This window comes from Hylobates moloch, unplaced genomic scaffold (assembly GCF_009828535.3).
Source record: "Hylobates moloch isolate HMO894 unplaced genomic scaffold, HMol_V3 SCAFFOLD_1, whole genome shotgun sequence".
In the NCBI taxonomy this organism is placed as follows: domain Eukaryota; kingdom Metazoa; phylum Chordata; class Mammalia; order Primates; family Hylobatidae; genus Hylobates; species Hylobates moloch.
In genome coordinates, this window is record NW_026652276.1 from 87,732,918 (window position 1) to 87,805,006 (window position 72,089).

A 72,089-nucleotide genomic window follows, 5' to 3' on the forward strand; every position below is an offset into this window, starting at 1 on the left:
ACAATACCTTGCTTAAGTTTAGAGGTAGGTAGATGAAAGACAGAGGAGACCTACAACCAAAGCTAGACCACCGGCCACTACTGCTCATTTTGCCTTTGACGTTACATGACTCAGAGTGGAAAAAAAAAGTGTTCCCCAAAGCACAAATAACAGTTAATGTGAGTATAGCTATTTCATGAAAAACTGAAGTGCAACCTGGTACCCTATAGTCTCTTCAGTTAGAAAATGACTTAATATGCTTTTTTTAACTTTTATTTTATGTTCACAGGTGCCTGTGCAGGTTAGTTTTTAGATAAACTTGGATCACAGGGGTTTGTTGTATGGATTATTTCATCACCTAGATATTATGCCTAGTACCCAATAATTATTTTTTCTGCCCCTCCCTCATCCCACCCTCCTTCAGATATGAATACCTTATAAGTTTTCATTCTTTTCATACCTGAATCATCTTTGGTGGACTACTTCTGATAGCTTTGTATGTTTCATATTTGTACAAAGACAGCAAAAATTGAAAATTTTCAACATCTGTATACAATTGCTCAAGACTTTGGCTTTCTCACTGAGTCTTCATCAAAGAAGTATGTCTAGTTGTTTTTTCTGTTAATTATCATATGGTTTTACACCAATTTAGGTCTACAGTTGCTATCTGCTAGCACCAGAAATGGATTTTTCTCTATTTTATATTCTGTAGCAGAAAGGGGAGAAATACAAGGAATTACACAAAATATTCTGCATTTTGGAGGGCAGAGAACAATTTATGCATCAGGACTACAAGATTAATGAAGACTACATCCTTTTAGGTTTACTTCCTGTGTTACAATCACATTTATTATTTGCTATCCCTATCTGAACATACAGGAAGTTGTATTTAAATTTTTATTTCTATTTATATGCTGGCAGATGTAGATATTTTAGTCAAAATCAAATGCATATTCTAAGGCAAGGCAGCAGAATTAAATACAAGGAACGGAGATATTACTTGTGGTTTGTATGAACAGGAGATGCTTGTTTGAGATGGTGGATGGTGGTATTTAGTCTGGAATGTCAAGACTAGTGTGATCTCAACAACTATATATCAAAATGAGAAATATTTTAGGCACATGAAATAAATATCTGACATTTTCTTTTAAGAAAATACAAGCACTTGTAATCCCAGCACTTTGGGAGGCCGAGGCGGGCAGATCACGAGGTCAGGAGATCGAGACCACGGTGAAACCCCGTCTCTACTGAAAATACAAAAAATTAGCCGGGCGTGGTGGGGGGGCGCCTGTAGTCCCAGCTACTCGGAGAGGCTGAGGCAGGAGAATGGCATGAACCCGGGAGGCGGAGCTTGCAGTGAGCCGAGATTGCGCCACTGCACTCCAGCCTGGGTGACAGAGCGAGACTCCGTCTCAAAAAAAAAAAAAAAAAAAAAGAAAATACAAGCAGTCCAAAGTAATACATGCAGAAGCATAGGAATAAAGAAGGCCATAAAGGTAATTTGAGTTTGGATATGGAAGTTCTTTACCATTATGTGAAAACATAACATTTAAAAAAAGAAACAGTGGATCCTGACCAGGTTTTGAGCAACAGATTGGAATGTTTAAGACTTTGGCAAAATCAGCCTTGCAGGTATAAATTAAAGTACAAGCAAAATTATAGAATTCAGATTTTTGAACAGTCAAGAGATCAAGCAGTAGGACCAGATAAGAATAGCTAAAATAAGAATTGTGGCTGTTCTAACCTTCTAAGACAGAAGAACTCCAACAAGACGTTTTATTAGGAATATAAAGCTCAAAAACTGTATGAAAATAGGTATACAATTTCACAAATTTGCGGAAATAATGATGTGCTCCTAAATGAGGCATTTAAATTTTTCATCAGCTGACAAATGATAGCAATTTAACAATGATTATTAATTGAGGTAAAGTCAATGGCAATTTAACTTTGCATTCTGAGAAAGACATAATTGAAAATATACAAGAATAGCATATATAAATTAATTGAGATAATATGATAAAAATGAAAACAGCTCTAGACTAATCAGGAGATATTTTCTCACAAGTCAGCATGCTTCTGTGGAATTGGGTTCCCTATTTGCAACATAATAAATATGGGTAGGCTATTTCACACAGCTTCTTCCAGCTTTCTTAAATTCTAAGACTATGACTCAAGAATTGAGGAATTCAAATTAGGTAGTTTCTAAGATCTAGATTCTTACATCTTTAATTTTTTAATTTACAGTTTTCTTAATACAATAATTAGATTTACCAATAATTGGATTAAATTATATTGACTGTTTTGGTGGTATGTATATCTGTGTATGTGTGTGTGTGTTTGTGTATATGTGCATGAATATATATATATATATGTGCAAATGTATTGAGGTAACTTTTTTCCTAACAGTAAGTTTATTCACTAACCCCCATAGTTTTATTGTATTGTAATTGACATGTGTTGAACTACACATATTTAACTATACAGTTTGATATATTTTTACAAATGCATATGCCTGTGAAACCATTAGTACACTCCAGATAATGAAACATTCATCACATTAAAGAGTTTCCTTGGGATCCTTTAAAGATGTCCCTCTGGTCACTGTTTACTCTATCCCCAGGCAACCACTAAACAACATTCTGTCACTATTCGTAAATTTTTATTTTCTAGAAATTATGTAAATGAAAAACACAAAATATGTACAGTTGACCCTTGGATAATATGAGCTTGCACTTCACAGGTCCACTCCTACATGGATTTTTTTAAAACAAAATTTACACTGAATATTCCTGTCTGCCTCTCCTGCCTCCTCTTTACTTCCTCTACCTTTTCTGCCTCTGCCACCCCAGGACAAAAAAAACAACTTCTCTTTCTCTTCCTCCTTGGCCTACCCAACATGAAGACAACGAGGATGAAGACCTTTATGGTGATATATTACATATAACAGGTAAAATATGTGTTAATTGACTGTTTATGTTATTAGTAAGGCTTCCAGTAAATAGTGGGCTATTAGTAGTTAAGTTTTGGGGAAATCAAAAATTATACATAGATTTTTTTACTGCACAGGGGGTTGGTGCCCTTAACCCCTGTGTTATTCAAGGGTCATCTCTACTTCTTTTCGGTCAGGCCTCTTCGCTCAGCATAATTATTTTGTGATTCATCCATCTTATAGCATGTGTCAATAGTTCATTCCTTTTCATTGCTAAGTAGTATTCCATTGCATGGATATCCCATGAATATATCACCGTTTGGTATATATTCACCTTCTGATGAACTTGGTTTGTTTCCGGTTTTGGAATATCACAAATAAAGCTTCTAGGAACATTTATGTACAAGAATTTGTGTACATATGCAGTTGCAGTGTTTTCAGCAAGAAATCTGTCATCCTTATCTTTGTTCCTCTGCACATAATATATCTATAACTACTTTCAAGAGTTTCTCTTTATTGCTGGATGTGAGCAATTTTATTATAATTTACCTTTGTGCAGTTCCCATCCTATTTCTTGTGTTTGGGGTTCATTGGGATTTTTAGTTCTATGGGTTTATAGCTATGATCAAATTTAGATAAATTTTGGTATTGCTTCTTCAAATATTTTGTTTCCTAATCCTCCTTTCTCTCTTATTTGCTTCTGCCCCTTGGAGGACTCCAAGTATACATATGTTTTGGCTGCTAAAAGTTGTCCAACAGTTCATTGACATTGTGCTCATTTTTGTTTATTTATTTTTATTCTCTTTTCTCGTGGTTTGGATCATTTCTATTGCTATGCTTTAAATTTCACTTCCCTTTTCTTCTGCCATATCAACTCCATTATCAGTGCAGTTATTTTCCACTCCATATGTTGTTGTTTTCATTTCTAGAAGTTTGAGTTGGGATTTTAAAATACATATCCTTCATATCTTTCCTTAAATTTTGGAAAAAATGAAATGAAGTTATAATATTTTAATGTCATCGTTTGCTAATTCTAACATTTCTGACAGTTGTGGGTCAGTTTTTCTTCTCATTTTGGTTTGCATTTTCTGGCTTCTTTTCATGTTTAATGATTTTTGATTGGATGTCAGAAATTGTTAATCTTGTTATATTTTGAATATGTTTATATTTCTGTATTACAGATTTTTTTTTTCTAGGAAAAAGTTGTTTGTTGGAAGGGCTTTAAACACTTGGGTTTTTATGGTTTATTAGTCATAAGCAGAGTCATGCCCAGTCTAGAGGAAATTACAAGTATTGAGACAAAATTTTTATGAGTACTCTACGCTTATGTACTGTGAATCATGAGATCTTCCAGTCTGGCTGGTGGGTACAGGCAATCTTCTAAACCCTGTGTGTTGCCCTGCCATTCCCTCACATCCTTTTGGGAAGTTCATCCCCCAGGCTTGCACAGTTTCTTCATATGCACTCACTCAATGATTAGCTGAATGCTTGAAGGGACTTTCTATAGTTCCCTGAAATTCTTTCTAACCACAGCTCTCTACTCTCCTGTATGCTCTTTATGAACTCTTCATGTGCTCAAGTCAGAGTTTACTGGGATTTGCCTGTGCATCCTCTCCCTGTGCCCTACTCTGGTAGCTCAAGAGAATAAGCTATGTAACTGGGCTCATCTCATGTGTTTCCCTTCACTTAGAAATTATCATTCTTCATTGTCTGATGGTCACTTTCTGGAAACCATTGTGTTTGTCCATTTTGTGTCATTTCAGAATAGAAGCAGGTGAGGGTGATGGTAAATTATGTCTATGTTTTATCTATGTTGGACAAAAGCTTTATTCGATTTTTTAGCTTAAGGGTCTGTCAATCTCAAGATTTTTAGGAAGTAGGAAGGATATTCTACTTTTTAAAAAAGTCTCAGTTATGCAGTTAAATATATTGTTATAAATTACCATTTACCTCCAAGTAACAAACTACTTATTAAGGAATATCCATATAAAACCTTTAAACCATACCCACTCTATGTGTTACGTCAAGGTATACTTATCATCATAAAAAATCAGTAGTGTCACCTAGAAAAAGATAACTGGCCACCAAGAGAGATCTTTCCAAGATGGCCTTTAACTTGGTGAACTCAGTAGTGCCTAAAGTCAGTCTTTTTACTTTAATAACTCAGAAAATGAGTCATGTCAATGTGCCTAAACATAGGGTAATTGGGATTTTTAGTTGATGCAGTATATCGAATTATAGGATTCTATGCAGAAATAAACAAATGAAAGCAAAAACAAACAAAAGAAATATATATATGTGTATAATATATGTGCGTATATGTAGTATATATAGCGTATTTTATGGTAAATATAAAATATATATTTCAAATATATGTACATATATTTTATGTATTTCACATATATTTCATGTATTTCACATATATTTATGTATATATATGTGTGTACATGTATATATGTGTGTATTTTTCATATACATGTATGTGAAATATATATTTCATACACTATGCATACACACACATATATACACAGTTGTATATTTTTATATATAATATATACACACACACATGAAATATATGTATATATTTCACCTACTATATGTATGCCAGGCTCTGTTAGATACATTGATTATGACATGTCAAAATACTCATTTATGAACTTACAAGGAGGAATATAATTGTCATGAAGATCAAACAGTCATTTTACTCTAATATGTTTGTCCTCTTTCTGTATGTAAGCAACATGAAAAGTCAGTAGCATGCCTAGTGATGAAGAATTTGTATGTTAAATGTAATAAAACCAGTTCATTGGAAATGCATTTACTGTGGCAATATCCATATTTAAGAACATATTTCCAAATAGAATCAGTGAAGAATATAAATTTGAGTCTATAAACATTGACTCAAGTCCTGCCTTGAGTTGTTAAACATTACACTACATCTTAAAACACGATTTAATTTGAAAAAAACTCTTCTCTATGTTAGATTCTGAGTGACATTTGGTTTTAAGATAAAGATCAGTGTGGGCTTTAAAATAATATTGCGTTCCAGCTACTAACTAAACTGACTTCCTTAGAACATTTATAAATGTTGTAGAAACCATTCTAAGGAATCCCAAACATTACTGTTTGGTTGAGGCTTTATTTTGCACATATGATTTTAGTGACACAAAGAGAACACTGAATTTGGTTGACAGACATTATTATCACATTTCATTTCAATGGTATAATTTGTAACACCCATTCAAGCTTTTCTATATTTCATTCTACAGCATTAAGAAACTTCATAATTTTCTTAAATCGATTGCCTACATCTGCATGCCACAGTCTTTTTGTGGATCAGATTGACTTTTTTGTATTTAGAAACAATGTTACTGGATACTAAAGAGGCTTAAAAGAATGTATTTGTCCAGAAGTTCCCTTTATACCACCCAGAACTCTTCTGCCTTTGTAGTAGCCATGTAGCAGTAACTAACTAGCTTGATTTTGCTTGAGGAAATCTGCCTTTATGCCTCTTAGAGAAAATTACTCTTAACCATGTTGTAAAAATAAAAGTATAAAAAAACTAACTTCCATTCAAATTGCTACCCTATAAAAAGATTATTGTGTACTTTGGAAATAGTTTTATTTGATGAGGGGGAAATGTACAATGTTTGGCAGAAATTAGCTATCAAACATTTCAGATAATTTACTGAGAAGTGAAGTTTTCATAAATAATGAGTTGTGTGTTGATGGTGTTATTGTATGGTCACTATTAGACATGATTTCTTTCTAGGGAAGGTTCAGAGAAAGACTATGAATTGAAGAAAGGAACCTGTATCAAACTACACGTTTTTGAGAAAATTAAATTTCCATACTTACGTAAGTAATAATAGCAACGTAATATATATTAATATTACTATATTAACATTTGTTCTTTTTAAACAAATTCTTACAAGAACCTTTAATTAATATAAAAGCTCATATAAAATATACTTATTTTCAACTTGATTATATTTCATCTACAACTTATCTTCTTGTACTTTCACTTTAAATGCTTGAGTTTTATCATTTAGATCATTTAATCTATGTATCTAACATAATACAATAGCAGAACTATAATGTTCTAGCTATAATGTTCTGGGCAAGAGGTAAACAAACTATTCCTTAGAGATTTTATTGTCTTCATCAAGCTGCCTCAGTATGAATAGAATTTGAAGATGTATCAATAAGAATACAATGCACCATTTTTTAAACATTGTGCCTCTCTTTCTGCCAGCAACTGGCCACTACATGTATTGGAGGCATTTAATATCATCTAGTTGCACTGTAAGAGCCACTTTTTCCTTCCAAGGAAATAAATATTTCCCTTAAACATATTTTTAAAACAACAGATGAGATCAATAACATTGAAGAAATAATACGAGCATAAAGTCTTTCAGCTTTACTTCTCAAGCTATACTAGAGGAGACTTTAACAAGGTATTGAGACAATAAAAGAGTATAAGGTGAGGAATAATATTAATCTAATGCTTAGCTATTAAAAAATCTACATTATAAAGGCACTCGGTATTTGGATGAATAAGGAAGTACTGTTTGGTGAGCATCCATGATGAAACCTCTCCTAACTTTCCCTAAAAATCCCAGAAGGTAGAAGAAAAGAAAGGATATCCATTGAAATTTAGAACTGATTAACATAAGGTATTTCTACTAACTGCAAAGATAGACCCAGTTAAGAAAAACAAATCACTCTATATAGAGATGGAGAGCTATCCTTCTTTGCTATGAATTACAACTCTCACATTATCAGAGCACGATTTCTCAGATTTCTTTTTAAAGTAAACTTGCAAATATGGTTAAAAATGAAAAGCAAAAATAAAATATTATTTAAGAGGAGAAATAAATTATAGTTCTGATTTGATCACAAGAATCTGGGTATCAAATCTCAAAGTATATTAACAAACACAGGTAAAAAGACAAACAATACTAAAATTAAAACATCTTACATACCTTCTAAATCATAGGTGAAGATAAATGGCAGGTAGAGTAAGTCATTGATGGTAAAGGAAGAGGGAGAAGGGATATATCAGAAAGAAAAAAAAGTTCCAGAAATCTATCTTCCCCTCTTTAAATCCAGAGGAAATTACACAATAAATATATTTTTAATGCAAAGTCATGAGAAATACACAATAATCACCAGCAAACTAAGAGAGTGAGGATATTCTAGATGGCATAAAGCAGATGACTGTAGACTGGGAGCAAAATCTACTTAAAAAACAGAAGAACATACTACTCCAAATAGAAACCAGAAGGCAGAAAGCATTTAAATACAGAGAAAGACAAAAGAAAGAAAGGAAACATTAACGGCAAGAAAACAACAAAACACATTTATCTCCTAAAAGAACTCTGAAGAGAACCAGGAACAGAAGAAATGAAGGATGAAAAACATGAGACGTCGTCCAAATAAAATTAATTAAATGTAGGTCCCTACGCTCAGAGCAGCCAACTTAAAAACAGGAACCAAGGCTAAATCACTCAACACTGCTCTCTAAAGTCATAGTTCTGACAGGACACTCTTAGAGTGACCATGGTTGCTAGGGACTGATAAAGCAGTGTTTGTGATAATTCATTCACTATATGCAACCTCATATCCAGAATCTCTCTCAAATATCACCTGAAAACTTTACTATAATAAAAAAAGATGTCACATAAAGAGCATGACTTGTTACTGCTTAAGAAATACACTCCATCTTTCAAAAGGTAATTTGCGTCCTTCTCCACAAGATGTAAAAATAAAAGCAATCTTCCGTATTTTGAGAAAATGTTGCCACATCAATAAAAGAGACAAATCAACATCAACAAACTGAAAAACTCCAAAGAAACAGAATTAACTTAAGAAAGAGATGGTGTTAAAATGAGTAAAATGGATATTTCTCTGGTGATTCAAGAAAAATAAACCATATTCTGAAATTAAATGTATGCATCAAAATCAAAAAGAGCAAAACAAAACAAATACCTTCAACACATAAAATTTAAATATTTAGTTTTTATACAAGATGTTAGATCACTACCTCACACCACACACAGTTGCCAGGATGGTTAATAGAATGTCAATCAAGCTGTTTAAAAAAGTGAACTATACAAGCAATAGAAGACTTCAGGTAATGGTGTACTTATTTTTCCTTGCTGTATTTCCAGCATCTAGAAAAGTGTATGACAGAGTAGGTGCTCAATAAATATTTGTTAAATATTTGTTAAAGCCTCAATTTCAATTGGCTGTACTTCCCAGAATGCCTTTGTCTCACTATAAAGCCAGAAAAGTAAAACCGAAGAAGCTCTGTATTTGGGAACATTCACAGTGATTGGGGGCTAACACTGGCCTGAAAACTTGCAAAAGCTGTGAAAGTTTACACACTGAACTGTAAGACCATGGCATCTTATTCTGTTTCAGGAATGCCAGTAGCTAAATATAAAACCTATCCTTACCACTAACACGAAGGAGATTGAACTATTCATCTCTACAAAAATTATCTGTACCCAGAGTAAAAATATATTGTTATTTGCATGTCTCACAAGGAAGAAACTGGCTCACCACCTCAAAATCTGGTGTGAATCTGGTACTCATCCAGAGCTTCCAATCAAATTTTTGTTGTCTTCCTCTTCAAATAAACAGCCAAGGTTCACTTGACTTTTGGGAAAATAATCCATGTAAGAAATTCCAAGGATTACTAACAAAACAAAATAAAAATAAGCAAAGACAATGTGGACAGCAAAAACAAAACAAATCTTCAAAATCTACAATATATCTATCCACAAATTAAAACAAAGGATGCTATTAAAAAACAAAGAACAAAAAGAAATGTAAAATATATATAATTTTTAAAATGAAGAGTAATAAAACAACTCTGAGGAAACATTTATAAAAATTTTAAATTGGACAAAGATACAGATGATTGAAGAGAAAACAGTAGTGAATTAGAGAATCAATCCAGGAAGAACAGTGTCAGAATAGTTGAGACACTATCAACCAGCCATATTGCCTTGGTTTGAAATCTAGATCCTTACCTTACTAGTTACGTGGCAGTGAGTGTCAGTTATGTTGTGTATAAATTAGGGAATATGACAGGATATCTTCATATTATTGTAACAAGCTGAATGTTAATATTAGTAAAATCCCCAGAACAGAACCTGGTATAAATACTATATCAGTGTTTATTAACAATTTAGTGTCCGTTCACACCTTTACTGGCTTTACTTATCTTTCAACAGCTTATGGCTTGCTGCATTTACGCTTCTTTTTGTCTGGAAAATTTTTTATTCACATTTTTCATAAGTACCTTTCTTAAACCATTTGTTTCTGATGAATGATGTGAGATCATTCAAATATCATCGCTAGAGACTGCCCTATTCATCCTAAAACATAGCCCCATATCCCCTCTAATGCTTTACCTTACTTTATTTTTATTTATAACATTTATTTCAACCTGAAATTATAAGTGCATTAATGCCTTTGGTTATTGCTTATACCTACCACCGAAAGATATATTCCATGAAGCAGGAACATAGTTTATTGTTTTTATCCCTGTATGCTCAATGCCTAAAAAAGTCCCTGCCACATAGTGGGTGCTCAGTAAGTATCTGTTCATCACAACACAGCAGAGTGGTTAAGAACAAAAACTTTAGAATCAACCTGGCTGTGTTTCAATTCCACTTCTATTAACAATTCTTGGCCTTCAGCAGTTTACTTAACTTTATTTTAGCCAAACTGGGATAATAGTAGCACTTTTAAAATATTCTGATGATTAAATACAAATAAAACACTTTGAGGTCTATTTGGCACATATTTATAGATGTCAGTTATTATTATTAGCTAAAATCTTTTGAAGGAATAACACCATGAATGAATTTATGAAGAAATAAAGGAATGAAAAGCATAGGTGAAAGGGGACTTTATAAATTGCCTTGCTTAATTTTTTTACAATCAACATGTTTTTCTTTTTAACCATTTTAATGCTTAGAAAATGAATTTTAACACTAATAGAAATTTAAAAATCTGTATTTTGTTCTAATAGGAAAAAAGGCACAAGGCTTACAATTATTTTTCCCACTTCTCAGTTCTCTCTGCATCAAACATATTATCTTCAACCTTGAAGTTCATGTCAAGTTACTCCCAATGAGAATGACAGCAGTGCAAACATACCAGTTATTCTGTTACTCTCTTTTAACCCCAAAACCCCATAATCCAAGGTTTGTCCTTCTGTGCCCTGCTTGTAATTTGGGAGGCTGACCCCTGTGGACTGCATCTCCTTTGCTTTTTCGCTTCCAAGCTTCCCTGTGGAGTCAACCAATAAGAGACACTGATAGGGGATCAGAGAAAAGGAGAACAGAAAGCATGGTATTGCACTAGTTGGCCTCTATCTCCCCCAGCTCTGTGCCCAGTACCAACAGTGCCAGTGGCTACATCCCTCTATGGCCACAGCTACTGTAGGACTGCCCCTCTCCTATAGATCCAAATTTTACTTCCCTTGCTCCTTTAGGCACAGGGAAGGTAAATGGCTCCCTGCTATTGCTAATCCCTAGGTGTCTCATCATCCCTGGTTGGTGTTTGTAAATCTGCCACCAATTCCGTAAATAGTCCCTTCATTAAGTAAGTTATTTCCAGTCAAAGTCTTTTAAATACTCCATCGATTTCTTGACAAACAGGCAGAAAATTATGTTTCATAAGATGGCTGTAGCATGTGACAAATGCAAAGGTTATGCTTTATTCACCATCAGCCCTCATGGCACAAAGGTAATAACTCTTTATGGAAGAAGGTGATTCTGTTTCTGTTTGTCATCTATGGGCATCTACTTGTTTTGGATTTCTTCCTCTTTCAGCTCCTGAAGATTTTTATACTAAGATATTGTAAGAGGGGTGGAAGTTGGGGAAGACTTCGAGCTATTTGACAAATGAAGTCTTTCCTTGATCAAGTCCACACAATGTTCTGCTAATGATTCCTGAAGAGAAATTAGGTTTTGCTAAATTCTCAGGAGTCATATTTTTATAATTTACATGACAATTTGGGATTGAAAATCATAGGGGAAAAATAATTTGGCATAAACATGTTTGAAAATTTTCTATCTAGACAAATTATGTTAGGTCTTCTGAGTATACATTTCTAAGATGAAAATAACCACTAAAACCTAACTAACTTCAGCTAAGAGGGCAGATGAAGACATTTTATGTTTGGTTTAAACTAGTCCTGTTCCTCCTAGTCACCATTGGCATTGTCTTTCCTGAGTATTTGAATTTTTGAGGAAAAAAGTGGCTCTAAGGAGGAATACCTAGAGAAGAATAAAACCTTTGTCTGTGACAGTGAATATATATAGATACATATATATATATATATAAATTTTTTTTTTCTGAGACAGAATCTCACTCTGTCACCCAGGCTAGAGTACAGTGATGCAATCTCAGCTCAACAGTGAATATATTGTAAGTAAATACATATTTCTGTATTTTATGACATCCATGTTATATGATTTTGTAGAAAAACATCTGTAGAAACAAAGAAATGAATAAAAGTGTTCATCTGTTTAATGATTGCTTATATTATATTTGGTTAAATACTATATATTTAAGAATATTCAAGTGCCTCTAATGATGTCTTCATAAAAATTTTAGATTATTTTGGGCATATGTCCTAAATTTAATCAATCAGTAAAACTAGATTAATATATTTCTTAAATGTAGGAAAAAGGAAAATATATAAATAATTTTATTTATGAAGGTTTTTATTACTTCCTTTAAAAATGCTATTTACAATGTTTCTCTTTTTTTCAGTTTTCTAACCTTAGTTTTAATGAAATAACAATAAAAATTTTGCCTTTTCTACATACAGCTTTCAATTTGAGTTTTGTTTTTTTCTGAACCAGGAAAAACGACGGCTCTGTGATTTTATAAGTGGAACACTGAAACCACCCTTTCTGAGGCTTCAAAGGGGCTCTTCCTTAGAACTTACCCTTCTTTGTTGTTCTTCTTGTCAGTTGCATGCTGCCCTGTAGGAGTGAACATTAAGCCACATTAAAAACTTTTTAACAGGTTTGTTTATTTGTTTTTAATGCAGAGAGCCTGAAGTACATGGAGGAAAGAAGAAACCCATTTGAATGAAAGAAGCATTCCAAGTAACAGAATGTATCAGAACATTTAAAGAAGAAAGAAGGACATCATTTTGAATCATGAGGCCTACTGGAAAAATAAACAACAAAAAACAAGCAAGCAAAATACAGTGGGGAGAGCTGATAGAGCAGTAGAAAGTCTCCTGGAATATCCCCACAGGCTGCTGGTGTCTGGTAGGGAGGAGAGAGTGAGGGAGCCACTTTGGACATCCGAATCACTTTTAGCATACTTTACTTTTCCTAGGTGCAAAAGCAGAGAGGCAAGGAGACTATCAGTCTTACAATGCTGATGGTTAATAGGAGCTTGGTGGTGGTAGTCCGACCAGGGGAGAGAATTAGAGTGGTGTCCCCATCACCCACTTGTTTGTTGGCACCTTGTAGTCCTACACTTGTGAACTTCTAGTTCCTATGGCTGAAGGAAAAACTGATCTAACAAAGAGGAGAAATGCTTTAAGTCTTATCAGAAATATAAGCCCTAGCACAAAGGAGTATTTCTAGTGCCTTCTTGAAAAAAAGATGGTTTCTTCTGTTTTTTGTTTTTTGTTTTTTGAGGCAGACTCTCTGTCACCCAGGCTGGAGTACAGTGGCGCTATCTCAGCTAACTGCAACCTCCACCTCCCCAGTTCAAGCAACTCTCCTGCCTCAGCCTCCTAAGTAGCTGGGACTACAGGCACCCCCTACTACGCCTGGCGAAATTTTGTATTTTTAGTAGAGGCAGGGTTTCACCATATTGGCCAGGCTGGTCTCGAACTCCTGACTTTGTGATCGGCCCACCTTGGCCTCCCAAAGTGCTGAGATTACAGACGTGAGCCACTGCTCCTGACCAAAAAAAAAAGCTTTTAATAGACTGAGGATGGAGGAAATAAGAGCAAAGTACAATAATGAGTGTCTGGAGAGGTTGGAGCAGGAGACCAGGCAGAGTAGCTTGGGAATAAGGCAGGGAAAGGTGCAAACTGGATGCCAAGATAAGCTTGGCTTATTTCTAATTTTGCCTAAAGTGACATAATATAACTATGTCCCCAAGCACATGTAACATCTGATCACATTGAGATGAGAAATTGCCTGAGAAATTCAGTTAGAATTTATGCAGTAAGCAAAGTTGGAAAAGCATTTTATCATTCTATAGTTGCTTAGTCTCTCTAGCCTAGGAAACCCTGGGATACTTAATTCAGCCATCTCTATCTAGGCCCTGTTATTAATTGTGTATTGCATAGTATGCTTGCAGGATCACAATTGCATCACAAAGATAATCTGACCCTGGCTGTGAGATTTGGAGATGACAACACAATTGTAAATTTATAAAATTTACTGCACCTGCTCAGGGGGACATAAGGCAACTGTGTTAATTCATTTCCCATTCCAGAGGAAAGGAAGGACTATGAAAAATATCATCCAAATCAATAGAACACAGTGATTAGACTATCTATTGTTTCAATAGTTTCTTCAATCACTGACTGAATCTTCTAGTCTGCAGTTTAAAATCTAGTTAGTACTTTGTCCAATATGCTATAATACATACTAGCAGTCTGTAGAGGGTCTCTGTAATGAATTACTGCTACATTCACCAATTTTCTAATAATTTTATCAAATCACCTTCTGGATTCCAATTTTCTATTTTTTTCAGTGAGATACGTGACTATAATCCAACATTTTTGCAATTTCAACAAAAAACATTTGAACATGCAGTAAATCACTGGAGGTTACCGGGGAAGAAAGGACCTGCAGCCTTGAACAAAGACGGATTTAGAAATATGCTCAACAATACCAGCAAATAGTACAGGAGAATCTAGGATAATGGAAACAGACTGGAAAATAAACCGTAAGTTTACAGTCCTAGGATCCGTTCTGAATTCTCAAGTATGAGCCTCAGTTTCCTCCTACAATAAGACTTATACACAAAGTAAAATATAAACTCTGGCAACCACCTCACATCTTAATCATATTTTCTTCCTATATACTATTTAGGTGTTGGGAACCAACCAACATTCATCCAGTTGCCCAACCTTCAAATATAAAAAGCCTTTTTAATTCCTTTTCCTTTAATTTTCATAGCCATTCAGACATCAAGTATTGTCAATTCTGACTCCTATATATCTCTAGAATTCAGCCGCTTTCCTATTTTCATTGTTGCTTCTTTAGTTCGTGCCCACCTCATCTCTTACTTGGATTATTATAATAGCTTTCTGATTGGACCTCCTCAAAGTTTCATTCTATCCTTGTATAACCTCCACAGTGCTCACTAGAGTATTCATTCTGAAAAAGAAGTTGTCTTAGTCCATGTGGGCTGCTATAATAAAATATCATAAGTAGATAGCCTATAAACAACAAAGTTTATGTCTCACAATTCTAGAGGCTGGAAAGTTCAAGATCAAGGTGCTGATAGATTTGGTATCTGGTGAGGGCTGGCTTCCTCACAGTTTTCCCACTGAGTCCTTAGAGGGCAGAAGAAGTAAAGAGTTTATTTTTGTCTTCTTTTGTAAGGGTTTGAATTCCATTGGAGGGCTTTGCTCTCATGACCTAATTACTTGCCCAAGGCTCCACCTCCTAATGCAATGACACCAGGAGTAAGAATTTCAACTTATGAACTTGGGGGAAACAAACATTTGGACCATGAAAAATGTTAATTTTTATAATCTTCTATTTTAGATGAACCACAAAGACAAAATTCTACAATATAGGAAAAAACAAAACCAAACAACAACAAAAAACAACCTAGTCCTTTCAGGATCTGACCTGTACCTATCTCCTGTAAACACCCTTACCTACTACCATTGACATCGTAATGTCCCACTATCTACTGAATGAGCCATGTTCTTTTTTTGCTGGTCCTTCTGCCTGGAATGCTTTTCTTCCTCTTGCCCATTTAGCAAGCACTTAATCAATCTTTAAGACTCATTCGAAGTATCACTTCTTCATCCAAGTTGTCTCCTGAACCCTTTTCCCAATCAGGGAAAAGGAAGTCCACCTCTGCATCTCCCAAGAATCATGGACATGATTCTATTACATAGTTCTTATGTATTACTTAAATTATTCACTTGTAAATATCTCTCCATCAGACTCTGGCTACCTAAACTTAGGGACCACATATTACTCTTCTTGAAATTCTTGGGCTTTAATACAATGCTTCATGCATAGTGAGGATGACATAACTATTTTCTGAAAGTAATATATGAGCTCTATACAAACATACAGTGGTTTTTTCAGATACTGTGGCTTTTTAAGCTAGGTTGACATTCTCTTAATTACACATGTTATTTAAATTACTTTTTAGATATCCTATATGAATTTCTAAATTTTAATTACTTATTGTTGCAAGATTAATAGGGATGGTAGTACCTTAAGGTGAACTGTTTTTTACACAAACCCCACTTTACAAACAGATTACTTTTGGCTCTCAGAAGGTGCTTGCTGAGGTACCTAATGGAGCAGTGGTAATAATTAACATTTCCAATCATCCTAAATTAGAACCAACTCAAAAGAGAGAAAGTGAACTTTAAAAAAGATGTTTTCCAGAGAATCATCTGGTAAGAAGCCATTTCTGGAAAATAATCTGTGCTAATGAGGAAAAAAACAAGTGAAGTAAAAGTGGGATGTGGGCTTTGCTATTTTCAGCTCTTTGTTTTGCTTTCAACAAGGTGTCTCTAAACCTTGCTGTGAATTTTGTACATTCTGTCTGAGTCTCATAATCTGAAAAGGGGAAATGAAATCATGCCAAGCCATGGCACAGGGCATCAATGGGAGGAGTAACCTACATCATTAATTTAATGGCAATTATCTCTGGAGATGGTTCTGTGAAAAACAAAAAAATACATCAATTTGTTATGCTATTTTGGATACAGCTCCAAAATAAACATTGCAGACTGAATAAATAAGCAAAAATATGGTAAGCCATGAACACATTATTGCAATTAGCCATTATGTGTTTTTAGATCCTAGAAAGAAAAGTTCAGAGAATGAGAACCCCTGGACTGTCTCAAAAAAAAAAAAAAAACAAAAAACAAAACAGAAACGCGACGTGCTCTGAAAAGGAATATTTAACCTGGATTAATTCATAAAATAATAGGAGAAAATTTTTGCAGCCAGAATACTATGAATTTCAGTTGACTGAAGGTAAGAAAACACAAGCCTGTCAGTATCTCCCCATTTCTCCCTCCCTTTAGAGTTCACAAATAATTAAATCAATAAATGATTATTAAACCTGCTTTAATATTTCATTTTGTATAATTTTTGTTTTACTGCACATATTTCCTGTAAATAAACAAAAAGCTGTTAGACTCCATTCTTCTCTCCTGACATGAGCTATCTAGAGAAAAGATAAGTATCCTTTTGTCATTTCATTTTGGAATGCAACTGTGCTGTGCATGGTACAATCACAGAACATATTAATGCATAGCTAATTCCTTTGTTTTCAGAACAACCTCATCTTTTAAAGCACAGAAGTTTTCTCAGATATGTTTTCCAGAATGCCAAATCCTAAGTAAATTGGTGAGTTTCTTCAGCATTATGCACCCTAAATGTAAGACACTTTAGATAAAGCTTTCTCTAGGTGAAGGGATCAGTTAGGATATAACTACTACAATTTATAGATCTGGGATATTGGTGGATAACTAAGCTTCCCAATAGATCACTCAAAATTAAATTGGTTTTAGCTATCCTTATCTTCCCTTGTGAACAAAAGCACAGGTAATTGCTTTACACAGGATGTGTAAGTATGTGTGCACCAGGCACCTTTTTTCTGCCATTTACACTCCATTCTCTGAGAGAATAAAAGATTTTATCAACCAAAAAATAAAACTGTAACTCTATTATTGGCCATAAAACCATTGTCTCTGCACCCAGCATAGAGTATTTCTGTGCCCATAACTACTTGGACAATCTTAACATAACCTTTCGTTAACTTAAATATGTTAGAAATTTTCTTTCTTAGTCATTTGTAACAGCCAGCATAGCATACCATCATATATACGTACACATATAACCAGTACCTTGCAGATTACAGTATAACTGATGAAATAGTATTGTAAGTTATATGTTGTATATTATTCCCAATTTACATTTTTTTCAGATGAGAAAACTGTGGCTCCAAAGTTGTGTTACTTGTTAGACATCACCAGACATTTAAGTGGTAAGCACAAGATGTGAACACAACTCTTCTCTATTAAACCTATTAGACCTGCACAGCCCAATATGGCGGCCACTAACCACAAGTGGCTGCACACACTTGATATATGACTAGTTTGAAACAAGAAGTGTTTTAAGTGAAAAATAGAGATGAGATTTTGAAAACTTGAGATGAATTAAAGGATGTAAGCTATCTCAATAATTTGTATATTGTTTGCATATTGAAATGATAATATTTTGGATGTACTAGGTAAAAGAAAATATATTACTAAAATTTATATCTCCTGCTTCTTTTTATTTTTTATAATGTGGCTACTAGAAAATTTGAAATTTTATATGTGGCTTGCATTTTTGGCTCTTATTATATTTGTATTGGACAGCATCGTATTATACAATACTGTCTAAATCTTTACAGGAAAATTTCAGTTGATGACCTACTGGCTTTGAAGAAGCAGGAAAAACACTTTTTAAATGTGAATTTTCCACCTCAAACTTACATATACACAGCTTATTTATATGTGTCAATAATGCTGATCACACTAGAAGGAAAATTATTTCTCTCAAGCGTGAGCTTCCTAATGTCAATGTGGAGAAACATCACATTCTGTGCTTTATATATTTCTTTTTTCTCTAAAATGACTGTACTGTGCTATGCTATCAAGTATCATCTGTTCTTGTGAGGATTATTTGTGCTGCAAAATTCTCAACACCTGGATGCTCTGCATGACTGGCCAGCTCTCAGGATAATCAACAGTATATGGAATTACATTCTTATACTGCAGGAAGGGCACAGTCATTTAGCAGCTGTTCTCACACTTTCATCTACTTAAGATTGAGGAGGAGAGCTTTTAAAACTATACATTTCCAGAATTCCACTTTCATGGAATTTGATTCAGGAAGTTTGAGAAGTAGCCAGGAATGTTCCTTTTGTTAGACTTCCTGAGTGATTCTGAGGTATGTAGCCTATAGACGAACCTTTGAGAAATATTTCCTTAGAGGAAGGGCTGTGTGTGCATTTGGAAGCGGAGGAAATAAATGTCTGAGCAAATCATGTCTATCTCAGTCATCAGAATCCGTCTTATTTTTATGAATTTGTTTATATTATCTATATTTTGTATAGCCTCAACATGAATCAACATTATGTCAAAAAATTGAAACTAATCAGAGATGGAATTATTATGGATACATATATTTTAAAGCACTGAGTTTAAAAAGGGCAAGTCTTTCTCAATTTCTAAAATTTCAATTTCATCATTTATAAAATGAAATAGAATTGTATCTTCACTACAATGTCACATGATATATTTTAAAGTGCTATAAATATTGTTATTAATTATTTAAACTTTATCTACCAACAATAATTTAACTAGATGAGTATCTGGTAAGATGCAGTATTTAGCCTTCACTGTAGCTTGAAAATAAAATACAGCCTGAGTTCTGAAACTAACTTTTGCATTTTAGGGTAAATTATTGAACTTAGTTATTTATTAAGGAATGCAAAAAAATTACTACATTGGCAAAGATGTGGTATAAGTATAATATGACACGTGGCTGATTTTTAATAATAAAAGATCAGCATATATAATAGAAAAAAATTTATTGCCTATATGTTAATAAAATCTACCAATTCTTTTACTTTCCCCATTTTATCTATCCTATCATAGAACACCAGAGAATACTAAAGTAAATGTACTACACAATTCTTTCCCAAGAATTCATTTCAATAGAATTGAGTGACCATAATGTGTAACATATCTTACTAAGTACATTATTATGAGAAAGCAAAAATCATGGTGTAGGCCTTGCAGCATAAAGCCTGTCAAATACAAGGCCATGTATAGAATCAGTATACATTAAACAATTGTTGAATAAGTAATAAATAAGTTAATAAATAAGCAAATGAACAAATGCAAATGTAGCAAATGCCTCTGTCAAAATTCAGAAGTAGACACATCCTCTAGCTACCTATGCACTCTTGTCAATATATGTGAAATATTCCTTCTCAGGTGTCAGCAGCCTCTCTCTGCATTGCAGGGGGAAGAATTCTGATCATTACACATTGTGTGCACATATCAAAATGTCAATGTTCCCCATAAATATAAACAAATATTATATATGAAAAAGTGGAACAAAAAAAACAATTCTGAATACGAGATTTAATATCTTAGATACAGCTACATGTAAATGTCATAGCACAAACTGAAGATTTTTATAAATTCCTAGAGTAACTCCACTTGCTAACTAGGTGAGTAAGGCTAAGAAACTAGGAGAACGCCCTTAAAGTTTTAAGACCACAGTAGGAAAGAGCCGTGGACCACATAAAACATAAAATGATGTGATGGAATTCAAGTCTTTCGGCAGGTAGTTTTTCACTAGATGAGAGGTGTGACAACACTCAGTGCTTAAATTCACAAATGAGCGTTAATTAATAGATATACCCAAACCATCAAAGTCCCAGTCCCGTCTAGACTTCAGGCTGATAATATCAGGACATAACAAATAGGAAAACTAAGCAAAGGGGAGAGTCCAGCATTTGTTAAGGACTATCTATATGCTGGGCCCTTCTGTTTATCTTAATTAATTCTGACACTAACACCGACAGCTAGGCATTATTCTAATTTTGCACCAAAGAAAATTAAGTTCCTTTCCCTTCAACTATGAAACAAAGCCATATGGTAAGTAAATGGTGGAGCCAAAATGTCAATTCTAAGTCTTCAATTTCCTGGGCTCTTTCTTCTCACCCTGCTACCCTTCAAGAAAGAATATTGTTTCACAGCAATCTGAATAATTTCTGGGATGAGTGAACTGAGTTTTAACTTCCATCCTACCCAGGTAGCCTATAGCCCTTCTAATGTTATATACCATACAGAAAGAAGAGAACATTATGAATATGAAAATGTCCTAATGTTCAATCCAAAGAAACTCTGAATTCCTAAGCAACATAGTAGGTGGCAGTAGAAGCAGGATGAGTGAAATCTGTAAAGGCTTTGACTTATACAGACATAGCTTCAAACAGTCTATCTGCAGAGCCACCTACCTACCACGAATCCTCATGCTGATCACATTCATTTCACCACAACAAATTAAAGAACTGAGAGGGATATAAATAATTAGCACTGTGGCCAATTCCAGTAGGGTTTTCTGTCTAGTTAAATGTATGTTTTCATTTCACAGCAATTTTGAAACAAAACAATCACAGAACTAAAGAGAACACTTATTTGAGTGCCTCTAAACTGTTCACATTCTGTGTTACTTTTGTGCAGTTACTCCTGATCTTTAGAGAAGGAACCAACTTTACTAAAATGAAAGACAGCTTTGGAAAAGAATATATGCATTTATGTTAAAGAGAGATATATTTTATGTTAAGAAGAGATACGAAACATTTATGTTTCAGAGCAACTGCTCTGAAAGGGCAAGCTCTAAGCTAGTTCTGATTTGGGCAGGTGAGAAAAGGTAAAAAACTGATAGTTGCTGACAATTCCAGGAAATCCGAGAAGTCACATCTTTGAGAAGTACAGGTAGACTTTGTTTCATTGAGCTTTGCTTTGTTGATTTTCACTGATACGGTGTTTTCTACAGATTGACATTTTGTGGCAGCCCTGCTTCAAGCAAATCTATTGACACCATTTTTCCAATAGCATGTGCTCATTTTGTGTCTCTGTGTTACATTTGGGTAACTCTCACAATATTTCAAATTTTTTCATTATGATTATTATTATTATTGAGACAGAGTCTCACTCTCCCTCCCAGGCTAGAGTCCGGTGGTGCTATCTCGGCTCACTGCAACCTCTCTTCCTGGGTTCAAGCAATTCTCCCACTTCAGCCTCTTGAGTAGCTGGGACTACAGGTGCATGCCACCACACCCAGTTAACTTTTTTATTTTTAGTAGTGATGGGGTTTTGCCATGTTGGCCATGATCTTGAACTGTTGACCTCAAGTGATCAATATGCCTCGGCCTCCCAAAGTGTTGGGATAACAGGTGTGAGCCAACGTGCCTGGACTTTGTTGATATTATTATACCTATTATGGTCATCTGTGATTAGTAATCTTTAATGTTCCTGTAGTAATTGTTTTGGGGCACCAAGAACCCCACCCACATAGGACAGCTAACTTGATTGATAAATGTATGTGTTCTGATTGCTCCACCATCTGGCTATTCCCTCATCTCTCTCCCTGTCCTCCAGCTTCCCTATTTTCTAAGACATAGTAATTTTGAAATTAAGCCAATTAATAAACCTACATTGGCCTCCAAGTGTTCAAATGAAAGGAAGAGTCTCCCATCTATCACTTTAAACCAAAAGATAGAAAAGATTAGGCTTAGTGAGGAAGACATGTCAAAAGCCAAGATAGGCTGAAAGTTAGGCCTATTGCAGTATACAGTTAGCCAAGTTGTGAATGCAGAGGAAACGTTATTGAAGGAAATTAAAAGTGCTACTCCAGTGAACACAAAAAATCATAAAAAAACAAAACAGGCTTGTGTTAGTGGTCTGGATAGATCAAATCGGCCATAACATTCTCTTAAGTCAAAACCTATTTAAAACAAGGACCTAACTCTCTTCAACTCTGTGAAGGCCGAGAGGGGTGAGGAGGCTGCAGAAGAAAATATTGAAGCCAACAGATGTTGGTTCATTAGTTTCATTAGGTTTAAGGAAAGAAGCTTTCACCATAACATGAAAATTCAAGGTGAAGCCATAAGTTATCTAGAAGTTCAAGCTAAAATAATTGATGAAGGTTGCTACACTAAACAGCATATTTTCAATATAGGCAAAGCAATGTTATATTGGAGGAAGATGCCATCTAGAACTTTCATAGCTAGAAAAGAGAAATCTATGCCTGGCTTCGCAGTTTCAAAGGACACTGGCTCTTGTTAGGAGCCGCTGATGACTTTAATCTCATTTACTATTTGGATCTCATTCACCATTTGGACTTTAAGTTCATTTACCATGTGGAGCTCATTTACCATTCTGAAAATCATAGGATCCTTAAGAATTGTGCTGAATCTACTCTCCTTGTGCCCTATAAATGAAACAACGAAGCGTGGATCACAGCACATCTGTTTACAACATCACAGTAAATCTGTTTACAGCACTATTTAATAAATATTTTAAGCCCAATATTAAGACCTACTGCTAAGGAAAAAAAAAATTCCTCTCAAAATATTACTGCTTATTACCAATGCATCTGATTACTCAAGAGCTCTGATGGAAATGTACAAAGAAATTAATGTTTATTTTATGCCTACAAACGTAACCATTCTGCAGCCCATGGATCAATGAACAATTTCAACTTTTGAGTATTATTATTTAAGAAATACTTTTAGCCAGGTACAGTGGCTCAGGCCTGTAATCCCAGCACTTTTGGAGGCCGAGGCTAGCAGATCACCTGAGGCCAGGAGTTCAAGACCAGCCTGGCCAACATGGTGCAACCCTATCTCTACTAAAAATACAAAAACTAGCAGGATGTGGTGGCAGGCACCTGTAATCCCAACTACTTGGGAGGCTGAGGCAGGAGAATCACTTGAACCTGGGAGGCGGAGGGGAGCTGAGATGGCATCATTGCACTCCAGCCTGGGCAACAAGAGCAAAACTCCATCTAAAGAAAAAAAAAGAAAGAAATTCATTTTATAAGGCTATAGCTGCCATATATTGTGATTTCCCCGATGGATCTGGGCAAATAAATTGAAAACTTCCTGGAAAATATTCACCATTCTAGATGTCATTACAAATGTAATTCATGGGAGGTCCAAATATCAACATCTACGGGAGACTGGAAGAAGTTGATTCCAACACTCATGAATAACTTTGAGGGGTTTGAGACTTCAGCAGACGAAGTAACTGCAGTTATGATAGAAACTGCAAGAGAAATAGAAGTGGAGCCTGAAGATGTGACTGAATTGCTGCAATCTCATGATAAAATTTGTACAGATGAGGAGTTGCTTCTTATGGATGAACAAGTAAAGTGGTTTCTTGAAAGTAGTCCTGGTGAAGATGCTGTGAACATTTTTGAGATGAGAAGAAAATATTTAAAATATTACATGAACTTAGTTGATAAAGCAGCATCCAGGTTTGAAAGGATTTAATCCACTTTCAAAAGAAATTCTACTCTGGGTAAAATGCTATGAAACAGCATCACAGACTACAGAGAAATCTTTCATGAAAGGAAGAGTTCATCTATGCAGCAAGCTTCACTGTGGTCTTATTTTAAGAAATGTCCACAGCCACATTTCTACAGCCACCCCAACCTTCAGCAACCCCCAGTCTAATTGGTCAAAAGCCATCAAAGTCAAGGCAAGACTCCACAAGGAAAAAGATAAAAATGTGCTAAAGGCACAGATGATAACATTATTTTTAGCAGTAAAGTATTTTTAATGAAGGTATGGATGTTGTGTTTTTTAGACATACTGTTATTGCACAGTTACCTATAGTGTAGTATAAACATAACTTATATAAGTACTGGGAAACCAAAAAATATGTGCAACTCACTTCATTGCAATATTTTCTTTATTGCAGTGATCTGCAACCAAACCTGCAATATCTCCAGGTTATGACTGTAGACTCCACAGTGTAGCGGAGATTGAATCTCCATGGAGATGTGCCTGAAAATCTCTTACTACATGATGAATGTAACTCTTTGGGAACAGATAGGACAAGCTAGCTAGCGAAGGAAAGCCTAGTCTGACCATACCTCCCCTCTGTATAGTTGTTTGTCCCCACTCCCTTTTACTTTGAAACATGCCATGTGAATCTCTGTTCTTGTACTTGCCATAATTTAGAATCATTTATTTATGTGCTCATCTTCCTCTATTTTAGTGTGAACTCTGGAGAGCAAGAACTTTTATTATTTACTTCTTTACTATGTATTCACTTGACCCTCAAAACCAGAAACATTGCCTTAGAAGGTTCAGAACATACTACTCTCAGCCACCAGCTTGCCCCCTATACCCACATAGACAGTCTCCACTAACAATTATCCACTGTCTCCTGAGATGATGGGTTTAGGGTTCATGGTCTAGGCCCTCAACCACTTACCTCATTTCACTTTGTACTTTCTTCATATCACCACAGGAAAGCTGGTCCCTGTTGTATTGTCTCTCTCTTTTGTCTGTGGTGTTACATGCTGTTCTCTTGCAAATGACACTTTATGCGGCTTTTACAACATCTTTCCATCATATTCCACTCACATTGGTACTTATTGTTGGCATCAAGTTTAGTTTTTCCACTCAGGGGGGCTTTCAACCTGACTTCTCAGAATCTATGTATGAGTTGGCTCGTAGATTTGGCATCAATGATAAGGCTTAACTTATCTATGAAAGATAACCAGATACAAAGGAGGCACTAAAAATATACTGCTAAGTAAATATCTAAAATCCAGGAGGCCTTGCAAGGATGAAGGATAATATTAAACAAGAAAATAAATGAAGAATGACCCAATTCTGTGCATCTGACATCCATAAAGAAATAAAAAAGCTTAACTTATAGCCTCAAAATAATAAAAAATAATTGTGAAATATACTGGTCTTTCTACTAATTTCAGAGATAATTTTTAAAAATACACACACAAAGCAAGAGAACAATATCTATTTGTATTTTTTTAATTTTTGAAGATTTCTGTGCTCAAACACAGTGAATTATGATATGAATTAAAATATAAATTAGTTGTAATTTGCATGGGTTCACAAACCCTCATATGCAATTCCAGAGCTGTATACAACAGCATTCCCAATATGAGAGAATCAAGCTGACTTGGTTTCTAGGATGTCCCAGTGCTTGCTTTGGATTTGTTCACACACAGATTCAGATGCATTTTAATCTCCAGCTCAGCCCATATGGTCACCCCATGAGCATTCAGAATAATTCTCAGGTACATAGTCACTCAGCTCAAACAAAAGCGTGAGCATGTCAGGCGTGTAACATTCATCATCTTCAACATAATAATTCATGAACCTTAAAGAAATAGTACAAACTCTACTGAAGCCTATTAATTTCCAATTCCATTTAATAGCAGATTCAAAAGCTGCTTCTTTTTCCTGTGTAAGGGACATGCACTGTAAGAGAATAGATACTCAAAAATGCTTTCACCATCAAGCTGGGGTATGAAGGCTCCATCTGAGTAGGAGTTCAGGATCTGTTCTGTGATTTCTGTTGCTAGGCAACCACTTCCTTTGTCTGCTTTGTTCAGAACAGTTGCTTTATTTATACTTGGTTTTAATGATGCAGATCATAATGTGAAATTATAAAAGAAAATAGGAAAAAATTATATCAAAAATTGTTCCAGGGAATTTGGAATACTGTGTGAAAACTAATGAATGTTGATGCAAATAGAACTTCTGCAAAAAAAAAAAAAAAAAAAAAAAAAGTCCAAAATCATAATCCAACAGGTCCCACCTACTTGAGACTTTTTGAGTGGGCTATCTCATAACCTAGAGTTAACCTTGTATATTAACTATGTCTGTCCAAAATAAAACCTAGCACCTAGGCAATTATTTAAAAATACCAAAAAAACTGGAAGGCAATTTTCAGAAAACAAATAACTTTTTTTAGTGTTAGATGTTGAGATAATTTGGAGATTAACATGTGTTAAAAATCAAAAAGTAAACTTAGAAATGAAGAGGAAATACAGGAGGACAAGGGATGCAGAAGATAAAAGGTATATTTATAAATTCTAAATTTTGAGAAACCTTGAAATATGTGATAAAGATTCCAGAAATTCTGATGTGTACATACCATAAAATTGAACTAAACTTCTTCATTGACAAAAACCTCACTATTTTCTACCACGGGTAAATTTTTAAAAAATTATCCTCAATCTATTATTTTAGGGATGATTATTAATGAAAGAAAAACAATGGCTATGCTTTGATCATGTTGATTGTTACTTAAGTTTTGCCTAGGTTTTCCATGTCAATTCTTTTTTTCATTAGCTACTCTTATTTGTTTCTTTGCCCATTAATAACAGAGAACCTCTTGGGTGCCCACAAGGTCCCAATATACTAGTACTTCACAGATCTTAATTTGATCTTCAAATGACCCTAAAGAAGGCACTATTATTGTTATCATCCCCATTGTATAGATGAAAAAAGTGAAGCACAGAGGTGTGAAATATGTTTCCCTGGGGCATCCAACTAGCAGGCGGCAAAACAGGATTAAAACCCACATACTCAGCAGGACCTGCTCAGTTACTAATCTATGAATTGTTTTGTTATTCCTCCCAACCCACTGCCTCAACACAATTTTGTTAATGACTGCTTTCACATTGAGTACCCTCCTTGATTTGAGTTTTCATAAAATAACCAGCTAACTCAATATTTTCTGTCTCCATCTATTTTTATTCTCAATCTTGAGCACGATAGGTTATAAAAACTTTGGACTGCTGCATTCTGGTTATAATAAGCCCTAGGTAAAATGTGTTCTATTCACGTCATTAATTTTCATGCCTCTCCCCCTGTTGCCTATAGAGTTTTGAGACGCTAGAAGACCTGAGGTATACTTATATTATTGCTGTAGACTGGCTTGCTTGCATACTTATGAAAGTCTTCAGGCTTTTAGTCCCTCTATTATATAGGAAGGTATTAGATAAATACCAAGAATTAAGGACCAAATACACAAGAGATTCCATATGAAGTTTGATTATCAGTATTTTTGCTTATGAAATGTGGGCTTCTGCTAATCTAAACCGAGTTCTCAGATGTTTTCTTTGATGTCCCCACAATTAAAATTCTCATTTTTTTCTTCTATTATTACATAAAAAATAGTTTTGACTAATTTTTGAAGCAATAATAAGTCTAGTGTCATAGAGATTTTGTGACCTTTATGTCTACATTAACCTCGAATTTCAGAGAAGTAAAGTTTGCATTTTACCCTATATAAAGGCATTGCAGAAAGGAGAGAGATTCTGATGCCACCGGAGTTTGTCATTCATAGAACAAATAAGGCTGTGTTTCAAGAGAGGCCTAATTTGCCTTACTCCTTATGTGCTTGTCTTCTAATGAAATTCTCATCTCTAAGTCAATAGTTCTCCAACTTTGGGTCCCAGACCAAGGGAGAACAGATCTCAAGAGTACATGTGGCCACTTGCTTCCTCATTAAACAGAAACAGAGAAGCAAGGCAAAGCAAACCAAGAAATGCTGGCCACAAAGAGAGGGTACTAAACTTCTTTAAAGCTTGTAATTTTCACGTGATTACATGTAATGTTGTTTTGAGCCAAACAAAGCTCATTTCAATCCATTTACTAAATTATAATTTTTAGAATACAGACCCTTTATCAATAATATACCTACAATTAAATTATTTATTAAAATTATTATGCTGATTATTGCTAAAGTTGCAAGAAAATTTATTTATTTATTTTTACTTTTTTATTTCCATAGTTTTTTGGGGAACAGGTGGTATCTGGTCACATGAGTAAGTTCTTTAGTTGTGATTTGTGAGATTTTGGTGCACTTAATGCCCAAACAGTATACACTGAACCTAATTTGTATTCTTTCATCCTCTACCCCACTCCCACCCTTTCTCCCTAAACCCCAAAGTTCATTGTATCATTCTTATGCCTTTGCATCCTAATAGCTTAGCTCCCACTTATGAGTGAGAACATATGATGTTTGCTTTGCCATTTCTGAGTTACTTCACTTAGAATAATAGTTTCCAGTTCCATCCAGGTTGCTGCAAATGCCATTAATTCCTTCCTTTTTATGGCTGAGTACTATTCCTTCATATATATATTTAAATATATATCTATATATATATATCGCAATTGCTTTATGCACTCATTGATTGATGAGCATTTGGGCTGGTTCCGTATTTTTGCTATCGCAAATTGTGCTATCAACGTCTGTACAAGTATCTCTTTTGTATAATAGCGTCTTTTCCTCTGGGTAGTTACTCAGTAGTAGGATTGCTATATCAAATGGTAGTTCTACTTTTAGTTCTTTAAGGGATCTCCACACTATTTTCCGTGGTGGTTTTACTAGTTTACATTCCTACCAGCAGTGTAGAAGTGTTCATTTTTCACTGCATCCATGCCAACACCTATTTTTTTAATTTTTTTTTATAGCTATCTTGCAGGCATAAAGTTTATTCCTGCAAGATAGCTACAATCAAAAGATCAAAAAATAATTGTTCTTTTAGACTTTCCTCTGGGATAATGTGCTTGGACAACCCTGAGTGTTTTATATAAGGTAACCTTTTTAATAGTTTTGATAGTCCCTCAAAAATAACAGACATATTATTAATATTAATTCTTACACAATGAAATATTTCTTGAAATAAATTGTATATGTTTAAATATAAAATAAAATATGTTATGTTTTAAATATAACATACATAAATAAAATAGATTATAGTAAATATACTATAACGTAGGATCTGTAATAAAAGGGACCTTGTGGGCTGGGTGCGTTGGCTCATGCCTGTAATCCCAGCACTTTGGGAGGCCGAGGCAGGCGGATCACAAGGTCAGGAGATGGAGACCATCCTGGCTAACATGGTGAAACCCCGTCTCTACTAAAAATACAAAAAAATTAGCCTGGGGTGGTGGCAGGCACCTGTAGTCCCAGCTACTCGGGAGGCTGAGGCAGGAGAATGGTTGAACCCAGGAGGCAGAGCTTGCAGTTAGCCAAGATCGTGCCACTGTACTCCAGCCTGGGCGACAGAGTGAGACTCCGTCTCAAAAAAAAAAAAAAAGGGACCTTGTGTGAGCTGAGTCTGGGACACAAAAACAAAAATGAGCTAACAATTCATTAGCTCATGCATTTTTTAGGTTACTATGGTACAGAAAACACATGTCTCAATTAAAGAATAGAAAGGTATAGTATAAAGTCTACCATCAGATATAATAAAGTCATTGTTTACTGACAAGGAGAGGCATAAGAAAATTAGAGGGCATGCAGGAAAAGAGGAATACGATTTGAAACTTTTTATTTCTGTAAAGCATTTTGGTAGATGTTCTCTTCTAGCATCACATCACAAACCTAAATGAGTACAAGGGCCACAGTGATGTCAAAAATATTTGAATCTGGCTAAGTATTAAATCATAGATAATGCTAACACCGTGAATAATGACTCTTCTCATTTGTTGTCTGCAGTTAGATTCATAGCCAGCCCACTGAATATGAATTGGGTGTTCATCTTATACAGCAATGTGAGAAAATAGTTAATTTAAGTAAATAACAGCAAGAAGGAGGTAAATACTAACACACTAAGCACTATTTTAAAATATTTTATATACGTCAATTAATTTAATTATATAATAACCCCACATGGTAGATACTTTTCTATGCTCATTTTGTGGATGAATCACACAGAACACAAATACTTGTTCCAAGGTTACATAACTATTAAGTGCTATAGCTAGAATTAGAATCCCTGCAGTTTAATTAAGGATCCCAGTGTTTACACTGACCTATGATTATTAATTCTTACTTTAAACACATTTTCCTTTAAATAATTAATGACAGTTGATTTTTAAAAATTGTTTAATTTAAACATAATTTTACATATGTCAGAGACTTGTTGAATTTTTTTCAGAGTCTCAGTAACAGAGCAAAATTTTATAGCTGAGACCCATGTTCCATAGTACAACTTGGTATCACAAATGAAATCCACTAGAATATAGATGGCTACCTCTGTTCACGAGATAGATCCATTTCCAGTTAATAAAATATGTTTTTGTATTGTCATATATCTTCTTGTTAAATATCAAATTACCTTTAATTTTATAAAAACAATTATAGGCAAATAATAGCTTAAGTTTAAATTACAACATTAAGGAAAGATAAAAAACCACAAGATTGGCTGGGCACGGTAGCTCATGCCTGTAATCCCAGCACTTTGGGAGGCCGAGGCCCAGGATCACGAGGTCAGGAGATCGAGACCATCCTGGCTAACACGGTGAAACTCCGTCTCTACTAAAAATACAAAAATATATATATATATATATATATATAGCCAGGCGTGGTGGCAGGCCCCTGCAGTGCCAACTACGCTCTACGCTGCGGGAGGCAGAGGCAGAAGAATGGTGCGAACCCAGGAGGCGGAGCCTGCAGTGAGCCCAGATCGTGCCACTGCACTCCAGCCTGGGAGACAGAGTGAGACTCCGTTTAAACAAAACAAACAAAAAAAAGGAACACAAAATTATGGTTACAGATATTTCAGCAAGACAAGTTATTTAAATATTGTCTCTTCTACTTCTGAAATATGTGCCCCTTATGATGTGTATGATTAGATAATTTGAACAGTGAAAATTGGCTATGGAAATGTAGTACTTTCTGACATATGTCAGAATATAATCACTCATGATTTATAGCAAATTTCTGAGTTTATGTGTTTATTTTATATCTAATTATTTTTTGTATTTTTTTCTTAATTTGTCCATATTTGCTTCTGCAACCCCTTAAAACAGAGTTATAGTGAGAGCTCAGAGCACCTTAAGCAGCTGGTGGTAGAATGGTTCAGGCTGTTTATCGTTCTCTGATTAGTATAAGATCCCAGGATGAGGAATTAAAATAAAGTAGCATTAGACTAAAAGAAATTCTAGGTAAATAAAAGCATGTAGTATACCACAACACTGCAACCTGTCTATGCCTCAGAAAACACAACATAAGAGCTAGAAACAATTCCAAAATGCCAATAAATTGTGAATCTGTGATTTGTTAGTTAAAATTACCAGACAATTATATTTTGTACTCAAGAGCCTTACATGCTAAATAATTGTAAATATTGAGGCAAGTAAAGATGCTTTCTGTATGTATATTTGTAGGCATCAAAGAACACAGAATTACATGTCATTCATCATCATTTAAAACCATTTTAAGTGTTAGATAATTAATGATGTTTTTCTCATATTGAAATGTAACATCTGTCTAATTCTAGATAGGGCATTAAAATACACGATATGTGTTTAAACTCCATAGTGTTAATTGATCCATAATTAGACTGTGCAAATAGGAAACATGTCACTTGAGATGGATAATAAATCCATATTAGTTGAAATATATGGAAAAAATCCTGTGCTGGTATGAATGATAAAATTTGAAATGCTAACGTGACTATGAAGTGTACATCCTCTATCCGCTTTGGTCAAATCACATTATTCCTAGTTATGACTTTTCCCCTAACTGGAAAAATTAGAGTTTCTACTGGTTTAATTTCCCAGTTTGCTAACAGGAGAAATTTGAGAATTTCATGCTAACTTAAATACATACCATAAATGTTTATAAAAACAAAAGTTAACACTCAATTCAGAAAAAAAAAAAAAATCTGTTTAAAAATACTCTGATAGAAACAAGGACTCTTTTCACAAGCTGACCAATTACACATAATTCTATGGAGATCTGAGAGATAAATGGATTCCCAACTGGAACACTGTTATTCTTATGTTGTATTCCTCAGTTATAAAGTCTGTGTCTCCAGGATTTCAAAAGCTCAGTATTGTAATGATTGTGGATTAAAACTACAGCCATTTGGCATATAGAGAAGTTGTAATGCATTGCAGGAGGCACTATCAGCAAGATCAGCAGGGGCGAACTTTATTAAAGTGTTTTTGCCACTCCTTGCCTATAAAATTCAAGCTGTTCTTACACATTAGTCCTTATGTAGGTTGCCCTCTGGAAGTGGAAATTTTTGCAAAATTTCACAATGCAAGTTTGTTGCTCTGGGCATGTCAATGGGTTAAAAAATAAATAAGTAAAACCTCTTATTGGCTTTAAACATTGTCATATTCTTTCTGTCTACATTTTCCCATTTTTTCATAACCATGCTGCTACACTTAAATAAAAACAATTAAATTATAATTTTTAAGAAATGTGTTATTACATTCTGTGCTTTTCTCCTGTAGTATGTTTCCTATTCAACATTTTTTTAAATTGTATCTTACATCTGCTACCTTACATTAGATAACCCTGCTCTGACATAAAGTCTGCTTTTAGGAGATGCTTAAAAAGTGGGATTATAGCACCAGACAATGTATCTTACAAAATCATGGCTTGGACCCATGTGATTCTCTATTAACTTTTAGATTGATCTGGTTCTTGAAGGCTGTTTGGTTGACTCATGTGTTCATCAGATTGAAGTTTATCACAGATTTCTGGCTTTAGCTTTTTAGATCTTGTCGATTCTCACAGCATTAAGCAAGCAAGCTGTTCCTTAGTGTTGTAAATTTACTGGTGATGCTTTTGGATGTTGCTTAATGTGGCATGTGGGAAAAAAAATAAGAAAATAGACAACCAGAGACAGAGGAGTGTTTGTGGCAAAATCATATCTACCTTTGTTCAGTGTCTAGGGAGCATGAGAACAGGATCTGATTTGATCTGCATAGTCCTACTGAAAAGCATGTCATGGTCAGTGATTGATTTTTGAATTTGTAATAGTGAATTTAAAAGGAAAAATTGGAATAAAATAATAGTATGAGGCATTTTGATAAAATTAAAAGAAGAATTTTATAATCACATTTAAATTTCAAGACTTTGTAAGAGCTGCAAAGCAAATTACAGATCTACATCTCTCCCAGCCTCACCCCATAAACAGAAAGAAGATGAGACTGCAGAATATTAGGAAATAAATTGCCATGAACAAGTAGGATTCGAAAGCAGTCTGCTGTCTTATGCACTGAAGCTGAGGACCTACACTTTAACAGAATCTAGATGCCAGAAGAAACACGGACTCAGGTTACTGCATTTTTTTTCACTTTCCCAATTTTCATGGTTCAAATATCTTAACCTGTATGCTGGTCAAAGAGCAAGAGCTCTTCCACATTTATTTTCCTATAGTGATTAAACTTATTTATTAGTGCTAGACCATTTTCTGATTTTTTCTAATCTTTATTAGGACACCCCCATAATCAAGAAATATTGGAATTTTGTTCAAAGTAATGCTACCCAGATACTGACACATGATCTTTTCCCCTTTGCCCAGCCCAGAATTCTCACCTTTCAAAGTGGATCCTTGAAATTCCTGAAGGCAGCCTGCTTAGAATTTTGTTTTGTTTTTAGTTCCCTTTTCCTTTTATGACCTACCAAAACAAAAGAGGTCAGCTGTCCTCTCTGGTGTTTCTACTCTTCCTTTTGCCTCCTTTCCCCCAAGACACCACTGTTCCACGGATTCCAGTACTCTGTATGGGTGACACCATGCCTGCCTATGGGAGAAGCAGCAACCATAGATACTAATTAGGATTTTTCTTCTGGGAACTGACTAAATGATCTTATTTTATGTCTTTTTGTCAATAAAAATGTAACAATTAAGATTCTTTATGGGCCTGTTATGCCTGAATATCAAAATAGTATGGATTTTTTAATCTTAGTCTCCCTAAACTAGTTAAGTATTATGCTAACTAACCATAATAGAAAACCCAACAGTGTTTACACTATTCTTAAGTGTGAAGATTATACTGAGAATTAGCCCCTTACTTTGGGATAAATGCACCAGTGGTAAGCAGGTAAAAAGTAGTAGGTGGAAGGATTATTGATTCACCATCACAGGGGAACTTGGCATAGTAATACCTTACCTATTTCCATGATTCCTTGAGGCCTGATCCCATTGACCTTTCCTGGAAAAGCGACCTTGGAAAAGATCCCTTGTCAAGTAGACATGGTTGAAAAAGAGTCAAGATATCAAATCCATCACTGCCATATTTATTTAGAGAGAGGAAGCCTGAACCATGGAGACAGCTAAGCAGAGTTTCCAATTTTCATGAATTCCATTTGAAGATGACAGCCTGTGCAAAAATATTGCTTTCATTTGGATCAAAAACGCTCCTGAAATGAAAGTAAAGTTACACAAAAGGAATAAAACTGTAACAGGAAAGAAAATTGAAGGGAGTGGTTATTACAGGACAAGATTTTTTTAACTTATAGAAGTCATACACAGGAGGCTGCTGCATGGATACTAAAGAAATAAGGGAGTGTAACTGTTTATGAGAACTAAGGACAGAATCTAAGTTGTAATCATCAGGTGTATAGTGCTTGAAATGAGGGATGAGGGATACAGTAAATTGAACTGTGTCTACTGAGGGACGGTGAGGTTAGACAGAACGAAATTGAACCCTAGCATGCCAGTGATAAACAATGTTTATCTAACAAAATGATAATAAAACTATTCTAAAATTTCAGAGTCAAGGTACAAAGTAAGAAAGACTTAGTTATGATTGAGGATGTAATATAATATTAATTACCTTGACAATGTAAAATTAAAATAAATAGGAATAGCATGTGGAAAGTGGGAAGAAAAGAGCAATAATTTTAGAGGCACTATTATTCTTATATTTACAAAGAAAGAGTCAACAAATATTTTTTAAAGTGGCTGAAACAATAAAAAATTGGATTATAATATTTAAAGTTACTTAAGAATCAATATCAATAAAACCATAATATAATAATCAAGCATTGAGAAAATTAGTGGACAAGAAGGCAGGAGATAAAAAACTAAAAGTTTAGCTCATTTTAAGATACAGCCAGTAAGTACTGCCAGAATTTGATAAATAAAGAAAATGTGGTAAAATAATATCTATAATTATGGAGGAAATAACTAGGAAAAACGGAAACAGAAAGAATATTAGACTGTTCCCTCAGGATAGAAATATTAGAGTTGGAAAGGGTGGTAAAGGCAAATTTTTAACCATAAACTCTTCTATACTATTGGCTGATATTGATTATGTTTTATGACAGGCTAACAAAAGAAAGTTTATTTAAATTCTAAATGTAAATGTGGTTCTAACAGTTGTTCTTTCTTTATTCGAACACAGTTTTCTCAGGTTGAAATGAGATAGGATTATGCCTGTTACACAACAAGTGCTTGATGAAATAAATCATTATTATTGTTATTCTGCTTATTAACATCACTTTCGTTGGGTGGCAGGGTAGTTGGTAGAGAAGGAAAGTCAATATTCAGTTGTAAAGCATGTGGTTATATATCCACATTTTCTTGACTACTAAACTGGAACTCATTACTAGAAAGTAAATCCAACAAACAAGAAACCCAAGATCTGGAAAGTCACATTCCCATTGTCTTGTGTAAAACTTTGAAATAATCTAAGCAGCCTGTTTTGGGATTTCTATCCCTAACATTAACATCATCACAGAATTTTGGGTTTCTCCAGACAGAAATTTGAGCTGAAAGTCAGCATTAACATAGAGGTTACAGAGTTATCGCACCCTCACTCATGTCTCCTGTTTAGCATGATGAGAATTCAAGCCATTCTGATTCATTTTTTTTTAATTTTTATACAACCTACTAACAGGAAATGATGTTCTGCATATTGCTTCAAATTTTAACTTGAAGTAGTTTTCATTTATTAAAAAAACTTATGGTTTTTAATACATTGTTCTATTTAAGTGTAGGAGGTTTTCATTGGAGATGACATTAATTATAAGTAAAGTTAATTTAACAGATGGGTGATAATGAGATACATGAATCATCAACTGAGAGAAAAATACAAACTTAGAAGAGAATGACAATCACTATTCACTGGTCATTTGCAGGCTATGTATCCAATATTTTAAATTATCATATTTAGAATTATATTACCTATTATATCGGGTAGAACATGTGTATCATAAATGTGAGTTATGCTTATACCAAAATACATAATTTTGGTGATGCCAAAATAATATACCTATAAAAGAACATTGCTTATAAATGGACTAAAAGTAAAGGCTACAATTCTTTTTAAAGCATCCCGCATTAAGTTCTGTATTTACATTTAAATTCAGCACCATAAAATCATGTTTCTGTAAAACCTGAAGTGGTTGCATGCATTTCTTTAAATGTTGTATAAATATGTAGCGTATCACATAATAAATTATATGCCTCAAATATGTAATTGTTGTAAATTCTGATGTAATAATATTTAATAGGTTTTAAAGGAAATTAAAGACATTATGAAGAGAAAAATAAAGAGTGATTTAGTGGAGTAAGTGACTCTGCATATACATTGATAGATTCATACTTTTGAATATGTTAAGCCACCATTACTGTTTCCCAGCACGTTTGAAAGGTAAGGGACATGTTGATGGCACAGCTTTCATGCTCTAAACACAGGAGAGTCTCCTCTGGAAGGGACTATAGTGAGTACATTCAAAGCCTTTCATTAAATAGACATTAATGACTCCATCAGTGTTCAGGTATGTCAACATATTTTGCTGTAAGGAATTCCTTTACTTATCATTAGTCAACTGGAATAAGATATTTAAACATGAATGACATGAATGAACATATGCCTAAGGGTTTTCAATTCTTTATGAATATATTTAATGTTGTCTCAATATTTTGATAATGACTTAGACACACACACCTTAATCATTAATTCTGGACTATATATCTTGATAATTATGTTCTAGCCAGGCATTACTAATTTTAACGCCAGTGTTTCAGTTCAGGATTGATTTAAAATCAGACAAAACAGTTTATTTTGCCTGGACTGTCTAGAAAATAATTCAGAGAGACTTAACTCCTAAGTTTTACATTCATGCCAAGTGAAATTCAAATGTTTTCCACAGTGCTGTATAAGAACATATGTATGTGAGGCGTGCAGGGCCGGAAACTGGAGCAGCTCAGAGGCAGTGAATAGCTCTTCAAGCCTGCAATAAAAAATGACCTCCAATAAAACTACATTGCAAAAAAATGGGAAAGTAACAGAATGAGAAGTGTACAAAAGTCAAAGAGGCAGAGACTGAAGAATTTGTGGTGGAAATAGCAAATGGGAAGCTGGAGTATTTCCCAAAGTGGAAGGGATTTACAAATGCTGACAGTACTTGGGAACCGGAAGACTACTTAGACTGTCTAGAGTTAATTGAAACATTTCTTAATTCTCAAAAAGCTGGCAAAGAAAAAGATGATACAAAAAGGAAATGTTTATCTGACAGTGAATCTGATGATAGTAAATCAAACAAAAGAGATGCTGCTGACAAACCAAGAGGGTTCGCCAGAGGTCATGATCCAGAAAGAAAAATTGCCACAGAGAGAAGTGGGGAATGGATATTTCTCCTGGAATGGGAATATTTAGATGAGGCAGACTTGCTGCAGGCAAAAGAGGCAAACGTGAGGAGTCATCAAATTGTAATTGCTTCTTATGAAGAACGATTGCCTTGACATTCTTGACAAGAAGATGAAGCTCAACAATTGTTTGCATTGCATTTTACATATGTATTATATGTATTATATATATATATATATAAAATCTGGATCTTGGTTTTTTATTTACTAATGTGAAGAAATCTCTACATTCTAATGAAAATCAAGTTTGATATGTTTGTTTTCAAAGTAGTATTGGGAGATTTGTCAGGAGATTTTTTTTTTTTTTGCATCAATCACATTGGTTACTTTCAACAAATAAATGAAACTTTCTGTAGTTGTTTTCTTTATCAGAAAAGAACATTTGATACCATGGCATATTTTGTCCTCTGCACTAGAGAACAGCTTTGTTAATGTTGAGGGAAACTTCCTTAGTCATTATACAATCAGTACTTGTGTTTAACTTGTATGCCTAAGAACCATTCTGAGTTTTATGTTTTGTGTGTTTATGCTTAAAATACAAATGTAAATGGTTTTCTTCCTTGGTTTATTTTTAAACTTTCACCAAAACAAAAACCATGGGTATGCCCATGGTCCTGGGATGCCATAATTCTGTGCAACCTAAGAAATAAATCACTTCAAGTTAAATCGAAATTTTTCCTGAAGTCGTAATATTTCAAATTACATAGATGATTCTATAATTAACTGGATAATTTAAAGCATCCACATCAGAACACACATTGATACCTATATTCATATAAATGTGATTGTTTGTTTTCAAAATTTCTAAAAGGAAGATTTTTTATTACTACCAACAACCTCCTCACTCAGACGAGGAAAGTAGACAAATCTTGCTGTTTTAATTGGCTAAGCAAGTGTTAGTCAAATAGACAAATTTAAAGATTCCTCTAATGAGCCTTTCCTTTAGAAAAAGCTGTAATCCTTGTGCTATATTGATTGAAACATCATGATTTGTGGAATGTCTCAGTCTTGGCTCATGGAAACCTAATCAGATAAGTTTAGAAAAGGCAGTTTAGGACCTGCTGGCATAAATGGGTAAAGAGACGTGTATAATGTAAACAATTGACCTGCATGTGTTTTCCTTTACCCAACTCATTCCTTACATGTAGGCTCATTTTTTTCAGTATTTGGGTTACTGGTTTAGCAGAAGCCAAGAAAACGAAGGAAAACAATACCTTTGTAATAATCAGAATGTTATCCAGCTGTATATTCTTTATTTTAAATACTGGCGTACAGTAGTCAATAAATACCTTCGCATTCCTTTATACATATATAAATATATAATATGAATATATAATTTACATATTATAATTTTTACTGTATATGTATATATAGTATATAATTTTTAATTGAACTGAATATACATATAAGAATTCAGTTTTTATATGAATATATGAATACATATATTCAGTTCAATTAAAATTGTTTAAAATTTCTTGGATATAATACTAAAATCATATGTAAAAAAATGTTAAAATTGAAAAAATTAGACCATCAAAATCTAACGCTCAAAATTTAAAACATTTGTGCATTAGCCCATAAGCAACAGAGTAAAAAAGCAACCCACATAGTATAATAAAATATTTGCAAATGACATATGTGATAAGGGATTAATATCCAGGATATATTTTAAAACTCTTACAACTCAGTAGTAACAAAAAACAAAACTGATTTAAAACTGTCCTAAAGGATGAATAGACATTGCTCCAAAGAAGAAGATAGACAAATGAGCAACCAGTACATGAAAATGTGCTTACCATCAGTAGGGATTTGCCTTAGGGATATGCAAGTCAAAACCACAATGAGATATCACTTCATGTCCATGAGAATGGCTAAGATAGATTTTAAAAAACACACACATACACACAAAAACAAGATAAAATAAAAAGTGTTGGCAAAGATGTAAGTTGGAACCCTTGTGCATTGCTGGTGGGAATCTAAAATGGTGCAGCCACTGTGGAAAATGGAATGGTTGTTCACCAAAAAATTAAACATAAAATTACCATGTGATCTAGCAATACCATATCTGAACGTAAACCCAAAAGAATTGAAAGCAGGGGTGGGCCAGAGATTTGTATACCAATGATCATAGAAGCATTATTCACAATAACCAAAAGGGAGAAGCAATCCTAGAGTCCATCAGTGGATGAATAAATAAATGAAATGTGGTATGTACACACAATGAAATATTATTCAGCCTGAAAAAGGGAGAAAATTCTAACACATGCCTCAATATGGATGAAGTTTGAAGATATCACATGAAGTAAAATAAACCAGTAACAAAGGAAAAAAATGTCACAGGATTCCATTTATTTGAGCTGCCTAGAATAGACAGATTCATGAAGACATAAAGTAGAATGATGATGGCCAGAAGCTGGGGGAAGCTGGCTTGGCAAGTTATTGTTTAATGTGTATGAAATTTCAGTTTGGGAAGAAAAAAATGTTCCAGAGATGGATAGTGGTGATGGTTGCACTACAGTGTGAATTTACTTAATGTCACTGAAACTGACACTTAAAAATTGTTAAAATGTTAAATTTTATGTTATATATGTTTTACTACCATTTTAGAAGTTAAAAAAAAACTAGAGCAGTGTCTACAAAGTGTAAGCATCAAATCAAAGGAAATCTTCTGAAAGAATTAATTCATAAAATATAACATGGTAATTACTGGGGCAAAATTTGTCATTGACCATGAAACACATGAATATTATAGTTATAACAAAAGTAAAACGTTTTGCAGAACACATATGAAGAGTTGAAATTCACCCTCTCAGAGGCTATTCTTATCTTAAAATGCTATGCATTTCTTGCCATAAAAGCCACTACAACTGAGCAAAAGCTCTTCTAAGTGCACCATTCAAAAGACAAATTTTAGACAGAAAGGCATACGAAATGCATAATCCAGTACAGGTATTTGTTTCTCTCAGAACTCCAAATTTTCAGAATGATTTTCTTGTGTCTTTTCCCTCCCCTGGGACTCAGCAGAGAGATGAGACAAAGTTAATCAGCTACCTTTCTTCTCTAATATATTCTTACAAACCTCCTGAAACAAATGGCTAAACTTGGCATTGCTCATCTAAACAATGGAGAACTGTATTTTTGACACAAACTTTATTGAAATACAAGATGCATTTTATAAATTAAACCCATTTTTGTGTACAGTTCAATAATTTTGTCAAATGCACACATAATTTAATCTCTAACATAAACAAGATAGAGAAGATTCCTATCACCTCGGAATGTTTTCTTATATCCCTGTTCAATCAATCTTAACACCCACCTGTGGCCCAGGCAACTCCCTATCTGCTTTCTATAACTATGCATTTTATTTTTTTAATGTTTTATGCAGATGAAATTGCACAACATGTGGTCTTTTTCTTCTGAGCCCCAAAAAGTAAAGAACTTTCCAGAAGAAGAAGAAGTGGGGCAGAAGAAGAAGTCAGAGAGATTTGAGCACCAGAAGGACTTGACATGCTATTGCTGGTTTGAAGATGAAGAGGGCAATATAACAGCAATGCAGCTCTGGCATTAAGTGCTGAGAGAGGCTCCCTGCTGACAGACAGCAAGGAAATAAAGACCTCAGTCCCACAGCCACAAGAAACTGATTTCTGCAAACAACATGAAACAGCTTAGATGAAATTTCTCCCCAGATAATAACTCAGGTGAGCCAATACGTTAATTTTGGCCATGTAAGACCTACAGAAGAGGAACCAGTGAAACTTACTCTGATTTCTGTCCTACAGAACTTAATGTGAATGGCTTTAAGCCACTACATTTATAGTATTTTGTTACAGCAGTGATAGAAAACTAGTGTAACATATAAACAAGAGGGAAATAATGATATCTGTATAAATAATTAAAATATAAAAATTGACCAAGATGGCCAACTAGACACAGCCAGGAAGAGCATCTACCACTGAGAGAAAAGACCTTCAATAAACCAGCATGCTCTCTGCAGATCTTTGGAAGGAGGGCATTGAGAGCAGACAGAGGGAGGATGCAGAGCCTAGGCTGAAGGGGGAGAAAAGCTGGGAACCCTGCATAGCGTTGCCAAGCACCATGACTCATTCCTGGCCCCCAGTGGCTCCTAGGGAAGGGTTGAGTTAAATAGTCAAGGAATGGCCCACTGTTACCACAGAGCTCCAGAATTCTAGCTGCAAGAGACCCCTCAATCCTCATGGACATTTGAGCTGGCAGGCCAAGATGCTTAGAGAGGTGGCAGAGACAGAACTCAGGCTGTGTGAATTTGGACAGAGCAGAGCTCTCTTGCCTGTGAAATTGTGCCAGTCTGTTCTGAGTGACCCCAGTCTGTAGGCTTCTCCCTAGTTCCTAGCTGGGTGTGCTCACTTGCAGCTCAGGCTCAGATGCCCAGTTAGGGTGTTTTCCAGCAGCTACTACCATAGCTCATTCACTGACTGACCCCAACTAACTGTTGGAAAGGTTCGTGCCCCCCTAGCATGAACTTGACCCAAGACACATAGTCATCAGATTCTCCAAGGTCAACACAAAAGAAAAACTATTAAAGGATGCTAGAGAGAAGGGGCAGGTTATCTACAAACCTTATCAGGCTAACAGAAGACCTTTCAGCATAAACCCTGCAAGTCAGAAGAGATTGAGGATCTACATCCAGCATTCTTAAAGAAAATAAATTCCAACTATAAATTTCATATCCAGCTAAGCTAAGCTTTGGAAGCAAAATATAAATAAAATTCTTTTCAGTGCAGGAAATGCTAGGGGAATTTGTTACCAATAGACCTACTTTACAAAAGGTGATTCAGGAAGTGCTAAATATGGAAATGAAAGGCCATTATCAGCCACCACAAAAACACACTTAAGTACAGAGACCATTGACACTACAAAGCAACTACACAATCAGGTCTACATAATAATCAGCTAACAACACAATGGCAGGATCAAATTTTCACATATCTATATTAACCTTGAAAATAAAGGTGCTAACTGCCCCTAATTAAAAGGCACAAGGTAGCAAGCTGGATAAAGAAGCAAATCCAACTGTGCGCTGTCTTCAAGAGACCTATTTCACGTGTAATGATGTCTACAGGCTCAAAGTAAAGGGCTGAAGAAAAATCTACCAAACACACAGAAAACAAAAACAAACAAAAAAAGAAGGGGATGCCATTGTTATGAAAGACAAAACAGACTTTAAACCAACAATGATCCAAAAATACGAAAAAGAACATTATATAATGATAAAGGTTAAATTCAACAAGAAGACTTAACTATCCTAAATATATATGCAGTCAACATTGCAGCACCAAGATTCATTAAAAGCGTTTTAGAGACTTAAGAAGAAGCTTAGATAATTACACAATAATAGTTGGACACTTCAACACCCCACTGACAGTATTAGACAAATCAAAAAGGAAGAATAATAACAAAGACATTCAGGATGTAAAGTTAACAGTTGACCAAGTGGAACTAACAGACAGCTACAGCTACAGAACCTAACAGACAGCTACAAGAAAGATAGAATATACATTCTTCTGACCTGCAGATGGCAAATATTATAAATCAAACACATACTCAGCCATAAAGCAATTGTTAACAAAATTTAAAAAAAAACAGAAATCATACCAAATATATGCTTGGACCACAGTGCAATAAAAACAAAAATCTGTACTAGAAGAGCTCCCAAAAACATAAAATTACATGGAAATTAAGAAACCTGTTTCTGCATTACTTTTGAGTAAACAATAAAATTAAGGCTGAAATCAAAACGTTATTTGAAACTAATAAGAAGAAAGATAGAACCTACCAGAATCTCTGGTACACAACTAAAGTGGTGCTAAAAGTAAAGTTTTTTGGTGCTAATTGCCTGTATCAGAAAGTTAGAAAGTTTTCAACAACCTAGCACCATACCTAGAGAAGCCAGAAAAACAAGAGCAAATCAGTTCTACAGCTGGCAGAAGGAAAGAAATAACCAAAATCAGAGCTGAACTGAACAAAATTCAGATACAAAAAAATCATACAAAAGATCAACAAAACCAAAAGTTATTTTTTTTAAGATTGACAGACCACTAACTAGACTAATAAAGAAAAAGAGAGAGAAGATCCAAATGAATATAATCAGAAATGACAAACAGGGCATGATCACTATCCCCACAGAAATACAAAAATCCCTTAGACACTATTACAAATATTTCTATGCACACAAACAATAATCCTAAAAGAAATGGTTAAACCCCTAGAAACATACAATCTCCCAAGTTTGACCCAGAAAAAAATTGAAATCCTAAAAAGACAAATAATGAGTTCCCAAATTGCATCAGCAATTTAAAAAAAAAAAAAAAACTTACCAACAAGAAAACACTAGACCAGATAGATTCATAGCAGGTTCAAGTTCTACCAGATATATAGAGGAGAGATGAGACCAATCCTATTGAAAATATTACAAAAAATTGAGGAGGAGGGATTCTTCCTCATTTTATGAGGCCAGCATCATCGTAATACCAAAACCTGGTAGAGACACAACTAAAAAAGAAAACTTCAAGCAAATATTCCTGATGCATGCAAACATTCTCAACAAAATACTAGCAAACTGAATCCAGTTCCACACCAAAAAGCTAATCCACCATGATCAAATAGGCTTTACTCCTGGGATGGAAGCATCCTTTGTGTTCAACAGATGCAAATTAATAACTGTGATTTATTACATAAATAAAACTAAAAGCAAAAACCACATGATATCTCAATAGAAGCAGAAAAGGCTTTGATAAAAGTCAATACCCCTTCTCGTTAAAAAAAAAAAAAAACCCTCAACAAACTAGGCATTGAAGGAATATATCTCAAAATAATAGGAGCCATCTATAACAAATTCATAGCAAACATCATCTGGAACAGGCAAAAGCTGGCAGCATTCCCCTTGAGAACCAGAACAAGACAAGGTAGCCCACTCTTCCCACTCCTATTTAACACAATATTGGAAATCCCAGCCAGAGAAATCAGGCAAGATAAAGAAACAAAAGGCATCCAAATAGGAAGAGAGGAAGTGAAACTCTCTCTCTTTCAAGATGATAAGATTTCATACCGAGAAAACCCCATACTCTCTGCCCAAAGCCTCATAGATATGATAAGTAACTTCAGTGAAGTTTCAAGGTACAAAATCAGTTTTCAAAAATCAGTAGCATTTCTATACACCAATAACATCCAAGCTGAGAGCCATATCAAGAATGCAATCCCATTCATAAGAGCCACAAAAATAACAAAATAACTAGAAATACAGCTAACCAGGGAGGTAAAAGATCTCTACAAGAATAATTACAAAACAGTGCTGAAAGCAGGCAGAGACAACACCATCAAATAGAAAAGATTCAATGCTCATGGATAAGAAGAATCAATATTGTTAAAATGGTGATAATCCCCAAAGAGATCCTATCAAACTACCAAATACATTTTTCACGAAACTAGAAAAAACTATCCTAAAATTCATATGAAACCAAAAAAGCCCAAATAGCTAAAGGATTCCTAAGTAAAAAGAACAAAGCTGGAGGCATCACAGTACCCAAATTCAAACTACACTACAAGGCTGCAGTAACCAAGACAGCATGGTACTGGTACAAAACAGACACACAGACTAATGGAACAGGTTAGAGAGCCCAGAAAAAATGCTGCCCACCTACATCAATCTGATCTTGGACGGCGAGTGAGCATTACTGCCTGAGCTCCACTTCATGTAAGATCAGTGGCGGCATTAGATTCTCACTGGAGCTCGGACCCTATTGTGAACTGTACATGCATGGTATCTAAGTTGTGTGCTCCTTATGAGACTGTAATTCCTGATGACCTGAGGTGGAACAGTTTTATCCTGAAACCAACCCTACCCCCTATAAACCATGGAAAAATTGTCTTCCATGAAAGCAGTCCCTGGTGCCAAATAAGTTGAGGACCACTGACCTACAGAATGAGAGAATATATTTGCAAACTATGCATCAGACAAAGGTCTAATATTCAGAATTTATAAGGAACTTAAACAACATAGCAAGCAAAAACCAAAAAATCCCATTAAAAATGGGCAAAGACATGAAGTGTTACTTCAAAGGAAGACATGCATGTGGCCAACAATCATATGAAAAAATGCTCAACATCACTCATCATTAAAGGAATGCAAATAAAAACCACACCACACCAGTCAGAATGGCTATTACTAAAACTAAAAATAAAATAACAGATGGTGGCAAGGTTGCAGAGAAAAGGCGACACATCTATGCTGCTAGTCGAAATGTAAATTAGTTCAGCCCCTGTGGAAAGCAGTGTGGCAGTTTCTCAAAGAACTTAAAGCAGAACTACCATGAAACTAAGCAATCCTATTATTGGGTATATACCTCCCAAAACATAAATTATTTTATCATTAATTTGCTTAGGATAATGGCCTCCTAAGACACATGCTTGTGTATGTTCATCATAGCACTACTCACAATAGCAAAGACATAGAATCAACTTAGACGCCCATCAATTGTGAAGTGGATTTTAAAAAATGTGGTACATATACACCACAGAATACTAACCAACAATAAAAAAGAAAAAAATCATCTCCTTTGCAGCATCATGGATGGAACTGAAGGCCATTAACCTAAGCAAATTAATGCAAGAACCAAAAACCAAATACTGCATGTTCTCACTTATAAGTGGGAGCTAAACATTGAGTACACACGGACATGAGGAAAGGAACAATAGACATCAGGGCCTACTTGAAGGTGGAGGATGGTAGGAGGGTAAGGATCTAAAAACTACCAATTGGTACTATACCCATTACCTAGGTGACAAAAAAATCTGTATACAAAACCCCCGTGACATGAAATTTACCATGTAGCAAACCTGCACATGCACCCCCTGAACCTAAAAGTTGGAAAAAAAAAATAGAAAAATTTGAAAATCGTGATAATGATGGGTAAATCAGGAACAATCCTCCTTAAAAACACTCATGAGAGAGAAACATTTATGGTAAAACTGATTAAGAAAACAAGAAACCTAAATTATTTTAGAGGGATAACAATGGGAAAGAGTTTCCATACTGGATATCTAAACTTTTTCAATGTTATTTATTTAAGGTAGGATGATTTTGGCATAAGTTTAGAAAAATAAATTATCAGGAGACTGTAAATAAGCCCACACATATCAAGTATCTTGATTTATGACAAAAAACAAAATCTCTGCAATTCAATGAGGAAAGAATGTTCTTTACAAAAGAATGGTATGTGGTGCTCAATTAAATATCCATTAAAAAAACCTGTGTCCATTACCTCAAATCATACCTAAATATTAATTTGAGATGAATTTTGAACTAAATGTAAAGGTAAAACAATTAGGAGCTAGAAGAAAGCCTAGTGCAACAAAACACACTCATGACCTTGAGATAGCAACATTTAAAACAAAAAACAAACAACAGCAACAACAAAACACTGGTAGTATCAACCGTAAAAGGAAAACAGGCTAGGCACGGTTGCTCACACCTGTAATCCCACCACTTTGGGAGGCCGAGGTGGGTGGATCACGAGGTCAGGAGATCAAGACCATCCTGGCTAATGTGGTGAAACCCCGTCCCTACTAAAAATACAAAAATTAGCTGGGCGTGGTGGCGGGTGCCTGTAGTCCCAGCTACTCGGGAGTCTGACGCAGGAGAATGGCGTGAACCCAGGAGGCAGAGCTTGCAGTGAGCCCAGATTGCGCCACTGCACTCCAGCCTGGGTGACAAAGCAAGACTCTGTCTCAAAAAAAAAAAAAAAAGAAAAAGAAAAAAAGGAAAACAAAAATTAATCTCTGCTTATCAAATGATAATAATAAGACAGTGAGAAGGAAAGTCACTGACTTGCAGTAAATGCACTTGAATGAAATATATTTATAAAATTATCCAATATGCAAGTGAAAATATGTGCAACCTCATTAGGCCTCAGGAAATGCAAAGTAAAACCAGAAGGGGATCATCATATCAGAACAACTATAATTAAAAGACTAGTAATTTCCAGTGTATGCCAAGAATGTAGACATCTAGAACTGTCATATTTCTGGCAGGATTTTAAATAGGTTCAGCCACTTAAAAAATTAGCAGTAGCTAAAAAGTCAAACCTTCATATACCATGATCTTTATAATGCATCAATTGTGCTCTTCAGGAGATACTCAAGATTAATGAGTTAATGTGTCTATTAAAAGATTGTACCAGCCTTATTCATAATAATTAAAAACTGAAAATCAACCAAGTATTCATCAAAATTGATTAGAAGAAATGAGATACAATATTATATAACAATTACAAAGAATTTTGGTTTTTTTGAGACAGACTCTCGCTCTGTTGCTCAGATTGGAGTGCAGTGCTGTGATCTCAGCTCACTGCAACGTCTGCCTCTCAGGTTCAAAGGATTCTCATGCCTCAGTGTCCTGAGTAGCTGGGATTACAGGTGCCCACCACCATGGCTGGCCAATTTTTGTATTTTTAGTAGAGACAGGATTTAGCCATTTTGGCCAGGCTGGTCTTGAACTCCTGATCTCAGGTGATCCACCCACCTCAGCCTCCCAAAGTGCTGGGACTACAGGTGTGACCCACCACGCCCAGCCAGAATTTTTTAAAGGAAGTATTTTTACATGCAACATGTATCAATAATCTCGGATAAAATGTTGAATGAAAGAAATTAGACAAAATTATTTATTTTTTGTGTTTCTGTTTATATGAAGTTCAAGAATAACCAAAACAAACCTACGGTATTAGAAGTCCAAATAACAGTTACATTGGTGTGTAGAGGGATAGTATTGGCTGTGAGAGGAATAAGGAAGTTTTCTGGGGAGCTGAAATATTTTATACCTTTATCTGTGTGATATTTAAAAGAGTGTATCCAGATCTAAAAATTCATCAAAGCATACACATATGACTGGTGTATTGATATACATCATTGATGTAAATCTTTCTTCAATAAAAAGTATAAAATACTGTTAGAAATAAAAATCAATATAATAAAAGACAGTTATCATATGAAATTACTATGAACTACCTTTCAAAAATACCTTTGGAAAAAAGAATTGCCTCCTAGGAAATATACCTTTTCAAAATTATATAAAGAGGGTTAAATACCTATATGTGAAAATGAAAATATTAAAACATTTATAAGAAAATATATGAAAGCAATGTTATGACATCAATGCAGATATTATTCTTATTAATAAGATAATAATAGTCTTATTAATAAGATAATAATATTCTTATTAATGTAATTAATTAGTGAAAGAAATGAGGTTTAAGGATTGAAAGCTAAAAAAACAAAACAGTGATTATTCATTCTTATAACAGAAAATTCAAAAGAATCAACAAAAAAATAGAGATTCATGAGACGTTTCAGCAGTATCTTTAGCTATAGAATCTATGTACAAAATGTAATAAAATTTCATATATCGGGAACAACAAATTAGATAATATAATTTTTAAAATCCTATTCTATAGATCTAAGTTGGTATAACATATCTAGAAATAATCCTACCAAATGTTGTCTATTTGGAGATAACAATTTTCCCTAAATTAAGTGTTATATTTAATGTAGTTCCAAAAAAAATCTCAGCAGGGTTAACAATTCTTACCAAGCTATCTAAAAGGCTTATGAAGGAATACAAGAGTAGCCAAGACAATATTAAAAAGTAATAAGCAACCAAAACTTGTCCATCAGAGTTCAAAATGTATCGACTAATTAAAACAACGTAGTTTCAAAGTAGTGTTAGTCAAATACATATATATATTTTAATATATAAAATACATATGTTTATGTTTATATATAATATAAATATAAATAAAATATGTTTATATATAATGTATACAAAATATTTATATGTAAACATATATAAAATATTTATCTATAAACATATATATAAAATATGTTTATAAACATATAAAACATATATATAATATGTATTTTATATATATATGTATTTTATATATATATATTTGCTACAAAATAGAGAGACTAGCAAAAGACAAAAAATAATGCAGATGTGATACAAACAGACCTCTGAATATATTGAAAGGTGGTCTTGGCAGAAGAAGTGTTATGCATCAGCAAAGAAAAGATGCCTCTTCCTATAAATGATGCTAGGACAACTGGCTCTCCATATGGAGAATGATAAATTAGATGCCTACCTCTTACCATGCCTGAAATAAATTCCAGATGGGTTAAATACCTATATGTGAAAATGAAAATATTGAAACATTTATAAGAAAATATATGAAAGCAACGTTATGACATCAATGCAGGTAATTTTTTTTAAAGGAGACAAACAAAATTACCCCACAGAGTTAAAAGGAAATACACAGTCTGAGAAAGATATATTTACAATGCTTATAACTAATACAATTCTGGTAGCCATTCTCCTTCTAGAAACACTTGCAGTATCTACACAACAAGAGCTGAAACAGATGTTAGGCGTAGAATTGTTTGAAATAATAAAAAAAGAGGTGAAATTTAGAAAAAACATTCATGCATATGTATATGTATGCATATATGTACACATTTATACATATATGTATCAATATATACATATGTAAGAATATGTATGTATATTCATACTCTTCAAGTATATATGAGATATATACATATTTATATATTCATATAGATATATAGATATGCATAACATATATAAATAGGTATATGTGTGTATGTGTGTGTGCATATATCTCATTTCATTTCAGATCATGAGTATTGTAAAAGTACTATGTAATAACATATATAATATACATCATATATTACATATGAATAGATATGTGTGTATATATTATATCATTATATGAATAGATATATGTAATATATGTGTGTGGATAGCTATATATACAATAAATATATAGAAATATTACCACAAATTTGTCTATCTTGCTAGGTAGCTAGCTAACTATATTTGTTGTAAAACCATAAAATCAATGCTATATGAATTAAGTAATCTGATTTCTACAATAATCATGACCTGAAATAATAGCAAATACATAATAAAAGGATAAAGAAACTGTGGAGAGAAAAAAAGTAGATTTCAAATGTGTGTATAGCATTCTACTTTCACAAAAGTAGAAAAATTTGCTTCAAATTTTTCATGAAAAACCAGAAGCAAAATTATGTATTAATATTTCATAAGACTTAGGCCGGGCACAGTGGCTCTCACCTATAATCCCAGCACTTTGGGAGGCCAAGGCAAGTGGATCAAAGGTCAGGAGTTCGATACCAGCCTGACCAACATGGTGAAACCCTGTCTCTATTAAAAAAATACAAAATTTAGCCAGGACTGGTGGCCTGCACCTGTAGTCCCAGCTACCCGGGAGGTTGAAGCGAGAGAATCACTTGAATCCGGGAGGCAGAGGTTGCAGTGAGCTGAGATCATGCCATTGCACCCCAGCCTGGGTGACAGAATGAGACTCTGTCTCAAAAAAAAAAAAAAAAAATGGTAAGACTTAGTGGAACATACATAGATTCAGTTATATTTTATCTATATTTTATGATCATCATGATGATTAATTTCCAAAGTGTCAAGATAAAAACACTTTGAGGTGCATGTTGCATATTATAATTAAGGAGTCTTACCTATTAAACTTGACAGTTTCCTAGCAACTTTATTTGGAAGGACTAAAAATTACCTATAAAATATTATTTCTATTCTCAATCTACACTGCATTATTATAAATAATAAATAGCATGGCATTAAGTATAGATATTATAAGACAGAAGGAACAGACATATTTAAAAGCAATTTATTTGTAATAGAATTAGAGATGTCCAATGGACCTCAAAAATCATAGAATTTGAATAGAGCAAGTAAGTGCACTCCAAGAAAAAAAATTTAAAAACGAGGTAAGTCATCAAAGTAGAATATTGCTAGGATCTATTGTAGGGAGAATTAGGAGCTTGATCTAAATGAAGCAGATTCTAACTTATTCTCCAGCTACTTCATCTCTAGATATTGACTGGTCCAGAATATGGGTGATGACTCTACCCTTTAATGGTATAAATCCTGCCTAACTTTTCACTCCCCAAACCTCTCCAAGATAAATTTAGTCTGTATCTCAATGTAAGTTTAATAAATTTCCTGAGTAAAGGAGCTGGAGATTATTCCCAAACAGTAGAATGTGAATTAGTTGGGGAAGTGAGATTACAGAGTACATTTTATTCACCTGGTCTTTCCTTTATTCATGGGCTTTTATGAGTTTATATCTATATAGACACTCTCAAGGCCTTCACTAATTACCTCACTCTTTTCCCTTCTTTCTGTATTGCATTAGAAATGAATATGTTCTTTTTATATATAACTTTTACACTATACTTTCCAAAGAAAATCTAGGTATTTTGTCTCTGAAGCTAGATCGCCTGGGTTGGAATAGAAGTTCTGGTACTTACTAGACATACAACCTCAGGCAATTTATTATATTCTTCAATTGTCAGTTTGCTCATTGTAATAAAAGAGGTTTTTTCTGAATATTAAGTAAACTAAAAGGGTTTTTCTGAACATTAAGTAAACTAAGACCACCTGTAACCCAATTATAAAATGGCCTAGCACATAGTAAGTGCCCAGAATAGTTAACTGCTGTTTCACATCATTTCTTGTAACTTCTGACTGATATCCCCTGGGGAATACCCCCTAGGGCAGGGGTCTCTAACCCCTGGGCCACGGACCAGTACTGGAACCAGGCTGCACAGCAGGAGGTGGGCAGCAGGCGGGTGAGCGAGCAAAGCTTCATCTGTATTTAGAGCTGCTCCCTATTGCTGGCATTACTGCCTGAGCATCGCCTCCTGTCAGAGCTTTTAGTTTTATTTATGTAATGAATAACAGTTATTAAGGTTTCACCATGTCGGCCAGGCTGGGCTCTAACTCCTGACCTTATGTGATTCACCTGCTGGGATTACAGATGTGTACCACCGAACCTAGCTAGTTTTTGTATTTTTAATAGAGACGAGGTTTCACCATGTCGGTCAGGCTGGGCTCTAACTCCTGACCTTATGTGATTCACCTGCTGGGATTACAGACGTGTACCACCGAACCTAGCTAGTTTTTGTATTTTTAATAGAGACGAGGTTTCACCATGTCAGCCAGGCTAGGCTCGAACTCCCGACGTTGAGTGATTCACCCACCTCAGCCTCCCAAAGTGCCGAAATTATAGGTGTGAACCACCACTCCCCGCCCTTACTTGGTTTTGATTTTGTTACTTATGTATCAGACATGGAAATGACAAAGCTGGCAACACAGAGATGTCAATGAGTAAAGGAAAAACAAACAAACAAAAAGCCCACAAAACCCTTCTCTCTCTAGACAAAATAACAGACAAGGAGTGGCCTCACAAGACAGAAAACTTTTAGGCAATAACTGCATAACCGCTCCATTCTTCACAGCTTCAAAAAGCAACAACAACAAATCATCAAGATGAAGCCTTTAATTTCTCACATGTAGCAAATAATTTTTTGATAAATAATCTATAATTTATATTATTCTTTATTTTGGATTAATATAGATACCTTAGTGAATGGATTCTATAGAATTCATTTAGATAATCCTAGAAAACAAATTAACATGTAAGTTGTCTCTATTTCATTATGTTTTAAAAAATAATTTCAGGGACTAGAGAATGGCATGTGGCTCATGAAGTTGTAAGCAAGGTCATCCAGCATAGGAATTAAATACTGACTCCACTCACCCTTTCCCAGTATATGACATTAATAAGCTATTAACTGTCTAATCTTCCTTTCCATATCTGTAAAAGTAAAAATAAAAAATTCCTTGCAGGATTTTTGCAATAATTAGCAATAATGTCATATATGGTATCTAACACAGAATAGTAACTGTATTATTTATGGTAAATCTATCACAAAGTTGGCACCTTACAGATGATTTCACTAACACAGTGGATGATAATTTTCCCTGTGCATGTCATTTCTAAGCAATTTTGAAGAATCTTTTAGAGGACAGGAAATTCACAATGCTGAATATTTTAGGCTAGACGGGAAGGGAAGCTGGCACTTCTTTATATCAGTTCCACCATCTATTCATTATCTAGCTAGAAATGTAAAAGTGTTCTTTCTTCATGTGAACACATTATCAGCACCCAGGCAATCAGAAGGTTGAAACAATTCTCCTACTTACATATCTCTTAAATTCCTCACTTCTTATCCCACTAACTTCCCTCTCACTAAAGAACTGGTCATCCCTTAGCTGAACACCCCACAGCTGCCTCACTGACTCTTAGTATCTGAGTCCTTCTAATCATCACTTCGGTCCTGGAGATTCATCAAACAAGTTGCATTATATCATGTACTTGTTAAAAATTATTCAATGGTTCCCATTACCTGAAAGACACATTTTCATGTTTACTACATGAGATGCAGAGTCCTTAGCATCTGGCTCCCTTTCCTACCACCCTTATCCCCAAATCTAGGCTACAGAAATATTGAATTATTTGCAGTTTCCAAAGCACAATTCACATTTGCAGTCCCATCTTTGCATTTGTTGTTCATTGCTCTATTGTAATCATTTGACTTATTTACCAGAGGAATCTTACTATTTTTCTCAAGTCTTAGATTAATGTTGCATCTTCTGTGACATTCTGTGTGGCTTGTATAAATCAACCTAATATCTTCTTCCAACGGTTTTTCCACTTTACCTTGTATGTTATGCACATTATTATTAATGCCTTTATAATTTTATATTTTCATGTCTATATTCTACTAAACTTTATAGTTCTTAGTGGTGGGAACTAATTATTGCCATCACTGTGTTCCCAGGCTCTTGTATAGTTGTAGCTCAATAATTATTTGTTTAATACATGAGTACATGAAGGTCCTGGTCTACCACTCATATGCTAAATGAATACACTAATGGGTAGCTCATTCCTAACCAACCCATTTCAATTGTTTTCAACTTGCAGGGATCAGAGGGGCAAAGTTTCATACACCACCTAGTTTTCTGATAAGCAGATACTACCCTGCTCCTACCTCATTAGTATGAAGTACTCACAGAGTTCAGGTGAAAGGGGAATTATGGTCACAGTTATTGACTAAATCATATTATTGTTCAAGAGAAACAACCATACTATCTAATGTTTATCATTTAACATTATCTAATATATGTAATTTTAAATACTTAATATTATCTACTGCCCTATAGAAACTTTGCATAGGTTAACTCATTTAATCTATAGATGATATATTTATCTTTATTTTATAGATGAAGAAATTGAGACAGAGAGGTTACAGAGCTTGCCCAAGGTTATACAGAAAGCAAGCGAAGGATCAGGGATTCATCCCAGAGTGTGTAGCTTTAGAGATCTGTGTTCTCAACCACTACATTATATCACTTTATAATCGACTGTAGTATCACAAGATTTTGAGTCAGCCTGTTTCTCGGCTTATCTGTGTAAAGTTGGTGAGTCCGCCAGGAGTTGTTTGCAAGAGAGATTTTTTTTTAAGCTGGAAAAAAAAAATAGGAGGAAGATTTCTGTACAGCTGCCTGGGAGAGTTAGAAAGGACTGCCGAAGATAGCATCCTGCCTATCTTGGGTAATAGTTTGCCAGCAGGGGCAATGAACTTTTGCCTGAGGCTTATAGAAAGAGGAACTCTAGGCTGAAAATAAAAAGTTGTTTGCACAAGAGAATCGTAGAGGCACAAGGTATAAATGGCTCTCAAGAATCCAGATGACAAATCAGGAGGAAGTTAACATTTATCTCACTTTTGCACAGAGCATGGTAGGAATTCGGCTTATCAGTATTTTAGGGATGTGGTTCTAAAATTTAGAGGTACATTAGAAACACTTGGGAAGTTGTTAACATTCAGATTCTGTAGGTCTAGGGTGGGCCTGATATTCTGCATTTCTAAAAAGCTCCCCAAATGTTAATGTATCTGAACACTGAACCATAGATTACACTGTGAGAGTAGGAAGGATCCAGAGAAATTTAAGTGATGTGGGCTGTGGCCATCAATAAGGGACCTAGAAACAACAACAAACAAATAAAAACCCAACAACATAGGAGGAATGTTTGCAAAAGAACATGCAAATCAACTGGGAACCCAAAATTATCTCGTTGAGGCTTTGTGGTAATCTATATTTCCCCTGTTATTCACAAACGGTGCAAAGTCTTTCTTAAAACATAAGCAAAATTCTGAAAATGTATATTTTCATGGCAATTTTGAACTATCAACACCAGTGGCCGCTGCTACACCCATTCTCACTTGAATTCTTCCTCTCATGAATAACTGCTTTCTGCATTAGCACACTCATCCAGAAGGAAAACCAAGTCAGTTTTCCACATTTCCCCCCCATTTACCAAAAACCATTGCATCTAAAGTCTTTAATGCATAGCAAATTTTAGTGATACTTTAAGTGGTGAAGCATTTCTACATATCAGAAACACAGACATCTACCACTATTCTTGAATTCTTTAGCTTCCTCACCACTGATCACTTCTCCGGCCACCGTACCCCACAGAACTCAACCTCATCTGTCTTGTTGCATTGCTACCTCACTTCTCATATTCCATTTCTCCCTGCTTGCACCAAATAAAAATTCCTTAATAATGTTTTATAAATAACAATATGGCTCTTACTTTGTGTTCTATAGACCAAGGCATCAAAGGCCCAGATTTCCCCTCCTAAGACAGCATATAAAAATACCCTCCCCTAAAATAAAAATAATTAGTAAATGTTTAAAAAGTTACTTCTTACAGAATCCCTGGTAGCAGCAGTTAAAATGTTTTACCAAACCATCTATAAATGTGTATTGTTTATTGACTGTCAAGTATATGCACAGTACAATGTTATGCATGTCATTAGGCTTGCAAAAAATAATTCTACACTTCATCACTAATTATTTACATTGAAGTTATGTCTCACTAAGTCTTTAAAAACACAGTTTTAATAGTTTGTATGTGTGTGTTTTAATTTATTCATCTTAGCCAACATGCTAAATTAAAATATACATTTATTAACATATATGTTTATATGTATTTAATTTTATGTGGATAAACAAATGTGACTAAATACTAAACTGTCTTTATTTAAGGACAGTTTTTTGTTGTTGTTGTTTCTTTTCTTCTTTGGTTGGTAACTCCTTATTCCTCTTCTCTTTTTCACCCTATATTTGAGCCCCTATTCCAAGTCTAATTGTTAAGAAAAAACTGAATGTCTTCTTCTATTGTTCTCTGTACTAATGGAAAGCTAAATAGAACCATATATCTATCACACACACACACACACACACAAGCATGCATGCATGCACGCATGTGCACAAACACATATGCAGAATAAACTAGACTGATGATATTCTGTGGCTTGCTTTTCTCATTCAATAATACATAAGGAAAATAATTATATAATCTCATGTAGCTATAATTAATTCATTGTAATATCTATTTTTGACTTATTAAAATTTATAAATAAATGGAAAAAAGTCTATCAAATGCTCTTTCTCTCAAAACAGTGAGTTCGTCCTCAAGTAATCAGCAAGAGCAATCAATAAATCAAGAAAATCATAACTTTTATAAACCTAGAATTATTTCATTAAAGTAAACATTCAAATCCCTAAAATGACTACAAATTTGTGTCTTAAGAGATCTCACCGTACTTTTTGGTGTAGCAGCCAAAAGTTAAAGTTGTTCATTTGTATTCTTTCATGAGTTGGTTCAGTTAGGTGTAGCCACTAGAGGAGACACAGGCAAGGCTCAGGAAAACAAAACTTTTTTATATCCACACGTCTTAGAGGCACAAAATGCCACCTGAGTTCATATGGGAAAGACACCATGGTGGTGAAGAGGCAGAAGACAGGAGCTAGGGGAAGAGTTAGGCCACTGCCTTTATTGAGGTTTCCAAAGGAAAGGTGAGGCAGATGGAGTGAATCATTGGTGATTGTCTAGTTTGCATAATTACAAAAGGCGTTGGGCTACCTGGGTGATCTCTAGTTCCCTGGCACCTGGCCCTGGGATGATTAAGGCAGAGGCATATTGCCTTCTGGGTTTATGAGCCAGACAGAGGAGATAAAGCTCCTGATTGCTTGGTTTCCATATCAAAGACATGAGCCGTTTATTATATTTAAGAATTAACTAGCCCAAAGAGGAGCAGTCACGGCCTAGCTAGAAAAGTTTTTTAAGATGTCAAAACATCATAATGTAAAGAAAATATTAAATTATTTTAATACATTGGTTATTTAGTTTACCTGTAGAAGGCAATTAAGATTTATCTTGCACAGATGCATTGATTTAGAGATCAAATTACTTGCAACTATGTTGTGAAGACCAACATTTGGAAGACTCATTTTGCTTTTCTATTTTTGATTAATTGACATAATGAGGTGAGGCAATAATTTTTTCTCTTGCCAAATAAATTTTTCTGTTGCTAAAGATGGTAAATATTCTTTCTGCAATTACAACTTTATTACAACATCATCACAGACCAGAGGCACTGTCAGGCAATGCAGTATAGTGTAATGGAGAGATTCCTCTCTACTCTATTATTAATAGCTCAGTAAGCACATCAACTAACTTCTGTGACCTAAATGGAAAAGGATTATAGATTACATTAAACTGCTAGAACAATACAGAAGGCCATGCTAAAATATCAGGCATTAGGATGATGCAGGAGAAAACAAAGAAGATATAGAAAAAAATAAAACACATCATAATTGTCAGAGTCAAATCACAATTAACACATGGGTTTGTACAAGATAGTTTAAAATATGGTCATCTTATGAGTAGAGAATAAATATTTCTGCTCCCTCTCTCATAGCAATAACATATTATTAAGAGGCCAGTACAGATATTCACACTAGTAACAAAAGACCATCAGGTTTCTATATCCCCATGCGAATCTCTTAAAACTCCTGATATCGGACTGCTGGATTTTTGCACAGGGCATGTCAGAATGTGTTATGTGTGGGGATACTGGAGAGTAAACTGTGTTGCTACAGATGTTTTTATCTGAAATCACTTGTTCCAGATCCCAGCTTGGCCTTTGGTCTTTCTTCTCATACGAGGAAAAAATGCTAACAGTGTTATCTTTGCCTCTGAGAACAGATAAGATATGTCATTCGTTTTATTCATTTGTTATTTATCCCTTGAGTTTCTTGCCAATATATGTAGGGCTGATACCCTAATCGTGGTAACATCTTATCCTTTAAAAACAACTAGACTCAAAACAATTGTAGGCTTGAGATATTTCCAGAACTTTGTGGCTATTGATTTGTCTTCTTGACTCAATAAAACTGAGCTATCATTTGAAATCTATTCTGACACAAAACTCTTGCTCCATAAATGTTAAGATCTATAGCTTTATTACACAATAAGATTAGGATGTATCCTAATTGTTGTTTTCTTTGCTCACACATTACAAAGACACACGTACACACAGAAGAAAAGGATAATTTTTAATAAAATTATGTTACTATTTTAAAATATATATTTGTGTGTGATAATTGTGAATTTAGATAATTTCTTAGAAAAATACATCTAATAAAAGACAAATTTGCAAAACAAAAGAATGTGAGGCTAATAATGCTGTTTAATCACACAAAATTTACATGTCATCTTTGTCATTTATTCCAAGCAATATAGTAAAATGCTCTATAGTTTTTCTGTTTTATTCTCAGCTTCGCTTATGCAACTTAACATGCTTTTTTTTATGCTGTATTTTCATTTCTGACTAAGTGTGCATTTATTTCATTTTATTGAAATTGTGGTATGCCATATGATTTATCCTCATTTTGTTGGTTAATTTAGAGAAACTTTTCATTCACACAATACGCTGCATTGCGTTCATTGCTAAAAATAAAATGCTTTTATTGTTTCAGAGTATAGTCTCAAACATGAAATTGCAAAGCCTACATTTATACTTGATTTTATCCTTATTATTAATTCATTATTATCATTTAATTATAATTTACTTGATTCTTAGCATTCTTTTAATTTGCATTTCTTCCAATACTAGTAAGATTGTGTAAGTTCAACGTGATGAACACATATACATATACACATACAGGTGATGCTACTACCTGTATGCTTTGTGTAAAATCATTTGCTCACTTTGAAGTCTGCTAATGTTAAATCTATAATAATCTAGAGAGTCTGACAGTGGCATAAGAATATACATGTAGATCAATAGAATAGATTTAATGATTCAAAATAAACTTTTATATTTGTGGTACATTGATTTTTCACAAATGTGCCAGGGCCATTCAATGGGGAGAAAATTGACTTATCAACAAATGGTACTGGGGCAATGAAATATTCATATGTAGAGCCTTCTCTTTGACTCACACAATACACAAAAAATTAGCTTAACTGAATAATAGCTCTCATTGTAAGAGCTAAACCTGTAAAATTTCTATAAGAAAACATAAAAGAAAATTTTCATGATTTTAAGTTCTGGATTTCTAAGATATGACACTAAAACTGTGATCCATAGAAGAAATCAATGATAAATTATACTTTATCAAAATTAAAAACTTTTGTTTCAAAAGATACTATTAAGAAAACGAAAAGAAAGTCACATACTAGGGGAAAATATTTGCCATTCAGATATGAAAAAAATGTGTCTTAAACATATATTTAAAAAATATCCTTAGCCAAACAAAAATGAGAAAAGGTAGTGCTGGTTCAAGATGGCTGACTAGATGTAGCTAGTGGGCACCTCTTCCATGGAGACAAATAGAAATAACAAGTAAATATTTACACTTCAGACAGATTATCTAAGAAAGAACAAAGGATTTCATCAGAGAAGTGACAGGAATTATGGAAAGCAGATGAGAGTGAAGCCAGGCAGCCTGCTGGGCTATGATCAACATGGAGCTGGGAGAGACTCCCTCACTTGTGGAAGGGGTAAGTGGGGAACTACTGAGGCTCCACACTTTCTCTGAAGACTTTTATAGTCCTAACTACGGGACAGCCTCTCAACCACCCAAACCCAGGCCTCCAGACTAACACAGAGAGCTGCCTACAGATTGCACAGGGGCATTGCTCAAAATCGCATAGAATCATACAGGCATTTCAGACCTGAGCAGCTGCTGCCCAGTGCCACTCTGAAAGCCCAGGCCCTAGAGACCTGGGCTTTGCTCTGGGACTGCCAACACCACTTGTGCCATGGCTTCCACCAGGTAAGGGATGGAGCATGGAGACTAGGCAGCGATGTGTGCCCCAGCAATGATACAGCCACAGCTGCTACAAGATTGAGGAGAGTGTGAACTATGCACCCCATGGTTGCCTGCCTCCACTGGCTCCCTCTGTGCTATTCTCATGATAGTAAGTTCTCACAAGATCTGATGGTTTTATAAGGAGCTTCCACCTTTGCTTGGCCCTCATTCTTCTCCTTCCTGCCACCTTGTGAAGTAGGATGTGTTTGCTTCCCCTTCTGCCAGGATTGTAAATTTCCTGACAGCCATGCTGAACTGTGAGCCAATTAAACCTCTTTCCTTTATACATTACCCAGTCTTGGGTATGTCCCTATAGCAGCATGAGAATTAACTAATACAGTACTAGACCTAAGAAATGAGATAGAGAGCAATAAAATTATAATGGGGAGGGGGCTTCAGCACCCCACCAACAGCATGGGACAGATCATCAAGGCAGAAAATTAACAAAGAATGTCTAGACTTAAATTGGACTGAAGACCAAATGAACGTAACAAACATTTACAAAACTATGCAACAACTGCAGAATGTACACTCTTCTTTTCTGTGCATGGAGCATTCTCAAAAATAGATAATATACTAGGCCACAAAGCAAGTCTCAATAAATTTTTTAAAATCAAAATTATATTAAATATTTTCTTAAAGCATAGCAAATTAACAATAGAAATCAATACCTAAAGGAGCTCATGGAAATTAAACAACCCATTCCTAAATATTTGTTGGGTAAAAATGAAATAAAGGTGGAAATTATAACAATTTTTAAACAAATGGAAATAGAGACAAATCATAAGAAAACGTCTTGAATACAACAAAAGCAAGGCTAAGAAGAAAGTTCATAGTGTTAATGCCTGCATCAAAAAGATAGAATGAGCTCAAATTAACAACATAACATTGCACCTCAAGGAACTAGAAAAAAAACAAAAAACACACTCAAAGATAGCAGAAGAAAGGAAATAACAAAGATCAGAGCAGAACTAAATTAAATAGAGATCAAAATAATATAAAGCATTAATAAAAGAAAAAGTTCTTTGAAAAGATAAATAAAGTTGATAGACTGGTAGCTAGATTAACCAAGAAAAAAAGAAGATTCAAATTAGCACAATCAGAAGTGATAAAGGTCACAGTACAACTGATACCACAGAAATATAAAGATCATCAGAAACTATCATAAGCATCTCTATGTGCACACACTAGAAAACCTAGAGGGAATAGATGCATTCCTGTAAATGTACAATCTCCTAAGATTAAACCAGGATAAAATAGAAATTCTGAGCAGATTAATAATGAGTAGTGAAATTGAATCAGTAATTTAAAATATATTCTAAGATGAAGAAGCCCACCACCAGATGAATTTATAGCTGAATTCCACCCAACATACAAGAAAGAACTGACACAAATCCTATTGAAACTCTTCCAAAATATCAAGAAAGAGGGAACCCTTCTTAACTCATTATATGAAGCCAGCATAAGCCTAATACCAAAATCAGGCAAGGACACCACAAAAAAAAAAAAAAAAAAAAAGAATGCTAAAAGCCAAGAACCCTAATGTACATAGATACAAATATCTTCAACAAAATACTAGCAAAGCAAATCCAACAGCATGTCAAAAAATAATACACTATGATCAAGTGGGTTTTATTCCAGGGATTCAAGTATAGTTCAACATATGCAAATCAATAAATGTGACTCACCATATTAACAGAATTAAGAACCTAAATCATATGATAGTCTCAATAGAACAGAAAATGCATTCAATAAAATCTAGCATATCTTTGTGATAAAAACCCTGAACAAACTAAGCATGGAAGGAACATGCCTCAAAATAATAAAAGGCATATATGACAAACCCACACCCAACATCATGTGAAACTAAGACAAGTTGAAAGCATTTCCCCTAATAACTTGAGCTAGACAAGGATGTCCACCATCACCTCTCCTATTCAACACAGTACTAGAGGCTTTAGCCATGGCAACCAGGTAAAAGAAAGGGTAAAATGCATTCAAATTGGAAAAAAGAAAGTCAAATTATACCTATTCACAGATGATATGCTTTTTTTTTTTTTTTTTTTTTTTTTTAGATGGAGTCTCCCTCTGTCGCCCAGGCTGGAGTGCAGTAGCAGGATCTCCGCTCACTGCAAGCTCTGCCTCCCAGTTGACGCCATTCTCCTGCCTCAGCCTCCCCAGTAGCTGGGACTACAGGTGCCTGCCACCACGCCTGGCTAATTTTTTGTATTTTTAGTAGAGACGGGGTTTCACTGTGTTAGCCAGGATGGTCTCGATCTCCTGACCTCGTGATCCGCCCGCCTTGGCCTCTCAAAGTGCTCTTATATCTAGAAACCCCTAAAGCCTCCTCCAAAAGACTCCTGGATTTCATAAATGTCTTTAGTAATGTTTCAGGGTATAAAATCAATGCACAAAAATCAGTAGTATTTGTATACACCAACAATGATCAAACTGAGAACCAAATCAAGAACTCATTGCCATTGCCATTTACAATAACTACCAAAAAAGGACAATATGTAGAAATATGTTTAATCAAGCAGATGAAAGATGTCTAGGAGCAAAACTACTGAACACTGAAAAAAAAATAAATCATGGATGACACAAACATATAGAAAATCATCCCTTGTTCACAGATTGGAAGAATACCAAGAGGTCTACCCATGTGTTTCCTTTATTGTCGTTACTTTGAGTGAAGACCTTGTAGTTGCCAAATTCTACCACTACAAATGAAATGTATTAAGTAATGTAACAAACCTGCACATTGTGCACATGTACCCTAAAACCTAAAGTATAATAAAAAAAAAAGAAATGTATTAAGTAAAGTACATATTTATTTGTTATTTTGGCAAGCAGTCTCTTTATTACTAGGTAGTATATTTATTTAACAGGGGTCATAGTTTAAGTTATCAAAATAAACAACCAAGTTACAGAGAGACATAAGCTTAAAGTAAAGCATGAATTCAAGGTGACATTCCTTTTATTGTGTCTGCAATTGAAATATGCTCATAAACATAGTCTGTTTCTAAGTTGCAATAAAGATTGTGAAGATTTTATGTTGAGCCAAGATAAGGGACAGTTAAAACTAAACACAAGACTTTTGCCTGCTGCCACCCCCAATCATAAAGGCATCAACTTCTGAGGAAAGCAGGGAATGTTTATTTTATTAAGTTGAAATATCGTTATTAGCCCTAAAACAGAATTAAAGTGTGGACTATGAGGGAGAATTTTTTAAAAATAAGCAGAGAACAGTAAATTTTTTTCCCAGTTTATAATCTTGTTCTAACTTTTGAATTGGTTCAAAAAGATGTACTATATTTCTGGAATAAGAAGTATGATATTAAAACTGACCATGTCTCAAACCACACAGATTTTAAAAATATAATTAAATCATATATGTGTGTGTGCATGCATATATACAAATGCATATCCTCCAATCTTTCAACCATATATCTGCTTTAGACAACTGATAAAAATACATTTGCCCTATTTACTTATATAATTGAGAAACCATTGTCATGTTTCATCTAAAATGTATTGCACAATTTGTTATTATTCTCATTCTCTATTGCATGAACTTCCCACACTTGATAGTCCAGTTACATTAGACAACTTTCTGTTTCCTTTTCACATATCTTGCCCTTTACCGTGCCCATATATCTTCTTACACTGTTCATGTAACAAAGAGTGATTTAATCCCTATATACCACTGTGCAAATCTCACTCAACATTTTCATCAATTCTGTCGATGCGCTCTATTCAAGGATCACCAGGGATATATCTGTAGTTGAAGAAGTTTGGTTTATTATTCATTGCAGCAAGGGAGAGTGTACATCACGGAAAATGATGAGATAGCTCAGAGAGTGTTCAAAGAACTGATAACAAGATTTAGCTTTGTGTTACCTAATCTGAGAGAGGGTTCAAAGAATAAGAGTTTTCCAATTTTTATACCTTGCATTCATTTTTTCCAACTTAAACTGTCCTCACTAGTCCCTGGAGAATTCTGTTGACTAGAAGTGATCATATGAGATAATCTTCTTTTGTTCCCTAACTCAGAGGAAATGTTTTCATCATTACATGAACTATAGTAGATTTTGAAGTTTTGGTAGGTATTCTTTACTGGGTTATTGATGTTCTTTTTCATACCGCTTGGCATGGGTTTTCATCAGTAATGAATGTGAATCTTAACAAATGCATTTTAAATTAATTGGATCATAAAATCTGTAAATGATTTGGTTTGCAATAATTTCAAAAGGTATTAGTATTATTAGCTCATAATTTTGCATGTTCTATCTCACCTTTATCAGGCATTTTTCTTTAAAAACTATGTTAAATTTATCCAACAAGTTAAGGTGTTTACTTCCTTTTCTACATTGTTAAATAATATGGTAATATTGGAATTTTTATTCATAAATATCTGGTGAATCTTGTGAGTGACAAGAATTTTTTTGAATACTCATTGATTTTTAAAGATAGAATCAGGAATTTAAAATCAGAGATGAGACAATAATAATGGATATCAGTACTTGTATGAATAATCTCGTTCAAGGTTCTAGTTTAAGAAAATTATTAAAATAAATAAGATATATAAGGAATGGAAAGTAAATAAGGAATGGAAAGTAAACAAGGAATTGAAATTAAAACTTTTATCAAATAATTTGATTTTATACTTAGAAAATATGCAACATTTCATAAGGATTGGTAATAAAAAAATCACTATCCAAAAACATATGGCTATCTACATACAAAATCCAAGAAACTCAGAATTTTAAATACACCTCATAGCATTCCTATTCATGAATAATATTTATGAAGAAAGTGCATTTTTTTAAAATATCACTCACAAAAGCAGTGACATCTAAAAGTATCAAGATATTTACTTAATAAATTATGTGTAAACATGAAAGGGGAATTATAAATATTTATTAAAAGACATCAAATAAGACTTGGATAAATGGAAAGTTAAATACTACTCTGGTTAACATAGAGAGTCAGTATTGTAAATTCTTCTCAGTTATAACAAAATATAATGCAATTTCAATCAAAATTCCATGAGAGCTTTTCATGGAATTTAAAAATCTGATTATAGAAGCTGAAAATTATAGGGCTTAAATACAAATAAAATTTTGAAAAAAAATCAGGTGCAGAGTCTTCCCTTATCAGACATTTCAGTTTTATAAATTACAAATTCCATTTTTCTCTAATGTTTTCCTTAAATCCTATTCCCATAAATGTGCATGTCTGTTTCTGTGATTTCTATTTTATTTCATTGTGATACTGTTTTGTTTGCGATAGTCTTAATATTTGCTAAAGTTTCAGCTTTAAAAGTAAACTTGTTACTATTAGGAGTGTTTCAGCTATTATTGGCACTGTGCGTTGCCTAAGAAATGGTAGCAAGCTTGCCAACTTAAAAATAAATGATGAGATTCTGAGTGGTCTGTATTGGTTACATAAATTTGAGAGAGTTGACATCTCTACAATATTGAGTCTTCAAATACATAAATATAGTATATAGCTCCATTTATTTGAGTCTTCTGGAATGTTAATAATGTTTTGTAGTTTTCCCTATACAAGTCTTGCCCTTGTTTTATTAGTTTATTTTTTCCATGTACTTTATTTTCTTGATGGTATTATAAATGACACTTCTTTTGGAAAGTATTTCTTGGTGATGCAGACCTTTTCATTTGATTATTGTGTTTCGTCCCTGAATCCAGTAATTTGGCAAAGTAATCATTAAATCTTAAAGTTGATGTGTTAAATTGTTTGTATTTTCTACACATACAAGCACTTTGTCTATGAATAATCACAAATTGAGGTGTCTTCCCAAATTTTCTTTTTTGTTTATTCACCAGGGCATACTGTAGAATACTGAATAGGAGTGGGAATAGGAAGGGAAAGCTGTCGGTGTTTCATTCTTCTTTGTTTTTCTTTTATTTTGAGACAGAGTCTCACTCTGTCCCCAGGCTGGATTGCAGTGGCACAGTCTTGGCTCACTGCAACCTCCACCTCCTGGGTTCAAGCGATTCTCCTGCCTCAGCCTCCCAAGTAGCTGGGATTACAGGTGCGCACCACCACGCCCAGCTAATTTTTGTATTTTTAGTAGAGATGGGGTTTCACCATGTTGGCCAGAATGTTCTCAATCTCTTGACCTCGTGATCCACTCGCCTTGGCCTCCTAAAGTGCTGGGATTACAGGCATGAGCCACTGCACCCGGCCCAGTGTTTCATTCTTAAGTTTTGTATATTGCTGTAAAATTTTTGTGGTAATATTAAATCACTTAAAGGATTTTTATTTAATCCTTGTGATAATAAAAGTTCATCTTTTTTTTTAAATAAACTGCTGGTGAATTCCTCCAAAATTATTTTCTACACCTATCATTTTTCTAATTTAATCTGTTGATGCAGTGAATCGTACTGAGTAACTTTTATATTCCTAAACTAACCATGGATATGTGTGATAAATCCAACTTGCGTGTGATGTATTATTATTCTTTTTAAATGTTTTTGAATAAGGTTTAATAATAACCATTTTCAAGGACTTCTCTCTTTTCATAAGTAAAATTGGACTATAGTATTTTATTCACAGAAAGTACTATTCAGGTTTTGATGTGAAGATTATGCTGGTCTCATAAATTAATTTGGAGAAAATGTCTCTTTCTCTATTCTCTGAAAGTGTTTAACATTTTAATAATTTATTTCATGACTGCTGATTGAATTTACTAAAGAAACTCTCCATGTAGTTTTCTTTGCCATAGGATTTTATTTACTGATTCAATTTCTGTAATGATTGTAGAACTCTTCACAATTTCTCTGTATTTCTACATCTGTGTTGGTAATTAACACTTTCTAGGAAAAATTTCCATTTCATCTAAATTCTCAAAGGCATCATTGTAATATCCAATTCTTATATATTTATTAACTGCAGCATCTGTAATGATAATTACTTTTTTATTCTTGATGTTTTTCTTCTTGATCAGTCTTGACAGAAGTTTATCAAACTTTTAAGTATGTTATCTCTGTTTTTTAGTTTGTTTTCTAATTCATGAATTCTTGTTATCTCTATTATTTTATTAATCATTTTTCCTCTGGTTTTATTTTGCTATCCTTTAACTAACTTCTTAAAAGAGATTTTTAGCTCATTAATTTTAATTTTTTTCTAGTATTTTTATGCATTTAAGGTATAAAATTCTCTTTGCTTTAACTGGATTCTATAAATTTTGATCACTAGTTTTCTGTTAAAATTGATTTAAGTATTAACGAATCCCCATTATTATTTGTTCTTTGAACCATGTACTAAAGTGCTTTGTTAATTTTTAAATATGTGGATTTTGTTTTCTAGTTAGCTTTGTCCTGTTGATTAACAGCTAAATTGTGCTATGACTAGATAGCAGATTCTATGATTTTAAATCTGTAATTAATGGACACTTGCTTCATGGTCCATGTATCATCAGTGTTTGTGAATGTTCCAGGTATACTTAAAGGCATGAATGTCATGCTTTTATGGGTAGCATAATGCTTTATTTAAACTAGACCCTATCTCTCACCATATACAAAAATCAAATCAAAATTTATTAAAAACTTACATCTAATACTTGAAACAATGAAACTACCAGAAGGAAACCCTGGGGCAAAGCTCTAGGACATTGGTCTGAGCAAGAATATTTCTTATGTAAAACCTCAAAAGTATAGGCAATCAAAGCAAAAATTGAGAAATGGGATTACATCAAGGAAGGATCTTCACAGCAAAGGAAACAATTAACAAAGTGCAGAGTCACCATACAGAATGGGAGAATACATTCGCAAAACTCTTCAGCTGACAACGGATTAATAATTGGAATATATAAGGAGCTCAAACCACTCAATAGCGGAAAAATAAATAATCTGCTTTAAAATTGGCAGTAGTTCGGAATAGACATTTCACAAAAGAAAATATACAAATGGCCAATGAGCATATTAAAAATGCTCAACATTACTAATCATGAGAGTAATGCACATCAAACACACAATAGGATATCATCTCATGAGAGTTAAAATGGTTTTTATCAAAAAGATATTTATGGATGTTAGTGAGGATGTAGAAAATGGAAAACCCTAGTAAACTATTGATGGGAATTTAAATAAGTACAACCACTATGGATAATAGTATAGAGGACTCTCAAAAAATTAAAATAGAACTACTTTATGATTCAGTAATTTCACTACTAAATATATATTCAAAAGAAAGGAAATCAACATCTCAAAGAGATATCTACACTCCTATAGTTATTGCAGCACTAATGACAATAGCCAAAATGTGGAATCAACCTAAGTGCCCCTCAGTGGATGAATGGATATAGATAATGTGGTGTATATACCCAAAAGAATATTATGCAGCCATAAAAAGAAGGAAATTCTGTCATTTGCAGCAGTATGGATAAAACTGGAAGCCATTAAGTGATATAAGCCAAGCACAGGAAGACAAATATCACATATGCTTGCTCATATGTGGGTTTCTTTGAAACACAAAAACAAAAACAAAACAAAAACCTTCTGCTTATTCAAATCGGAAAGAGTTTGGGCAACCAAAAGCTGATTAACTAGAGAAGACTCACACTTTCAGAAGTTTATTAGTATTTGCCTTCCATCCTACAACTACCATGGCAGTACATTTCAATTCTATAATTTCTTCTCCTCTATCTTGCTACTTCACTTTATCATAAATCTCCTCTATGTATACTGTCAAATCAAAACATCATCTTTTGAAGCAAAGGATTTACCTTTCATTTGTTTCATGACTCAAGCTGTGAAGTCCAAAACATACAGGCAAACATTTGATCTTCCCAAGGCTTTAATTCTCAAAAGCAATTGCAGCCTCTAGCTTCTATTAGTAAACCATTTCACTTCTTAATATAACTTCTGTTTAAGTGTTTTCCATTTCAGTTGAGTAACAAACCACTTTCCCTTCCGCATTATTTGAATTTTACTTATATCTCTGAACTCATTCTTGTTGTCATCCTCAATTTTATGCTTTTACTATTCTTGCTGCATTGCCTAAAACATAATTCCCTAGAGAAATGGATACAATTGTACCAGCAAATTAGTAACGATTTTTGCTTCATCAAAAAGCTTTAGGAATGCTAATGTCAAAATGTCTAAGTAGTTTATTCTGCAATCAGCTTTATCTAAAGATCATACTGATTTTGAGATACACTATGAAAAACATGATCTTATATAAGAATTTTTTAATTGAACATTGCTAATTAAAATTTCAACATCCAATTTTAAAACTGATCTCAGAAGGTGAAATATTTTTTAAACAATTACTGTATGCCCAACATGTATTATGCATATGCACACAAAATGTTATCTTTTTTTACCCTCCCAAAATGAAGGCCACCATCAAAGACTGTTCTATTTTTTTAATTAAACCTAGTGAAATAAACATTTCTCTTATTTGTACTTTTAAGATTTAAGTGTACTTTGACTTTACCACAAGGACATATATTTATATAATAATTCAGTTTTAAACATGCTTACTGATTGAAAACAATTTTTGAATCCAGTAATTGAATGAATTCGTATGCATAAGCTTATATTCACACTGGAGTTACTTCTGTAAAAAAAGATTTTAAGGAGAAATAAAGAGCCTAAATTACTAAAGGAAAAAATTGTTGATAAATCATTCCCCTTTAAAAAGACATTATATGATCTAAATCCATAGAAAACACCAAAAACAATCAAAATATTGGATGTAAATCACATTGTGCTTTTGGAAACAGGTTAATATTTAGTCCATGAACATGTTCAGAAATTGCCATCTTGTTATTGGTTATGTTCATGGAAAATGCAATATCACAACATTTCCTGATGAATTTTATAAGTTGTTACCTAAATAAGTATGTTGAAATTTTCAAAATATAGTTTGTGAGGTTTTATTGTGGCGATAGCCAGGGCGGGTGATTGTTAGGTTTTATGTACCATAAGGACACTAGAGGATAATGCTACATAAGGCTGGCTATTTCAGTAACCAGTTTCTGACAGAATCTGAGGACATCTATGGTTTCCATCAAGGTGTCTTTAGTGAAAAATGCATGTGAAAAATAAATTTGAAAAAAAAATTCTCTTTTACACATTATGCATGCAAGATAAATCCACATTGTTATCTAGAGTCTAGATCCTTTATTTTCATTTATTAGAATATTTAATTTTATGAATTTATCATGATTTATTTTTCCTTTCTACTGTTAAAAGTCGGATGGATCTTTACATTATGTGCAATGTTATTGTGAATACTCTTTTACATGTATATTGGTATAAATGTGACTGAAATTCTCTAGTGTACAATCTCAATATCCATGGGGTATTAGTTTCAGAGCCCCTGCAGATAAAATCTGCAGATGCTCAGGTCCCTTAGATAAAATGAAATGGTATTTGCATGTAACTGATGCAAATCCCTCCATATAGTTTAAATTATCTCTAGATTACTTATACTACCTAATACAATGCAAATAGTTGATATACTGTAGTGGTTTTATTATTTTTAAACTTTTTTATTGTTTTCCTGTTAGTTTTTTTGTATTTAAAAAAATTAATGTTCCTTATTTCACTTTATCTGTAAAGTGAGCCCAAATTTCTCAGCCAAATTAAAACAAAATGTAATACCTTATATGTCATAAATTTCTGTTTAATTTAGATTTGGGCATACTCTTATTAAGAGCATTTCTAAATTATATTAAAAATAACTTTGTTTAAATTTTACAATTTTATTGTAATTTAAAAGCTATCTCAGAATCCTTTGT

At 34.1% G+C, this 72,089-nt stretch overlaps 1 long non-coding RNA gene across 1 annotated transcript; it reads left to right on the forward strand.

The window, feature by feature from the left end:
• Positions 1 to 17,438: 17,438 nt before the first annotated feature.
• On the forward strand, positions 17,439 to 33,751 carry LOC131383955 (uncharacterized). The gene is made up of 3 exons (XR_009214367.1): positions 17,439 to 17,526; positions 18,107 to 18,166; positions 33,665 to 33,751. It is a non-coding gene; the product is annotated as an uncharacterized LOC131383955 (long non-coding RNA).
• Positions 33,752 to 72,089: the final 38,338 nt, after the last annotated feature.